This window comes from Schistocerca piceifrons, chromosome 5 (assembly GCF_021461385.2).
Source record: "Schistocerca piceifrons isolate TAMUIC-IGC-003096 chromosome 5, iqSchPice1.1, whole genome shotgun sequence".
Lineage (NCBI taxonomy): Eukaryota > Metazoa > Arthropoda > Insecta > Orthoptera > Acrididae > Schistocerca > Schistocerca piceifrons.
The window spans coordinates 431,559,536-431,631,624 of NC_060142.1; the positions used below are offsets into that span (position 1 = coordinate 431,559,536).

Consider the following 72,089-nt stretch of genomic DNA (forward strand, 5'->3'; position numbering starts at 1 on the left):
AACTGTGTGCCCGTCTTGGACTCTAATCCAGATACGTGGCGTTCGCAGGCAGAGAAAACCTCATTGACTGGCTGAAAATTTCATTCTGCCAAAGATTTCTCCCCATTCTTTCCAAACATTGCAGACACTGTCCTAAAATGCTACGTCTCACGAATAATAGATGCAGCTGGGAGTATGGCTGCTCCGAGCTTTGTAAGACTTTTCACAACATTGATAGCTTTCTGCCTTTATAAGGCAGGAACAACAGTTCATGCTTCATCGTGCAGTTTTAACTTGTCACTTCAACAAAATGTGCAAAAAATGTACAATACTCGTAACGTAAACAGAAATGCAGAAAAACCGCTCCAGCCACTTCTTGAAATATTTGGTTATTGCCATGAACTAGTTTGTGCTCCTTTACAGGTTCATTTTGAGATGGGCAACATGGAAGTTAATTTTTTATTACCGTAGATTGATGCTGGGTAGTGGCTCTGTGTCAGAATGGGCGGCATTGCAGTTAGAATCCACTGACAGCTTTAGTTTTCATTGCCTACTGGCCACATATTAATTACTTTTCATTGGAAAAATAAATACTGTTTGTAACCATAAATAGGCCAGCATCGAGCATGTACTGTACAATTTCTGCATATTAGTATTAGTATTATATTTATGTTTATACTGAAAAGTAATGATTGTGTGTCAAAGAATGTGTGAGACTTCTTCTCTGTGCCTAATATAACTTTTCAGTTCGTCGTCGGTTCTTCCTTCATCTGTCCAATCACTTGACACATCACCTGTTGAACGTGCTTCCAATTACCGTGTGGTGACATGTTCTGCTCGCAGCTGAAGAATACCAGATGCTTGGGATTAGACAGCTGTAAAGCAGAATTTATCCAATACGGCGGCACATATATTAATTGCACACAATGAAGGCGTCTAGTGAACTGAGTTATTATGTACGACAGGAAGGCGGACTACATCTACATCCACATCCACATCTACATGGACACTCTGCAAATCACATTTAAGTGCCTGGCAGATGGTTCATCGAACCACCTTCACAATTCTCTATTATTCCAATCTCGTATAGCGCCCGGAAAGAAAGAACACCTATATCTTTCCGTACAAGCTCTGATATAATTTATTTTATCGTGGTGATCGTTTCTCCCTATGTACATTGGTGTCAACAAAATATTTTTGTGTTCGGAGGAGAAAGTTGGTGATTGGAATTTCGTGAGAAGATTCCGTCGCAACGAAAAACACCTTTCTTGTAATGATGCCCAGCCCAAATCTTGTATAATTTCTGTGACACTCTCTCCCATATTTCGCGTGCTGCCCTTGTTTGACCTTTTTCGATGTACTCCGTCAGTCCTATCTGGTAAGGATTGCACAGCGCGCAGCAGTATTCTAAAAGAGGACGGCCAAGCGTAGCGTAGGCAGTCTGATTAGTAGATCTGTTACATTTTCTTAGTGTCCTGCCAGCAAAACGCAGTCTTTGGTTAGCCTTCCTCACGACGTTTTCTACGTGTTCCTTCCAATTTAAGTTGTTCGTAATTGTAATACCTAGGTATTTAGTTGAATTTACGGCTTTTAGATTAGACTGATTTTTCGTGTAACCGCAGTTGAGTGAATTTCTTTTAGCACTCAGTTGGATGATCTCACACTTTTCGTTATTTAGGGTCAACTAGCAATTTTCGCACCATTCAGATATCTTTTCTAAATCCTTATGCAGTTTGTTGCGATCTTCTGATGACTTTATTAGTCGATAAACGACAGCGTCATTTGCAAACAAACAGATTGTCTCCCAAATTGTTTATATAGGTAAGGAACAGAAAAGGGCCTATTACACCACCTTGGGGAACACCAGAAATCACTTCTGTTTTACTCGATGACTTTTTGTCAGTTACTACGAACTGTGACCTCTCTGACAGGAAAACACAAATCCAGTCACATAACTGAGACGCTATTTCACTACAAGCCACTCGTATGGTACAGTGTCAAAAGCCTTCCGGAAATCCAAAAATACGGATTCGATCTTTAATATTTCATGTGAATAAAGAGCTAGTTGTGTTTCACAGGAACGATGTTTTCTAAACCAATGTTGACTGTGTGTCAATAGACCGTTCTCTTCGAGGTAATTCATAATGTTTAAACACAATATATGTTCCAAAATCCTGCTGCATATCGACGTTAACGATATGGACCGGTAATTTAGTGGATTACGCCTACTAACTTTCTTGAACATTGGTGTGACCGGTGCAACTTTCCAGTCTCTTGGTACGGATCTTTCGTCGAGCGAACGGTTGTATATGATTGTTAAGTATGGAGCCAATACATCAGCGTGCTCCGAAAGGTACCTAATTGGTATACAGTCTGGACCAGAAGACTTGCTTTTATTAAGTGATTTAAGTTGCTTCACTACTACGAGGATATTTACTTCTATATTACTCATGTTGGCAGCTGTTCTCGATTCGAATTCTGGAATATTTACGTCATCTTCTTTTGTGAAGGCATTTCGGAAGGCTGTGTTTAGTTACTCTGCTTTCCCCCAAACAATCCAACCCCAACCCAACCCTCCACCTCACACCGGCCTGTGTTCGATGGGCCATGACCCGCCATAAACTGCAACTACAATGGCGGGTCATGGCCCGTCGAACACAGGCCGGTGTGAGGTGGAGGTTACACCATTAAGTGAAGTAGTGGTTTAGACTTTGTATATATGTACTGTTTGTGTTTGCCTTTTTTCGTTTATAAATGTATAGCTATGGTGGTCTTTTAATCATTGACAAAGGTCTTCTTAGGCACTTGTGGGTTTTATTGTTCTGAAGAAGGTGTAGTTATCTACGCCGAACCCTAGGTTAACACTAGGTGCTTTTTTCGCAATCGAGGCGGGTTTCTAGTTTTTTAATATATTAACCAACGATTGCTGATCCGCTGCGATGTTGAAGGTTTTTAAAAAGACATCGGTTTTTAATTCCCTGGGGCCAGAAAGCGCGTAAAAATCAAAATGACATCGGTTTATAACTGTTGTGAGACTGGTGCAAGACATGTTCAAGATGCTGTCCACTGATTCCTGCTACATGTTGACATCGAGAAACAGCATGTTCCACAACAGACCGGAGTTTGTAGAGGGTCACGTTCAGAATGCATTTCGCAAATGCGTGCTTTCAGTTCAGCTACATTCGTAATTGCAGCACTGAACACAACTTTCATGTAACCCCACAGTCAGAAGTCACGCGGATAAGATCAGGTGATCTAGTCCACCAGGCTGTAAAAATACGGCCCTACAAGAAACGATGCCGTCAACCGGCACCACACAGACACCTTTGCAGAATGAAGCGGTACCGGCTGATATATGTGCGGATTTTCCGTTCTCCATATTCTGCAATTCTGCGTATTGGCATGTCGTTGGAGATGGAAATGATTTTGTCTGTCCACAGAATCTTCCATGGTCATTCATTGTCCACTTCCACGCGAGGAAGAAATTCTAGAGCGAACGATTTTCTTGCTGGCAAGTCAGGAGGGAGCAATCCCTGAACATGAGTGATTTTGCACGGATAGCACCGCAGGATATTTCATAGGATTTTATGTACCATGCTCAAAGGCATGTCCAACGTTCGGGAAATTCCCCGTGCACTGCATGTTTGCACACCACCACTCGACCTGTCTTGCAGTTCAGTTAAGGCTCACCTGCCATTTGACCATCTTCTTCTGTGCGGATGCACAAACAGTGCCCAGACTCTTACGGGAATCGGCAACGCGACGCGAGTAATGAGTATGACGGGCAGGGGCACTATGAATATAGTGCAGGACAATAAGCTGCGAATGTATCACGGGAGGCGTGCCAGAGATAAGTCCCTGCAGTCGCACTATCCTCTGTGTCCTCGGTGGCTCAGATGTAAAGAGCGTCTGCCATGTCAGCAGGAGATCCTAGGTTCGAGTCCCGGTCGGGGCACACATTTTCAACTGTCCCCGGTGACTTATATCAACGCCTGTGTGCAGCTAAGGGTATTCATTTCATTGTCAGTGTCTTTTTTCATACTCTTGAATGTCAGGTTCCTCTGCAGGACTACTGGTGCATAGTCACTATTCTTGCAAAAGAGCATTATCAGCAGCGCGTGATCCTTCATGGAGACAGAAACGTTGGGCGTCTCAAAAGCAAACTAACAGCCGAGTTACTCGCGTCTGTTTATTTTATTTTATTTTTGATGCACGTACAGAGGTGACTTTAAAATTTGGGAGAACTTTTGTACTTTCGCAGCGTGTGCTGCGGACTGTTCCATCTACCAGAATTCACAATTCGTTTGTGGCGTATTATCATTCTTTTATCATAGTAGTCGTCTAGATTTTGTTCACTGCCATCTCACGAGATACACTGAGTGCATTACGTCCCTTGTAAGTCAGTGGAACTTCCTTATAAATCGATCAAAGTATCAGAGTAAACCTTTCTGTTTATGTGGCGTCGCCTGTTAATGTCAAAAGTCCTAAAGATCAACTGCTTTATTCGCTGTTTGTGACAGTCTCCCGGGAATCGCTTCGTATTAATTAAGTACATGTAAATCAAGTCCCTACGTTCGATTAATGAAGATAGATTTCTACATCTATGTCATTATTCTGAACTTCAGATTTAAGTGCCTGGCATACATGCATTCTATAATATGTGGCGCATTCTAACAACTGTTCTGTCGACATCTATGAGAACTCACAATACGTTATTGCAATACTTAATAGTTATTTTTACTTACTATTTAAATCAGTACATACTGTAATTTTCGTATGTCGTAAATTTGATTTTACCTCTCCTCTTTTTACATACAGTAGTTCACGTTTTCGTTCGAATGAAGTAACTTTATCTTTCTCTACCTAAACTCTGTCCATATACATCTCAATGTAATTTTAACAGACTGTATCACAAACGCACACACCTGACCTGACATTTTCGCAGATACAGTAATTTTCTCATCTGACCATCTCACAGATGAAACATTCAGCCGCGTTTGTCCCTACAGGTAACGATGCGACACAGAATATACAGGGTATCTTAGCTAACTCTGCCACCTCAGATGCCGGCCAGAGTGGCCGTGCGGTTCTGGGAGCTACAGTCTGGAACCGAGCGTCCGCTACGGTCGCAGGTTCGAAACCTGCCTCGGGCATGGATGTGTGTGATGTCCTTAGGTTAGTTAGGTTTAATTAGTTCTAAGTTCTAGGCGACTGATGACCTCAGAAGTTACGTCGCATAATGCTCAGAGCCATTTGAACCATTTTTTGCCACCTCAGATATCTCTGGAACAACAACAGATATTCAAAAACGGTTTTCACTAGCATGAACGTACGGCAGGGGCTTAGGAAACCAAATACTATGTGAAATTTTAAAACGTAAACAAATACTATTTTCAACACAAACTTGTGTATTTTTAAATGAACACCCCCTATTATTTCGATTGCAATCAATAGCATGAAAAATGACAAAAATAATGGCTTGGTTGCATCGCAATTCGTCAATTACATCCCGAGGGATTGCGAAGCGAAGTTGATGCTTGAAATAAATGAAGCGCACAGCTAGCGCACGTCCTGAGACTCAAGCATGCACCTCATGCTGCCTGTGTCAGGGGCTCACACAATGGGAAGGTATGCACAATCCACAAAATAAACAAGTAACACGTCAAGTGCAAAGTTACGTTTTTCAAATTGTAAACGTATGTTTATTCTAGCGAAATGACAACTAGTGCTACAATTAGAGATAACACACTTGAATTCACTTTGCTAAACACATTTACTAGTGCCCTGTCGCCCACAGAAACTGTATTGTGCATTACATCCAGCATAGAAAATACACCCACATCTTTACCAGTGAAACTGTCACGTCAACATATGTTCGAAGTGCCCTCCGTTTGCATCCTGTCGTTGAGGGTTCTTAATACACTGTCATTGCGCCCCAGAGAAAGAAGTCTAATGACGTCAAGCCAGGGGAACGTGTTGGCACAGTACCTCACCGCCCCATCCATCTGTTTGGAAATGTCGCATCTAGAACGTCTCTGGCAACTTTTGCATTGTGTGCGGGACATCTAGCCATGTTGGAATCACATTGATAGATGAGTTTGCTATCCTAGATCCTCCATGAGGAGCACTAGTGTGTGTTGAAGAAATGATGCATATCGTTGTGCATTTAATGTTCCATGGAAAAAAATAGGGACCTACAATACACCAAACACTGACACTCCACTGTCGCTGATGAGCAACTTCGCGAATCCAGTGGGGATTTTGCACGGACCAATAGTGCATGTTCCGCAGATTCACATTGCCATGATTAGTAACTGAAGCCTCGTCCGTAAACAACATATTGCTTTGGATTACTAGATTACCTTGCAACCGCTGAAGTGCAAAACGACAGAATGCAATGAGGGATTCCAAGTCATTCCCGTACAGTTATTGGTGCAGTGAGATACGGAACGTATGAAACCGATGCCGATGCAAGATTCTTCACACACTACTGTGGCTTATTCCTACACCTCGTGCAATTTCTAGTACATCCACCTGAGGATTGTGCGCTACAGCAGCCAGAACAGCAATTTCGTTTCCATTGCCAGTCTCTGGCGATGTACGACGACGTTTTGTGGGAGCCCAGCTTCCTGTTTCCGTGAGTGTCTTGGAGATGTTGCCAGTGGTTCGACGTAACGAACACCGCCGATCTCGGTAGCGTTCAGCAGACAGTGTCACAGCTGCGGTTGCATTTCTGTGACATTCGCCATAAATTAAAATAATATCTAGTTTTTTCTTCATTACTGAAGGCGGCATATCGATTAGATGACGGAAAATGTAACAAGCCACAAGTAAACAGGTGTTAATGTGGCAACGTATGTGAATTACGTTACAGTATGAGAGCAGTTCAGTAGACCAGGTTGGGAGACACTTGTACACTGAAGGTAGAGCGTGCCGTCGTGATATTGGTATGTTTACGGCAGGATACAGGCGCCAATGCAGGCAAACCCTGCTCTGAGAACCGTACTGGATCGCAGATATGCTCAATAACATTCATGTCTGGGGAATTTGGTGGCCAGCGGAAGTGTTTAAACTCAGAAGAGTATACTTGGAGTCACTCTGTAGCAATTCTGGCCAGAAGGGATGTCGCATTGTCCTACTGGAATTGACCAAGTACGTCGGAATGAACAACGGACATAAATGGATATGCAGGTGATCACACAGGATGCTTACGTACATGTCACCGATCAGAGTCGTATCTAGACCTATCAGGGCTCCCATATCACTCACAATGCACACGCCCCACACCATTACAGAGCCTGCACGAACTTAAACAGCCCTTGCTGACATGTATGGTAAATGGATTCATGAGGTTGTCTCCTTACCCGTACACAACCATCCGCCTGACGTAATCTGAAACGAGACTCGTCCGACCAGGCAACATGTTTCCAGGCATCAACAGTCCAATGTCGGTGTCGACGGGCACAGGCAATGCGTAAAGCTTTGTGTCGTGCAGTCATCAACAATACACGAGTGGCCCATCGGCTCCGAAAGCCCATATCAATGATGTTTCGTTGAATGGTTCGCACCTGACACTTGTTGATGGCCCAGCATTGGAACCTTCAGCAATTTTGCGGAAGGGTTGCACTTCTGCCACGTTGAACGATTTTGTTCAATCGTCGTTGGTCTCATTCTTGCACGATCTATTTTCGGCCGCAGTGATGTCGGAGATTTGATGTTCTACCGGATTCCTGATATTGACGGTACACTGGCGAAATGGTCGTGCGGGAAAATCCCCACTTCATCGCTACCTCTGAGGTGCTGTGTCCCATCGCTCGTGCACCGACTATAACACCACGTACAAACTCAAATAGATCTTGTTAACCTGCCATTGTTAACCGATCTAACAGCTGCGCCAGACACTTGTAGTCGTGTTGTCGACCGCAACGCCGTATTCTGCCTGCTAACATATCTCAGTTTCTTTGGCGCTTCATTGTATTTTAACTTTGATATTAGCCAGCAAAGCTGTTGCACACAGCTGTAGCAACAGTAAAAGCGTAGCCTTAATTTCAGGCCTCAGGTCGACTGTAATTTGCATTTTAATTGAAATTTTCAGACGTTAAATGCGTCTACTTTACTAACTATGTCAAAGATGGAAGGAAGGAAGATTAGCGTTTAACGTCCAATTGACAATGGTTTCATTACAAGCGGAGTATAAGTTCCTATTGGAAAAGAATACAAAATGGAAGTGACAGTAACATTTTCAAAGGAATAGCCATGGCATTTGCCTTGAGAAATTTGGGGGCACCACAACAAATTTAATTCTGAATGTGAATCCCGTATATCACTACAGGGTCACATCTCTCGACGATGAAGCCGAAAAATTATAGAAATGAGGCTAGGTAAACTACAGTAAATAAATATGCTTGTTTAATAGGTCGAATGCATTGTCATCGTTCGTCAGTGAAAATAATCGTTTTTGTCCCGATTGTAGAGTGCGACTGATTAAATGAATAAAAAAAATTCTTTTTACACAGTTTGGGTCCGCGTGGCACATTTTTACAGGAAATGTCGCTCTAAAATCATAATAAATATTTCATATTAATATGTAATTCAATTGTCAATCTCTTTAACGCAGGGGTTTCGCAGGGTAGTACAGTGATGACAGAATAGATGAATCTCAAGTACGAATTGTCGCTGGTTGCTGTGTGTCCAACTGGTCGCAACCGTAGCTTCCGTCGGCCGGAGTGGCCGTGCGTTTCTAGGCGCTGCAGTCTGGAGCCGAGCGGCCGCTACGGTCGCAGGTTCGAATCCTGCCTCGGGCATGGATGTGTGTGATGTCCTTAGGTTCGTTAGGTTTAAGTAGTTCTAAGTTCTAGGGGACTGATGACCACAGATGTTAAGTCCCATAGTGCTCAGAGACATTTGAACCATTTTTGAACCGTAGCTTCCGTATTCTCTTGGCGTTGGACTTTTGAGATGTTTTGGTTTCTTTCGTCGCGAACCCTCCTCTGACTTGCGTTTTCTGTAATTCTGAGCATATTTACAAGTCATATGATACATCTTTCATTATTCTGTAGTTTTCAGTTCAATACTGATTTTCATTTGTATACCGGCGAATACTTTTACTGTTTAACTTTGGATCCTAGAGTTCTACGCAAGGTCGTCACAGAGACACCCGAGTCAGTGTCCTAACTAACCGCTTTTCCACGCAACACCAGTTTATAACTTTACACAAAGCAAATTCATAACAATCACTTGCATTCGCCAACAGTGGTACGACGACGTCACAGACAAAACAAATACTGCGCGACAAACATGTTCAGACATGATGTATCCGTTGTGGGCTCAATCAATTAGACACTTAATTATCATCGATTATTATCATCTGGCGGTGTTTCATGATTAAAGAAAGTTAGACCAACGAGCAAATAGAAGCTTTCACATCAGACTCTCTCCCTGGTCGCTGGCTCTTTGCATAACCACCTGCACAGTCGGTTGCGTGTGGCCGGGTGACCCGATCCGCGGCAGCACACACACACACACACACACACACACACACACACACACACACATGTGCAGGCGAAGCGAGCCCCTCCCCAAGGCCTCCATATAAACGCCGCTCGCTGCAACAACCCGCCACTACCGCTGCAGCAGCCTTAACGGAATCAAGGGGTTAGCGCCGACACGCTCCTGTGTAGCTTCCGCCGGCTTCAACACCGCCAACGAGGTCACGCCGCTCTTTGTTGCTGGCGGAAAAGGAGGTAAAGACTGTTTCGTTCAATGCGCCCCTTCCAAGAAAATTCTTTGTCCACAAGTAAACCACAATATCGAGTTAAGAATAATTCTACAATAATCAAATATAGTTCGTCGCTTTCTTAGAGTATTTATCTGCCCGTAAGAATCCGCAGCTTCATCGATAGATGGTGACATTTACAGTAGACTAGGCCATAACAAACGCTTGCAGTACTGGTGTTATAAAAATTTTTCATGAAGGAAGTTCACCACAGTTCGTAAATGTTTGAAAAAGTCATAGTTGAAGCGCCAAAAGCAGCTGATTAAGTAGCTCTTTATTCCCAACAGGTTTCGACCTTCAGATCTTCATCAGGTATCCAAACTCCATTTATAACGTGTTACATGTGCAGTATTAAAAACTGTGGCGTTAAATAAAATAAAATCGTTCCCAAGTCACTAATGTCGATAGTTAAGTGGAACGCTATTAAGTGTCATCTACTTACAACAGTCTTGTCCCAACTTTTCATGTGGAATCCAGTGTAAAATGTAGACGAAGAACCGACCGTTGTGGCCGAGCGGTTCTAGACGCTTCAGTCTGGAACCGCGCGAACGCTACGGTCGCAGGTTCAAATCCTGCCTCGGGCATGGATGTGTGTGATGTCCTTAGGCTGGTTAGGTTTAAGTAGTTCTAAGTTCTAGGGGACTGATGACCTCAGATGTTAAGTCTGATAGTGCTCAGAGCCATTTTTTTTATAGACGAAGATTAACAGTGTTGGTATGTTTTACTATTGACTCTGTAATGTGTTTTACTATTGATAGCAATGACGTAGAATGTATTTTACGTTATTTTACGCCACAGTTTTAATACTGGCATGTAAGATTTTATAAATCACTTTCAGATACGTGATAATGATTTGAAGATCGAAACAAGTTGTGAATAAAGAATTACTTTTCGGCTGCTCTTGGAGATTGAGATTATATGTTTTCATGTCAAACATGCATTTATACGTTATGTGATCTTAAAACAAGCACAAAAAACATCTTCCAGTCGGTTATTATTACCTACATTACTCAGGAAAAAAGGACAAAATAATTCGACAACAAAGTTCTCACTGCATTCAGAATTATTTGATATGGAAACCAGCTTGAATGAATAGCATCATGAAAACTAAGTGTTTTATTCAAAAGTTTATAGTGAACAGAAAGGTCATGATATTATTGGTATTACCATTCATTTGACTACAAATTGGTTTGTACCCATTTATGGTGCTCCTAGGTAACAAGTAACTCTCACACAAAGTATATTAAGACGGAGGGGTCATAGGAGGGTCTCTCGTGACGCCAAACTGAGTGCACGAACCCACGTCCGGAAGTGTCATCTAACAGTGCTACAGTGTGTCGAAAGCGCCAAAGAGCCATCTAACGCTGCCAGACCACCTCTTCGGCAGTACACGCGTCATTTCTTTGACAGTCCCAAGACGGAACGACTCACAGTGGGTGTGACAACATTCAGAACCTTAGACGGCATCGAACGTGTACCATCGTTGATTATCGTTTCGATACATGGATTCCTGTTCTCAGTTTGTTCCTCATGATACCCAGCATAAGCTTTCGAAACTTCTTGGTGTCGCTTTGTAACACGTCTACGCCAACAATCGCCTTTCAGAAGGAATAATGAATATTTTGGGAGGTGTCCAATATGTATTGATAACAGGGCTGCAGCTGGTTACAGAGATAAGTTTTCATTTCGCGTGTTGGTACTCCAGTTACTATGGATTTGATTATCGATTGTCATTTTTATTTTGAAGTTCAAGTTATGGAGATTATTAAAGTCTTTCTGGGTGTAGTACCGCTTTATTGTATAAAATATAATATACTTTAAAATATATAAATTACAAAACCTACGTTTCGACCGTATTGCAACGGCCTTCCTCGGCGCAATAAATTTAATCATCTTGACACCGACCGCAGAAGCCTACGTAGTTAAGTTCAAGCTGTGAAGTTGTGCTTGAGTCTACATCATTGAATTTTTCGATTGTGAATGTGATTTGCCACGGCTACTTCTTTCTCTTGCCCTCGTGCAGCATAGCTAGTGCTCCGTCCTTTAGCATTCGACATCGTCGAGACGTTAAATTACAACTTTTCTCTCATCTTGCATTTATCTTCTGCCCACTTTGTCATTAACACTCAATTTCACTGGTTTTGTTTCTTTATGGCTCGTTACATTTGTCGTCTGTCAATAACTCTGACTTGCTCTGCTTGCGTTTAACTCGTTTACAGTCATAAAAACACAGTGCTTAGGATGTTGAGGAGCATAATACTCTGTATTACGGTGATAAACGAGCACTTAAGTTCATCGAATTAATCATTAAGTAAATGACTGCCTGTGGGTCCCAAAACCAACGTAATTTAACGACAGAGATAAGGATGGACTGAATAATGACGTTAGCATTAGTAAGTTTCTATCTTACAAAATAGACGACCCTGTCATTCTGTGTCCGTCTCCGTAGCTGAGTGTGCACCATGTCTGACTAGTATCGGAGGATCAGGGATCGATTGTCGGTATTGTCACGGATTATATGTTTGTTGGAGGAACGAAAAGAGTTGCACTCAGCCTCGCGATGCTAACTGAGGAGCTACTCGCGTGAGAAGTAGCGGCTCCATACTGTGGAAAACTCGCAAGAGCCGGAAGAGCGGTGCGGTTTCTCTATGCCCCCCCCCCACCCCCACCCCACACACACACACACACACACACACACACCAGCCCATCGATACTGCGTCCGAATAACCCTACGGACAGAATGACACGTGTAATTCACTCCCTCCTTCCTACTTGCAGCTATTGTCCACAATAGTCTTTTATAAAGATCGGAGGGGAGCGAAGATTATAATAAACTTTCTAGTTTACTTATCTTTTCATGTAGAGTTGGCTCCAGTTCTTCTTGTCTAGGGGTCTGATTCTTGAAGCTGAAATTCTCACATTTTAGGTTTTCACAGTTGAATTGATCTAAATAAATTTGAAGATTGTTGTTGCAGAATTTTTGTTGTTATGTTAATATATTTTGTCACATTCTTGTATATCATACAGTCTTTTGATTTTTCACATTAACAAAGCCGAAATTACGTTGTTCGCACAAAATACAAAAATACCTCCAATCACATCAGAGGCATGCTTGCTACCGTCTCACTCAGCGGAAATAACAATATCCCAAAGGGTTCACAATTTTTCTTGATAAATGAGTTTATATTTGTTTTGATTATTATTTCATAAATGAATCAGGAAATAAACATAATAAACAGTACTAGATTGTGTAATTAACAATAGAAATTTTAAATGTGCCAAATAATTCGTAATTTCAAATGTTTCCTAAAATATAATTTTAACCGTACATTCAGGACTAGTACTTATTGATCATATCATCCAAAATAAAGTAATTCCTTTTCATAAATTTTAGCTTGAAATATAACATAGTCCTACAATGTATAAAACCGTATGAAAGTTTTCAGAAAATCAGTTGAGACAATACTGACCTGTCCAAAATTCGAAAAATAATACTGGCATCGACAACTACCGTTGAGGAAAAGTAATTCTAGCGGAGGATGTCCCGTTACACACGGGTGACGGCCGGTCACTGCTGACTGTTGCGTCAGGGCAAGTACGCAGAGCTGTACAACGAAATATTTTTCCGCATGGGTCACATGACAGATGTAAATGTCTTAAAGCAAGTCATTTTTCTGCGTAGGCACATCTATCACAGATATGAAGTCCCTGAGAAAAAGATCAAAAAAGTGCTAAATTTGTTGTCATGCATCCTATTTGATTTTAAGACTTTCACCACGTCATGTGTTTTCCACTTCAACAGTTACACTAACGCATTTTAATTTGTTTTTTAATCTGGCACAGTGACAAAATCCTCAGCAGGATTGCACTTTCTCCATTTTACAAATGGACTTCACATCTGTGATAGACTTGCGCGTAGCTACTATGGCTGTGTGAAACTCTCATCGCACATGTTGTTTTATCCACACACTGATGCATGGAACACAACATGCTGTACGCAAAAACGATTTTTATCTTTATGTAGACAGGTGATACCCAAGGGGAAAAAATTAGCTAACTGTTAAATAATAAAATGAAGTATTTATTTGAAACTAAAAGAACAACCTACACAAAAAAACTTGCTTTAAGAAATGCAAAATAAAACGTTAAGGAAATCTGACTGGTAACGACCTCATTGTATTTTTGACACTGAATATACGTTTAATAATGCCCTTTAGAGCGTAATCAGTCATTCGGCAATTTTAATATTTTAGATGTCAAACAATTTTCATTTTTCACTTATCCTTTTGAGGAAAATAACAGCCAGTAAACTACCAATCCAGCATCCTTTATTGTCTCTAGATTTATACTGTATCATTCTTGTTCCTTTCTCTTCTCTGATCAAAGTTATGAATCTCTTATTTCTATCTTTCTCATCACCATGTCTTCAACTTGCGATAGTGTGGTCCAAGAATATTTCCAGTCTATCACTTGGTTCTATTTCTGTTTGTTTCCCTTGGCCAGGACGTGGAAGAGAAACGTGCGTCAGTCCATATACATATCAACGATGGTTGCTGAAACCATACGCTGTGTCCATGATACATACCACAACACTTTCATCATTATTACAGGTAAGCGGTGTACCATCGCATTCTTCTTTCATTTGTCGTAAATTAGTCTTTTCTCTGTTTATTCCATATCCAGCAATCTGTATTACAACATGCTTGATATTAAATCTAGGTTCACTTTCTTTAGTCTACAATATTCCTTCCATAGACCGTACAGAATTCTTTAAAGATCAAAAACTCACACGTCGCTGTACATCGTTTAGCAAAACCATGTAGCCCGTCAGGAGAGAAAAAGGAATCATGATACTGGAGGTAGTGAAGTTTATTTATAATGTTAGATTAGACGAAGTGTGGAAACACTGGATCACATATTACTTGACATCATTAATATCACTGTGCCGCCCGTAGAAAGGGCTCGTAGAAGGGGTTTCAACCTCTTTAAGAATACAATTACTTTTACTCTGAATGCTGGTGAATGTTGCTGATTATCTTCTTTGTAAAAAAAAATAGTAGGCTCTGATCGTGTTATTAATGTTTTTGGGTCGTGCAAAACATTAGTGTCTGTTTGCAGTATAACTCATAAACTGTGTCACAAAGAAAGAATCACACAAAGACCAGACGTCCCAACAAGAACATTAAAGTATTTATTCAAACAGCTAAGGCGTGACAGCATTGACAAAAAAATGTACTGAACATGTTTGTGCGCTGTATGTATTGTCTACCACGTCTCTTCCGTCCAACTGCATAGTTCGCTGGTACTTAGCAATTTACTTACGGCTTCCGGGTGCACATACCTAATGCCTGTGACAGCTGAATATGGGTCCACTGGGCTTGAATACGAGGGGAGAAGTGGTGTGATGGGTGATTAGGAATCTTTTCGCGGGACGTGTAGTCTGGTGTTATCTTGCTGCAACACGATAACGAAGTTCTGCTGACTAGGCTTCCACACCCCGAGAATAACCTTCAACAGGCTCGCTACCATAATAAACACATGTTACACACTGTATGATGCAATGACAAGAGGCATGTCAAGAAATCACTGAAAAGTGAGCCTATCACGGATGCAGGTGTTCTGTATGGGTTCAAATGGTTCAGATGGGTCTGAGCACTATGGGACTTAACTTCTTTGGTCATCAGTCCCCTAGAACTTAGAACTACTTAAACTTAACTAACCTAAGGACATCACACACATCCATGCCCGAGGCAGGATTCGAACCTGCGACCATAGCGGTCGCGCGGTTCCAGACTGTAGCGCCTAGAACCGCTCGGCCATTCCAGCCGGCTTCTGTATGGGATATCTCCAAGAAACTGTTCAAATGGTTTGTACACACTGAGTCTCATTCCAACATAAATACTATTAGCATGTCCCGAATAGACAAAATAGTGCCATGATCTGAGCAACGGGTCTTTCTCGAATGAGAGAGACTGTGGAATTCAGATACGTAGAACACGCTAGTCTCCCGGTTCACGCAGTGCCCCCAAGTCTCCAGCGTACCAACACTAAGGAATGGTTTCTGCTCTCGTCCAAAAAGATTAGGTACTGATCGACTCCACTACGAAAAATGTGAACACATCTTGGTAGAAAACAGTTATCAGTGAGTGAGCTTATGCCGAATATTTGCATCATGATGCTACCCAGACTGTAAATCCAGATTTACCATTCTTTTCGCGTTTCAGTTTGTTTCGGGTACGTACTGACCATATCATGTGGTATTCACAGTCGCTCATTACATCGAACCGAGAGCCACTTAACAGAATCACCCTGAACTGCTGCCGTTGACCTCCGCGGCGATATTACGGTATGATTAGGAGACGTGTGCAATTACGTGGAATTCTTAGCACGGGATTCCCGGGATAGTATCAGTCGTGAAATGATACTGTGAGAGAAACGTGACTAACTACAGCAGTACCAAGCCCTACAGCAATTTGTGCAGTAATTGCAGACGGGAAATTTTGCCATTTCTGCTAAGTATACATCTTATTAGCCGACTTATCTCCATCCATGACTTATGCAATGCTCAGATACAGCTGTTCCTCTGGTAATAGCAGCTTTCTTCTCTGCTGAGAACATATTTTTTTTCCATTTCATTAGTTGCAGCGCGAGCTATTTCACCCTCTCAAGCAAGGCGACTGTAATTTGCAATTCTAATTGCTTAGTCAGCACCTTGCAGCCGTCCTCCACCCGGATTATTAATTGTAACCAATACAACAGACTTCAGGTACATGATCAGTAGGATGTATCGGCTGCAAGTGATTGCCGACAGGGCCGTCTACCAGGCCTTCTTTTTTCTTCTTCTTTTTTCACATTAATTCCTACAGCGAAGCGAAAAATTTATGGTTTGGTGTAATCTACGAGTATCACTCAGCTACATACACATGGATTCAGTAGGGAGCCCGATGGCAAAATTAGACTGTGAAATCTCGTACAGCTGCATATGAACATTCCTCACGGGTTCCATCACAGCTTGAAAACAAAAGAACCATAATACAGAGTACAAGAGAAAATGTTTCTGTTACGGTCTTCATTGTGACTTGCAAAATATTATTCAGTATTGCGTTCTACGCTTTGAGCCAACGGGCCATTGCAACTGTCTTTGTGTTGCGTCAACTGGGGTAATGATATCTTTGGTTTCCTTTACAATCACGAATAAAAATTATTTTATGACCCTACGAATCCGTTATTCCTTCACTCCTAAGTTATGACGTCTCTCGACGGGTTACCCATTAACTTCTTCTTCCGGCTTACACCATCTCCTCGTCAGTAGGATTCCTGACGCTTAACAAAGTCTCCACAGCCTTTATGATCGAATGACATGAGGCTTAGAAGGTCTTGTTATACTTGTCTCGTGAAATACTGCTCTAGTGTCAGCAATATGTTCGTACTGAACCAATACTAAATTACTTGTAGTCCGTATTATTCACTTGTGGAACATATTGTCTAGCGAAGCATTACAGTCAACAGGTGTGAAGTGGGGCAATGAGAGAATTTCATGCAGTTGGGTAACGTCAAAAATATGTGATCTGGTGATGTGAGCCCGATCAAAATCACATGAAAAAGAATAACAGGGCATGAAGTGATACTGAAAATAACCGATGATGGAGTGTAACCACTCTCAGGTACAAATATTTGAGTGAAATCACAAGTTTGTTATCTCGACCTTAAAACGACAGAGATCTCTGTCTGACAGCAGCATACACTGATCAGCGCTAGAACATTAAGACCACCTGCCTAACATCCGGTATGTCCACCTTTCGCACGGATGACAGCGGTGAAGCAATGAGGCCTTGGTAGGTCGCTGGAGGAAGGTGGCACCACATCTGCACACGCAAGTCACCTAATTCCCGTAAATTCTGGGGAGGGGAGCGATGATCTCTGAGGACACGTTCAATTGCATCACACATGTGTTCGATCGAGTTCAGATCTGGCGAGATGGGGGGCCAGCACATCAATTGCAGCTCGCCACTATGTTCCCCGAACCATTCCGGCGTACTTCTAGCCTTGGATCATGGCGCATTATCTTGCTGAAAAACGTCACTGTAGCCGGGAAACGTGATCATCATGAAGGGGTGTACATGAGCTGCAAGCTTGGCCGTCATAGTGCCTTGTACGAGTTCACTGGACCCATGGATGCCAACATGAATGTACCCACGAGGATAATGGAGCGCCGCCAGCTTATCTCCATCCTGCAGTACTGGTGTCAAGGAGCTGTTGCCTTGCAAGAATTCTTGGGACCATGCAACGCACTGCTACTGCGTCGGCGTCCAGTGACGACGATCACTCTCCATTTTCAGCTGTGGTTGACGATGTCGTGGTGTTAACTTTGGCACATGCATGCGTCGTCGACTGCAGAGGCCCATCGTTAGGAGTGCTCACTGTATGTGCACTGTATACCCAGACGCACTTGTACTCAGCATTAAAGTCAGATGTTAGTCTCGCCACGGTGCGCCGCCTGTCCGAGCCTACGACGTCCAAAATCTGTAATGAGGGAAGGCCGCCCAACCCCACGACATCTGGATGTAGCCGGCCGGTGTGGCCGAGTGGTCTAGGCGCTTAAAAAAAAAGGCTCTGAGCACTATGGGACTTAACATCTGTGGTCATCAGTCCCCTAGAACTTGGAACTACTTAAACCTAACTAACTTAAGGACATCACATACATCCATGCCCGAGGCAGGATTCGAACCTACGACCGTAGCAGTCGCGCGGTTCCGGACTGAGCGCCTAGAACCGCTAGACCACCGCGGCCGGCGTCATCTCTTGTTTCGAAGTTGTTTGCATTAGCTTGTTATTTCTTCACTTCCTAATTATTACATGCTTATCTATTTTGCTCGTAGCGGTCAACAAATCGTGCGTAATTGGCGAGCTGTCTGTACTCGGGGCCGGTTTCTCGTGCGCCACCTTATATTATTCCAGTGCGATCAGCCACATAACACTACAGTTGGCTAAACGAGATGTTTTGCAGAATCACGAAAATTACAAGTGGGTGAGCATTCTGTTACGAATAAAATTTCTGTACTTCAGAGGGGAGGGAAGTGCCCCCTCTTGGCGCCTTCCATCCTTCACTCACCTATGCTACTAATTTTCAATTATTCATAAGAACCATATACCAAGCACAATGAACGGTGAACAAGTAAAAATGAACGGTTCGCAAAAAAGAGCGATCACCAGTGAACTAGTTTCCAAGGATGAACCGGTGTGGCCGTGCGGCTCTAGGCGCTTCAGTCTGGAACCGCGCAACCGCTACGGTCGCAGGTTCGAATCCTGCCTCGGGCATGGATGTATGTGATGTCCTTAGGTTAGTTAGGTTTAAGTAGTTCTAAGTTCTAGGGGACTGATGACCTCAAATGTTAAGTCCAAATGGTTCATATGGCTCTAAGAACATCTGAGGTCATCAGTCCTCTACACTTAGAACTACTTAAACCTAACTAACCTACGGACATCACACACATCCATGCCCGAGGCAGGATTCGAACCGGCGACCGTAGCAGCAGCGCGGTTCCGGACTGAAGCGCCTACAACCGCTCAGCCACAGCGGCCGGCGACGTTAAGTCCCATAGTGCTCAGAGCCATTTCAACCATTTGCACATCTGGATGCGGTTTCACCTTGGTTCCGCCACGTGTTGAAGGGACTCACCGCAGCACTCCCGGAACACCCGACAAGTCGTGCAGTTTCCAAAATGCTCGTACCGAGCCTCCGGGCTATCACAATCTGCCCTTAGTCAAAATTATATCACCCACTGATACTTCACGCGCCGTGTGTGTGTCTGACTACCAGTCATTCCTCGCCAGGTGACGCTCCCATCGCCTGGACGGCTTTATATCGATAGTAGATCGGTGGTTATAATGCTCTGGCTGATTAGTGTACATGGTGCTGTACTTCGGAATATCACTTAATCTTTTCATGTGGCGGAATGTCGTCCTCATAACGGAGATCATTCATGTGAACAAGACGACTTTCCGATTCGAGCAGAAAGGAGAAGGATATTAGTGACACTGCTACAACAAAATTTTGTTCGATTTACTAATGCACATTAAACCTTCAGCAAATTTGTGTCTTTATGGTGCTTAGTGTACCTGAAAAGGCGACATAGATGGTGCGTTTTAGAGCAGATGTATTTGATGACAAGGGTAAACTGCACAGTGGACTGGATTCTGCGTTCAACACTAGACCTGGATAAGCCAGTTCGACGGCTAGAGAAGAAAAATAAGTGGATCGCATTCAGCGACAGTAATTTTATTCATCTGTAGATCACTTTCACGAGGATAATTGACAAGTTCTGGTATTACAATTTAATAACAGCAACAATAACGTGTACAGAATAAAATTTTCACTCTGTAGCGGAGTGTGCACTGATACGAAACTTCAGAACTGTGTACCGGACCGAGACTCGAAATCGGGACCTTTATCTTTCGCAGGATAGGGCTCTACCAAGTGAGCTGCCCTAGTAAAACTCAAGACGCGTTCTCGCAGCTTTACCTCGGCCAATACCTCATCTCCTACATTCCAAACTTCACAGAAGTTTTCCTGCGAAACTTGCAGTCTAACACTACTGGAAGAAAAGATGTTACGGAGAGGTCAAGTTTGACAAGAATGCCGGAAGTAATTTAGGGAAACGACTTAAGACCTATATCAGGGTGTCCAGATGAAGACTGGAGGCTCCACTCTCCCAAATATAAGGCCAGTCTGTTTAAACAAATGTTACACCATTTGGTCTATCCCTAATGTACAACAATGTTTTACGAAGAAGTTATTCATTAATATAAAAGGCTACACTGTTCATTCATTTCTCACTCTCTGTCACTACACATATTATACATATGTTGTTTCATTGCATCCACTACACACACTGTCTATTGATGCCAGGGTCACAGCGACTATTTCTGTTTCCATTTTGTGTATCACAACTTCCCATTTGCCGGCTCAATAAAACTGAGCCAGCATCTGTCTGTAACGACCTCAGAAAGATGATAAGGTGTTAATATTATGAAACGCATACTGTGAGAAGAGATTTTTTCAGAAAAGAAAAAAGAAAGAAAAAATAGTGTAAAATTGGTATGTGATATTATATATGTTTTGCTGTCGTTATTATTATTCACATGTATTACATTTGTCACCAAACCTCTAGCGTGTGTTATCTAAGTATACCCACAATGTATGGAATGTATTGATCAACAGGTACTTTGTAACTGCCTTTTTAAATAAGTTTGATTCAGTAATCTCTTTAATATCCCTGGGAAATTTATCTTGTAGTGTTATTCCTTAGTACGAAATGCTGATTTGAGTATACCTAGTAAAACATCGCAGTTTTTTGAAACAATATTCGAGTTACTTGCTGATTTACTTTATCTCAAATTCATCTGTGTTATCGAATTTTTACCTATTTACTAAGTATATGGTCTGTTATATGGGTGACGGCCACGTCAAGGCGAGTTAATTTTATCCCATTTGCCGAGTTTGTTGCATATTTTAGACTGCAGTTAACGGCAAACAACCTTCAAAAAATAGTCCTAATTTTCTACTGTAGCCACCCTTCCCCAGAGATAATAACAAACTGCAAAGAAGGTGAATCTTGCACGCACCTTGCTTCTGTCTGAAACAGAGGCACCAGTGGCGCTTCATTTTTCCATGCTGTAGTGTATCGACACTGTTTTTTCACGTGGGGACTGACACCAGTCTATTGCTTTTTTCCAGTGGTTGCTGTTAAGCTGTTCATCAAAGGAATTACTCTCTTGCTCGTGGAAAGTGGGCTATTGGCTCATGCGACAAGAACTGATAAACTAGATAAATCTTCTGAAGTTCCAAACAACATCTCCGGTCATCATTTTGGCCGCCTCTGGAGATTATGGAATCATAGAGCCTTGTTTTATGGAGATCCCATCACCAAGTTGTCAGTGCGTGGGAACCATGGGGACTGGTGACAAATAAGCCGATTTTGTGTTATTTGAACAGGTACGACACATAATAGTTCCGAGACTTGGGATGTCAGTAATCATGAGATTCATATCTACCCGAAGAAACTGAATACAAGCGTCGCGCAGCCACATCTACAACCACCTCCATCATCCTCCTAAGGTACATTCTCCTTATAATTATTTATTGATTTCAGGCAAAGCCCATTTCACCACATACAGTTATGTCACACAAATACAGAGGACATTTTTATGACCGTGTTACAAAGCATAAAACACAATGTATTTCATAACCAAGTTGTATAAAGATAAGCGAACAAGTGTGCCAGGTAATGTGCCTAAAATACATTAGTCTGACTGCACAAATACAATAAATGTTACATTTTTGCTAAAGCTAGAGGAGTTCTTGGTTCTATTTATAGGAAATACAAAAAGTTAGTTATATGTGATGACTTCAATATTAATTGCATAAGAGATTCTGCAAGGAAAAGGATGCTGGTAGACCTCCTTAATTCATTAATCTTATGCAAACCGTATTCTTTCCAACGAGAGTGCAAGGGAACAGTAGAACAACCATAGACAACATTTCTGTTCATTCCTCATTACTAGAAGGGCATTCTGTTAGCAAAAAAGTGAATGGCCTTTCAGATCATGATGCACAAGTTTTAACTCTAAAAGACTTTTGTGCTGCAACTCATGTTAAATATAGTTATCAACTTTTTAGGAAAGCTGATCCAGTTGCTGTAGAGACCTTTGTAAACCTTATCAAGGAACAAATGGCTCTGAGCACTATGGGACTTAACATCCATGGTCATCAGTCCCCTAGAACTTAGAACTACTTAAACCTAAATAACCTAAGGACATCACACAACACCCAGTCATCACGAGGCAGAGAAAATCCCTGACCCCGCCGGGAATCAAACCCGGGAACCCGGGCGCGGGAAGCGAGAACGCTACCGCACGACCGCGAGCTGCGGACTTATCAAGGAACAAGAGTGGCAAGATGTTTATAGTGCTGATACATTAGACTATAAATATAGTGCTTTCCTCAAGACTTTTCTCGTGCTCTTTGAAAGTTGCTTTCCGTTAGAACATTCAAAATAGGGTACTAGCACAAACAGGCAGCCTAGGTGGCTGACTAGAGGGATAAGAATATCCTGTAGAACAAAGTGGCAGTTATATCAAAACGTTAGAAACAGTCAAAATCTAAATGCAGCAGCCCATTTCAAACAGTATTGTAAGGCACTTAAAAAAGTTATTATGAAGACAAAAAGTATGTGGTATGCAGATACAATAGCTAAGTCTCAGGATAAAATTAAAATCATATGGTCAGTCGTAAAGGAACTGGCTGGTCTGCAGAGACAGGTCGAGGATATAGAATCAGTGCGCAGTGGGAATGTCCGTGTTACTGATAAGTCGCATATATGTACAGTATTTAATAATCACCTTCGGAATATAGGAGGTGAACTAAATAGAAACCTAGTCCCAACAGGGAATCATATAGCGCTCGTAGAAAAAAGTGTTCCGAGACTGTTACTTGAAATGCTCCTCCATGATACTGACAAGAGGGAGAGTGAGTTAATAATTAAATCACTAAAAACCAAGAACTCTCATGGATATGACGGGGTATCTAGCAGAATACTGAAGTATTGTTCTATGTATGTTAGCCCAGTACTTAACCATATCTGTAACTTTTCCTTTAGGAATGGTCAGTTTCCTGACCGATTAAAGTACTCGGTAGTGAAGCCACTTTATAAAAAGGGAGACAGGGATAATGTTGACAATTATAGACCTATTTCTATGCCATCGGTGTTTGCTAAAGTTATCGAGAAGGTTGTATCTACAAGGTTACTGGAGCATTTAAATTCACTTAATTTGCTGTCAAATGTACAGTTTGGTTTTAGAATTGGTTTAACAACTGAAAATGCTATATTCTCTTTTCTCTGTGAGGTTTTGGACGGATTAAATAAAAGGTTGCGAACGCTAGGTGTTTTCTTTGATTTAACGAAGGCTTTTGACTGTGTTGACCACAAAATATTACTGCAGAAGTTGGACCATTATGGAGTAAGGGGAGTAGCTTACAATTGGTTCGCCTCTTACTTTAAGAACAGAAAGCAGAAGGTAATTCTCCGCAATATTGTGAGTGGTAATGATGTTCAGTCCCAATGGGGCACTGTTAAGTGGGGCGTTCCCCAAGGGTCAGTGCTGGGGTCACTCCTGTTTCTTATTTATATAAATGATATGCCTTCTAGTATTACAGGTGATTCAAAAATATTTCTGTTTGCTGATGACACCAGCTTGGTAGTGAAGGATCTTGTGTGTAATATTGAAACACTATCAAATAATGTAGTTCATGAAATAAATTCATGGCTTGTGGAAAATAATTTGATGCTAAATCACAGTAAGACTCAGTTTTTACAGTTTCTAACTCGCAATTCAACAAGAAGTGACATTTTGATCAGACGAAATGGGCATATTATAAGCGAGACGGAACAGTTCAAGTTCCTAGGCATTCGGATAGATAGTAAGGCTATCGTGGAAAGCCCATGTTCAGGAACTTGTTCAGAAACTAAATGCTACTTTATTTACCATTAGAACAGTATCTGAAATAAGTGACAGTTCAACACGAAAAGTAGTCTACTTCGCATATTTTCATACGCTTATGTCATATGGTATAATTTTTTGAGGTAATTCTTCTGATTCAAAAAAGGGTATTTTTGGCTCAAAAACGGGCTGTTCGGGCTATATGTGGTGTAAGTTCGAGACCCTCTTGTCGACTCTTATTCAACAGTCTGGGAATTCTGACATTGCCCTCACAGTATATATCTTCTTTAATATCGTTTGCATGTGGAATGCACTTCCTTAACTCTTGTGCAGAAAGGAGTGCACTATTCTGCTGCATCCATTTTCAATAAGCTACCACAAGATCTCAAAAATCTTAGCAGTAGCCCAAACGCTTTTAAGTCTAAACTGAAGAGTTTCCTCGTGGCTCACTCCTTCCATTCTGTCGAGAAGCTCCTGGAAGAGCTGAAAAATTAAGCAAATTCCAGTGCTACATTGTTGATTTTCTTTATTTAAACTTACGAATTGTCGCCTGAATACGTTTCTTGTATTTCATTTTATCTCTTTCTACTATCGTGTTATAATTTTATGTATTGACTCGTTCCATGACCATGGAGACTTCTCTTTAATTTGGTCCCACGGAACAATAAATAAATAAATATTTTAATAAAAAATGTGGTGTCACCGCCAGACACCACACTTGCTAGGTGGTAGCCTTTAATTCGGCCGCGGTCCGTTAGTATACGTCGGACCCGCGTGTCGCCACTGTCAGTGATTGCAGACCGAGCGCCACCACACGGCAGGTCTAGAGAGACGTCCTGGCACTCACCCAGTTGTACAGACGACTTTGCTAGCGATGCTACACTGACAACTACGCTCTCATTTGCCGAGACGATAGTTAGCATAGCCTTCAGCTACGTCATTTGCTACGACCTAGCAAGGCGCCATAGCATTTGATATTTATCTTGAAGCATGTACAGTCAAGACAGATGTTCTCCAATTGTGGATTAAAGTTAAGTATTCCAAGAACTACGTTCTTTTCTTTATAGGATAATTACTTTACCTTGTTCCAGACCTCACGCCAATCTGCGTGAGCTTAACAGCGTGCATTTCGGCCTCCTCTAGCAACACGGTGTTGGCTCTTCTGCCAACACTTCAAAAATATACGCACAAAACGTACATAATGAAACTTAAGAAAAGCTCCTCAACTTTTAAAATTCTGTTTTACAAATGCGGGTGAAATGGCAAACGCATTTGGCAATGGACCTATTCATGTAACTAAGAGCTCCTCTAAAAGAAATATAATGCTTCGGTTTTAAAGTACACTACTGGCCATTAAAATTGCTACAACACGAAGATGACGTGCTACAGAATCGCGAAATTTAACCGACAGGAAGAAGATGCTGTGATATGCAAATGATTAGCTTTTCAGAGTGTTCACACAAGGTTGGCGCCGGTGGCGACACCTACAACATGCTGACATGAGGAAAGTTTCCAACCGATTTCTCATACACAAACAGCAGTTGACCAGCGTTGCCTGGTGAAACGTTGTTGTGATGCCTCGTGTAAGGAGGATAAATGCGTACCATCACGTTTCCGACTTTGATAAAGGTCGGATTGTAGCCTATCGCGATTGCGGTTTATCGTATCGCGACATTGCTACTCGAGTTGGTCTAGATCCAATGACTGTTAGCAGAATATGGAATCGGTGGGTTCAGAAGGGTGATACGGAACGCCGTGCTGGATCCCAACGGCCTCGTATCACTAGCACTCGAGATGACAAGCATCTTATCCGCATGGCTGTAACGCATCGTGCACCCACGTCTCGATCCCTGAGTCAACAGATGGGGACGTTTGCAAGACAACAACCATCTGCACGAACAGTTCGACAACGTTTGCAACAGCATGGACTATCAGCTCGGAGACAATGGTTGTGGTTACCCTTGACGCTTCATCACAGACAGGAGCGCCTGCGATGGTGTACTCAACGACGAACCTGGGAGCACGAATGGCAAAACGTCATTTTTTCGGATGATTCCAGGTTCCGTTTACAGCATCATTATGGTCGCATCCATGTTTGGCGACATCGCGGTGAACGCACTTTGGAAGCGTATATTCGTCATCGCCATACTGGCGTATCACCCGGCGTGATGGTGTGGGGTGCCATTGGTTACACGTCTCGGTCACCTCTTGTTCTCATTGACGGCACTTTGAACCGTGGCTCTACCCCTCATTCGATCCCTGCGAAACCCTACATTTCACCAGGATAGTGCACGACCGCATGTTGCAGGTCCTGTACGGGCCTTTCTGGATACAGAAAATGCTCGACTGCTGCCCTGGTCAGCACATTCTCCAGATCTCTCACCAATTGAAAACGTGTGGTCAATGGTGGCCGAGCAAGTGGCTCGTCACAATACGCCAGTCACTAGTTTTGATGAACTGTGGTATCGTGTTGAAGCTGCATGGGCAGCTGTACCTCTACACGCCATCCAAGCTCTGTTTGACTCAATGCCCAGGCGTATCAAGGCCGTTATTACGGCCAGAGGTGGTTGTTCTGGGTACTGATTTCTCAGGATCTATGCACCCAAATCGCGTGAAAATATAATCACGTGTGAGTCTAGTATAATATATTTGTCCAATGAATACCCGTTTATCATCTGCATTTCTTCTTGGTGTAGCAATTTTAAAGGCCAGTAGTGTTTTATGCAATGTAATTGTTCCGCATTATTGCATTTATTACGTTCTAATGGTACAAGTACTCCGTCTTCTTCAATGAGTCAGTGATGGAAACGAGGAGAACGTAATAATCTTAGCAAATTTCTTGTCTTATTAGTGTTAACGTGACCTCCTCTTAGTCTGTTAACAGTAACAAGCTCTTTCACTGTGAGCGCCCATTTGAGAAACTAAGGGTGACGTAAGATCTGTTACTGAATCACGCTTTGACGTCACGATCCATGTCTACTAATTCAGTTCTTTCTGGTTTTGCTTGGTTGACGAATGTGTTATGAAAATCACTGAATGGTAGGGCTATGGGAGTGGTAACTCCGTTGCGACCTTTTCGCCAGTTATATTCGTTGCCGCTAATGTAAACGTGTCCTGGCATCTAATGTAGATGAATCAGTTGACGCATCTCCTGTGCCCTATTGAGACTTCTCAGTATACCGTATGCCATGGGATTTACAGATTTTCCTTCAGCTGTCCTCGTAAGAGACTGTACTGCACCCGTCAAGTCGGTAAATATTACGTCTTCGTCGACGTGTAAATCAACAATGTAAAGTATAGCTTGATGAATGGCAAACAACTCCACTCGATGCTTCTGCTGGTGACAAGAAGGATAGTTCCCAACCCGTGTCGTCATCGAAAATTGTGGTTCCTGCAGAGATTCACGTTTTGAGACCATCCGTGCACATTTGGTAGCAGTCATGCCAGTTGCGATCCAATTTTGACTATGTAGAGACTCTCAGTTCACTCGAGGCTACTCTAGCTATTTACCTATCAAGTCCGCCCCCGCTAGCTGAGTGATCTCCGGCACGGTAGCTCAGCGTGCTCGGTCGAGGGGTTAGCTACCCTCTGTAATAAAAAGAACTGAGTGAACGGATCAACAAAGAACCTGCACGGGTGTCATCGGACGTCCGCCACGAACAAATTCAGCGAACGATATAGAACAAAATGAGATCCAAAAGAAAAGAAAAAGTGGTCAGATCGACAGACTGTCAATCCTAAGGGCCCCGGTTCGATATCCGGCTGGGTCGGAGATTTTCTCCGCTCAGGGACTGGGTGTTGTGTTGTCCTAAACATCATCATTTCATCCCCACCGACGCGCAAGTCGCTGAAGTGGCTTCAAATCGAAAGACTTGCAACTGGCGAACGCTCTACCCGACGGGTGGCCCTAGTGACACGACATTTTTATTTTTACATACGGCACAGTGAGCATTTGAAGAGATGTCGTTTTAATGAAAACACATGACACCTGCGGAAATAATGGTAACGCTGCACTGCCGGATGCTCCACAGATACGCTTTAATTTCTGTCTCCTTTTCAAAGCCTGTCTCCTAGTGAAGTTAAAAATCTTAGTGTATATGTACAATAACTTGATCTCCAGTGTTTAATTTTGCTTTATGATTACTGAAACCTATGTGTAATATAATACCTGCTGCGGCTTTGTGACTGATTTACTATTGAAAATCTATTATTACTTTCGGCAGTTTCAGGTAACTAAAGGAAATGGATGACCGCACCGGAGAGATGCGACCTGTGTCACCTTGTACTTTGGCAATGATCTTTGTCAAAGTTCTTCTCTTTGCAATGAGTCGTACGATGTAAAAGACCATTTCACGGATGGCACATTTTACTGGTAAGTAGAATGGTTGAGTCTCTTACGTTCAGTCAGGAAATTGTCAAATCTGCTCAAAAGTATCCAGACGCCCCTATGTAAATCGGAAATGACCAACTGATGTCACAAGAGGCAGAACGACAGTATAAATAGAGGCAGGGAGTTTGTGTTGTCAGTAGGGAAGCAGCAAAAACAGAATGGGTTAGTCAGTGGAGATCTGTGACTTCGAACGTAGATTAGTAACTGGATGTCACCTGAGTAACAAATCCATCAGGCACATTTCAACCCTTCTAAGACTCCCAAAGTTGACGGTTGGTGATGTGACAGTGAAGTGGAAACACGAAGGGACAGCTACAGATAAATTAAGACAATGCAGATCTCATGCACTGACGTATGGGGACGGTCGAGCATTGTCGAGTGTGGTTGTAAAAAAAATCACTGTTAATCAGCGATAGAAATCATGGCGAGTTCTAGTGTGCTACCAGCAGTCCAGATAACATAGTGACTGATCAGCGGGAGTTACAAAGAATGTGGTACAGTAGTCGAGCAGCATCTCATAAGCTACACATTTCTGCAGGCAGTTCTAAGTGTCACTTGAGGTGGTGCAAAGAGAAAATCGAAAGAAGGGTTTAGGTTTGGCGAATGCGAGTACTTTACCTGCCATCACGTGTAGCGCCAACAGTGAAGTACGGAAGAGATGGTTTTAGGGTTGGGTGTGTTTTTCGTGGTTGGGATGTGGTACCCTTACTGTACTTAAGAAAACGCTAATTGCGGAAGGATGTGACCAAATTTTGCAGCATTGTGTAGTGCGTACTACAGAGGAACCGTTCGGAGACCATGACTGCATCAGCGAGACAATGCACCCTCTCGTAAAGCATCAGTTGTAAGATATTGGTTTTTGGACAATAACATTCCTAAAATGGACTGACTTGCCAAGAGTTCCGACGTGAACCCAACAGAACACCTTTGGGTTTAGTCAGAAAGTAGACTTCTTTTCTAACATCATCGCCCAACATCACTACCTTCTCTCTTGAAAAAAATATAGCTGCCATTCCTCCACAGAGATTAACACGCCTCACTGAAAGTTTCCTCAGCACAGCTGAAGCCGCCATAAAGATGAACGATTGACATACCCCATATCAATGTCCACTAAATAATTGGCCAGATACTTTTGATCAAACAGTGCAATAATTTATCATTGAGTTTTTTCAAGCCCACAGGATAAATGTATACATTAGTAAGACGTTTCTGAAGGTATTTGGTTTGGAGTGTAGCCTTGTGCGGAAGTGAATCAATAGTGGGCGTAACGAAAGTGAGAACGGACGATAAACAGTTCAGACGAGAAAAGCATAGAGCCTTTTGAAATGTGCCATAGAAGAATGCGGAAGGTTAGATGGATAGACGTTATAACTAATGAAGAGGTAGTGATTCGAACTGAGGAGACAACAAATTAATGGAACAGCTACACTGAAAGGGGGGGGGGGGGGGGGGGGGGGAATTCCTTGGTGGGATACAGCTTGTGCCATCCAAAGTCTAAAAGACTTGACTATCGCGAACAGCTTCAGTTGGATGTAGGTTGCAGTAGTTACGCAGACGTGAAGATAGACTAGCGTACAGATCTACTACATTAACACTGCACTTACCACATATCGTGTATTCCTTTACAAAGATTGTTTCCGTGACGATGGAAAAAACTTTCAACAGTGGTGGAGAGGGGCAATGCCGAGTCGGAAGTTTAAGCCAAAATGAGAAAATTTCTAATTTTGCCACCGAACTGCTGTAGGTCATAAGCACATTATATAAGAATTTTATTTATCAGTACAACTCGTTCAAGGTGCAACATTCATAACAGTTGTTCAAAGCAGTCTTGTACGCCTTCGAACAGGCTCGGTGTTGAACTGCATCGTAGAGAAAATTGTTAACAGGATATTCTCTTTGGTCTCGATACCTATATCACGCACAAGAATTTTCAGATCAGCTCACAAGAACAAATCATATGGAGTCTGCTGGAAGCTTTTTTTTTCGCCTTTTCAGTGAAAGTATAACGAAAGTGTTCACGAGTAGGATGTACAGGGTGGTCCATTGATAGTGACTGGGCCAAATACCTCACGAAATATGCATGAAACGAAAAAAACTACAAAGAACGAAACTCATCTAGCTTGAAGGGGGAAACCAGATGGTGCTATGATTGGCCCGCTAGATGGCGCTGCTATAGGTCAGACGGATATCAACTGCGTTTTTTTTTAAACAGGAACGCCAATTTTTTTATTACATATTCGTTTAGTACGTAAAGAAATGTGAATGTTTTAGATGGACCACTTCTTTCGCTTTGTGATAGATGGCGCTGTAATTGTCACAATCGTATAAGTACGTGGTATCACGTAACATTCCGCCAGTGCGGACGGTCTTTGCTTCGTGATACATTACCCGTGTTAAAATGGACCGTTTATCAATTGCGGAAAAAGTCGATTTCGTGTTGATGTATGGCTATTGTGATCAAAATGCCCAACGGTCATGTGCTATGTATGCTGCTCGGTATCCTGGACGACATCATCCAAGTGTCCGGACCGTTCGCCAGATAGTTATTTAAGGAAACAGAAAGTGTTCAGCCACATGTGAAACGTCAACCACGACCTGCAACAAATGATGATGCCCAAGTAGTGTTTTAGCTGCTGTCGCGGCTAATCCGCACATCAGTAGCAGACAAATTGCGAGAGAATCGGGAATCTCTAAAACGTCGGTGTTGAGAATGCTACATCAACATCGATTGCACCCCTACCATATTTCTATGGACCAGGAATTGCAGGGCGACGACTTCAAACGTCGTGTACAGTTCTGCCGCCGGGCACAAGAGAAATTACGGGACGATGACAGATATTTTGCACGCGTTCTATTTAACGACGAAGCGTCATTCACCAACAGCGGTAACGTAAACCGGCATAATATGCACTATTGGGCAACGGAAAATCCACGATGGCTGCGACAAGTGGAACATCAGCGACCTTGGCGGGTTAATGTATGGTGCGGCATTATGGAAGGAAGGATAATTGGCTCCCATTTTATCGATGGCAATCTAAATGGTGCCATGTATGCTGATTTCCTACGCAATGTTCTACCGATGTTACTACAAGATGTTTCACTGCATAACAGAATGGCGATGTACTTCCAACATGATGGATGTCCGGCACACAGCTCGCGTGCAGTTGAAGCGGTATTGAATAGCATATTTCATGACAGGTGGATTGGTCGTCGAAGCACCATACCATGGCCCGCACGTTCACCGGATCTGACGTCCCCGTATTTCTCTCTGTGGGGAAAGTTGAAGGATATTTGCTATCGTGATCCACCGACAATGCCTGACAACATGCGTCAGCGCATTGCCAACGCATGTGCGAACATTACGGAAGGCGAACTACTCGCTGTTGAGGGGAATGTCGTTACTCGTATTGCCAAATGCATTGAGGTTGACGGACATCATTTTGAGCATTTATTGCATTAGTGTGGTGTTTACAGGTAATCACGCTGTAACAACATGCGTTCTAAGAAATGATAAGTTCACAAAGGTACGTGTATCACATTGGAACAACCGAAATAAAATGTTCAAACGTACCTACGTTCTGTATTTTAATTTATAAAACCTACCTGTTACCATCTGTTCGTCTAAAATTGTGAGCAATATGTTTGTGACTATTACAACGCCATCTATCACAAAGCGAAAAAAGTGGTCCAACTAAAACATTCATGTTTGTTTACGTACTACACGAATATGTAATAAAAATGGGGGTTCCTATTTTTAAAAAACGCAGTTGATATCCGTTTGACCTATGGCAGCGCCATCTAGCGGGCCCACCATGTGAGTCGTGTGAAGTTAGCACCCCTTTTTCGAGATATATACATTTTTTTCACAGTTCTTGATAGATGTAGCATAGTTCTAGAGTTCTTTGTACAAAATTTCAATAGTTCTGCAGAATTTAGCGACCAAAACAACAATACTCGAAAAAATTTTCGTATCGAAGATGTTCTTTGGCAGTTTCCGCAAAATGTAAATAAGTACAAGAGTTCTGAGCACAGTTCTGAACAGAGCTCCAAGAGTTCTTTCGAAAATCCAAGTAACATTTTTTTGTGCAGCTAATAGTTTACGAGATAATTGCATTTTAATGAGAAAATCTTTTCACTTACTGTGAAGTTGGCACCCTTTTTTTCAGAAATATATATTTTTTTCAGAGTTCTTGATAGATATGGCATAGTTCTAGAGTTCTTTGTACAAAATTTCAATAGTTCTGCAGAATTTAACGAAGAAAACAACAAATTTCGAAAAAATTTTCGTATCGAAAACATTTTTTGTCAATTTTCGCAAAAATTAAACTTGTACAACAGTTCTGAGGACAGTTCTGAACAGAACCCCAAGAGCTCTATCGAAAATCCCAACAAGATTTTTCTATGGCGATAATGGTTTGAGATAAATTGATTTAATATGGGACACACTTTCTTTACGGAAAATATGAATATATTCGTACAACAGTTCTGATGACAGTTCTGGACACCACGTGAAGAGTTCTATCGAAAATCCTAGTGAAATTTTTTAGTGCAGGTAATAGTTTAAGAGGTAATTGCAACTTAATTAAGAATTCCATAAGAGCTCCTACTGTGAAGCTGGCACCCTTTTTTTCAGAAATATATATTTTTTTCAGAGCTCTTGATAGATAAATCATAGTTCTGGAGTTCTCTGTACAAAATTTCAATAGTTCAGCAGAATTTAGTGACGAAAACAACAATACTCGAAAGAATTTTCCTATCGAAAATGTTCTTTGGCAGTTTCCGCAAAATGTAAATAAGTACAAGAGTTCTGAGCACAGTTCTGAACAGAGCTCCAAGAGTTCTTTCGAAAATCCAAGTAACATTTTTTTGTGCAGCTAATAGTTTACGAGATAATTGCATTTTAATGAGAAAATCTTTTCACTTACTGTGAAGTTGGCACCCTTTTTTTCAGAAATATATATATTTTTCACAGTTCTTGATAGATATGGCATAGTTCTAGAGTTCTTTGTACAAAATTTCAATAGTTCTGCAGAATTTAGCGACGAAAACAATATTCGAAAAAATTTTCGTATCGAAAACATTCTTCGTCAATTTTCGCAAATTGTAAATAAGTACAACAGTTCTGAGCACAGTTCTGAACAGAACTCCAAGAGTTCTATCGAAAACCCAAGTAACATTTTTTTGTGCAGCTAATAGCTTACTAGATAATTGCAATTTAAGGAAAAAACCTTTCCCCTTACTGTGAAGTTGGCACCCTTTTTATCACAAATGTATACTTTTTTCAGATTTCTTGATAGATATGCCATAGTTCTAGAGTTCTTTGTACAAAATTTCAATAGTTCTGCAGAATTTCGCGACGAAAACAATATTCGAAAAAATTTTCGTAACGAAAACATTCTTCGTCAATTTTCGCAAATTGTAAATAAGTACAACAGTTCTGAGCACAGTTCTGAACAGAACTCCAAGAGTTCTATCGAAAACCCAAGTAACATTTTTTTGTGCAGCTAATAGTTTACGAGATAATTGCAATTTAAGAAGAAAATCTTTTCACTTACTGTGAAGTTGGCACCCTTTTTTTCAGAAATGTATATTTCTTTCACAGTTCTTAACAGGTATGCGATAGTTCTAGAGTTCTTTGTACAAAATTTGAATAGTTCTGCAGAATTTAACGAAGAAAACAACAATACTCAAAAAAATTCGAATAGCAAACATTCGTTATTAATTTTCGCAAAAAGTAAATTTGGACAACAGTTCTGAGGGCAGTTCTGAACAGAACCCCAATAGTTCTATCGAATATCCTAATTTCAATTTATTGTGCAGCTAACATGTTACGAGATAATTGCAATTTAAGGAGGGAACCTCTTCACTTACTGTGAAGTTGGAATCCTTTTCTTCAGAAATATATATTTTTTCAGAGTTCTTAATGGAAATGTCATAGTTCTAGAGTTATTTGTACAAAATTTGAATAGTCCTGCAGAATTTAGCGAGAAAAACGACAATGCTCGAAAAATTTTTCTTATCGAATACATTCTTTGTCAATTTTCGCAAAAAGTAAATTCGTACAACACTTCTGAACAGAACACCAAGAGCTCTATCGAAAATCCTAATAATATCTTTTTGTGGCGATGATAGTTTATACGGTAACTGCTTTGATGTTAGACCCACTTTCTCCACAGAAAAAGTAAATTCGTTCAACAGTTTTGATGAACAGTTCTGGTTAACACCTCAAGACTTCTATCGATAATCATAATAACATTTTTTGTGGTTATAATAGTTTGTATGGTAATTGATTAATTGTGGGGCACTCTTACTAAAAAAAAAAAAAATTATGTCTGTTCGTATGCTCTGATGCCAGCTCTGGATAGCATTGTAAGAGTTCTATCGAAAATACTAGTAACATATTCTGTGCAGGTATTTGTTTACGTAGTAACTGCCTTTATTAAGGAATGCTTATGAGCATTTCCCGTGAAGTTTGAACCCCTTTTACGATAAATATAAATTTTTTTCACAGTTCTTGATATATATGCAATACTTCTAGATTTCCCTGCTCAAAACACGAATGTTCTACAGAATTTCGGGAAGAAAACAATAACTCGGCAAAATTTTGGTATGGTAAAAAATTATTTGTCAGTTTGGAAAAAATAAATTTGTATAACAGTTCTGTTGGCAGTTCTGGATAGCACTGGAAGAGTTGCATTGAAAATGATAAGAACATTTTTGTGGCGATAATAGTTTATACAATATTTGTTTTAATCTGATACTCACTTTATCTAATATAGCAAAATTCGTAGAATAGTTCTGATGACAGTTCTGAATATCACCCACAGAGTTCTACCAAAAACTATAATAACATTATTTGTGACGATGACATTATATGAGATAATTAATGTGGGACTCACTTTTGTCATCTAAAAGTAATAAATTCGTACAAAAGATCTGATGGCATTTCTTAATACGACCCTAAGAGTTCTACCGACAACTGTAATAACATTTTTTGTGGGGATAACAGTTAATGAGATAATAGCATTTTCGAGAGACCCACTTGGTCTACATTATAATAAATTGGCACAACTCTTTTGCTGCAGTTCTGGATGGCACCGAAAGAGTTCTTTTAAAAACCCTCATAACATTTTTATGGTGCCAGTAGATTATAAAACAGATTGTGTGTTCACTCTGCAGTGGGTGTGCGCCGATGTGAAACTTACTGGCAGATAAAAACTGTGTGCCGGACCGCGTCTCTAACCCCAGACTGTGACGAAAGAATATCGTCACAATATCCTTTCGTCCAAGAGTGCTTCTGCAATTTTCGTAGGACAACTTCTACGAAATTGGGAACGCAGGAGATGAGGTATTGCTGGAAGTACAGCTATGAGGACGATCGTAAATTCTCACTTTTATTTTGGAAAACCGAAAATCGAAAACCCGGATGTATATTCTACTAAATACAAAAAGTCTAAATGTTCAGCACTATACAAATGCCAGTACACCTTCTTAAGACTGACTGTAGTAACTGTAGGTGGAAGCGTGGGATGTGCACGCTTAGATGATTCAAGGAGAGAAGGCTCGTCAGTGCAAAACAAACAGATGGCTGAGAGAGCAGATACATTCACACGCGCCACTAACCAGATGGTGTCACACCTGTCGAGAATCGCACCAGAGGTACAATGAGCTGTGGTGGAGTGCTGTTGTCGTGGTTACTATGCAACTTACTTGTTGGGCATCAATACACCGTTATATTAATGTACAATACTTGAGAAACAATGTCATTCACACACTCCGAGTTCCTTATCACTCAGTACTAGACTAAATTACCAGCCTAGTGATAAGCAGCCTATGTACCTCACCGACTACACATCTTCGTGTTATAAGAAAAAAAGAGAAAAATACCAAGGGACACAAAATACGAATCCGGATAAACCGGAAATCCGGATTACTGAGGACCAAATAAACGAGGTTCTTATTTACAAATTTCGAACTTGTTATTAACTTTACTACTGTATCCCCTCAACATTATAACACCTCTATCAGTCATGTATTGAATTAGGATTTAAACATACTACTTAGTTCGTTTGTACGATATATTCAGTAAATATACTTACATTTCTATACATTGTAAAGACTTTTAACTCTCGCTGTAGTGTAACTCATCAAACTTCCACACTTCCTTTCTAACTAGAACAAATGATTGCAACAATATTAACGACAGCAATTTCAAATTTATTCGTTACACACGGCACATGTTTTTATGTATCCTAGCGGCTGGTGATGTTGCCACGTAACTTTCATCCATGAGGGTCCTGGGCATATTTTTAGCTGTTAGTGGGTCCTGGATGTCATGAGAGCTCAAAACAATTACTGTTTTACGTAATAAAATTCATCTGGTTCTTCCTGATTCTAAAAATATACACTTCATGTGTGCCTTTCAATGTTGTATGATACAGTATCGACGCTAATGCTCTCTTGATGAGATATGAGCCGATTGCTCGTTTTTATCCACTGCGCCCTTTCGAATTTCATTTCAGCGATTAATTTATTTGTTTATCAACGTAGTAAGTAGTACAAAGCTAATCCAGAATGTAAACTGCACTTAAATTCTGTTTGAACTGTTTAATAGTCAGTGTCCGCTGTCTGAACGTCAAATTTCAGATTAATACACTGCGCCTGGTTGCGTTATTTTATAGGAATTTTATTATTGTAAGTGGGAAGTACTAGATAATGTTGAAGAAATCCAAAGCATATTGTTCGAAGAGCATAATATTATTCAAAATTTACCTGTACCAATAGGTGCAGCCAAAGCAGCATTTGTGATGCTGTAATTACCTCATAGATAACGATATTTGTCTATTGTAGTTTTGTATTCCAATCAGAATTTTGAGAGCATCAAAGCCTCATTTCAGCGTGAGAGAGGGGTAAAATCAATAGATGATATTGAATTGAAAGCCTTCATCAGTCTCTTGTTTTTAATTGTTGTTAACAAAAGTAACAGATAAAGCCTGGAAGATCTGTGTGGAACTGATGGTGATGGCATTGAAAAATTTCACCTTCCAAATGAACATAAAACGTTTCAAATTTATTCTGGAAAGCCTTAGATTTTACAGTCGCGCTATTCGTGATGAAAGGAGACAATTAGACAAGCTAACAGCTATTCGGGAAATATTTACTGTGTTTGTACGCAACTACCACAAATCTTAGATCCTTGGAGAAAATGTTACAGTAGACAAGAAGCTGGAAGGATTCTGTGGAAGGTACAGTTTTTGCCAATATGTATCAATCAAAACAAACGAGTATGGATTCTTAAGTGTGGATTCTTAAGTATTTTACCTGTACAATTTGGAAATATACGCTGTGTTGCAACCAGAAGGATTTACCAACTGAGCAATAAACATTTTGATGTTGTTCTGTGACTGTGTAAACCTATATATCAGTCAGGTCGAAATGTGAAAGCGGACAACTGGTTTACTAGTACTGGAATGATAATAGAGCTATGAAGGGAGAATTTTTCTTTTGTTGGCATGATGAAGAAAGACAAGCGTGGAGATTTCTCTCGAGTTTGCTATCAGTAAAAGAAGGGCTGCCCACACTTCCTTTTTGGCTTCCACAAGACTGAACTCTAGTTTCCTCCGTACCTAAAAAGGGGAAGTGAGTGATCCAGGCATCACGTTTGCATGAATATAATTCGATAGATGCTGACATTGTAGATAAACGGAAGCCATCCACCGTGAATTTTAAAATAGCGTTAAGTGTGGTATTTTCACAGCGGATAGGCCGAATGCTTTGTACAACGCTGCAAGAAATGTGCGCCGCTGGTCAATGGTTGTATTTTTGTAATGATCAGTACAGTTGGAATCTATGCACAAGTGATTTATTGTGGCAACAGTAAGAACTGTATCAGAAGGAAAGGGTTCCGGAATCAGCTTTGTTATACAATGTTGTTTTCTTCGCTAAATTCTGCACAACTATTGAAGTTTTGTACAGAGAACTCTATAACTATGACTTACTATCAAGAACTCTGAAAAATATATACATATTTCTGAAAAGAAGGGTGGCAGCTTCACAGTAGGAGCTCTTATGGGGTTCTTAATTAAGTTGCAATTACCTCTTAAACTATTACCTGCACTAAAAAATTCTACTAGGAATTTCGATAGAACTCTTCACGTGGTGTCCAGAACTGTCATCAGAACTGTTGTACGAATATATTTATATTTTCTGTAGAGAAAGTGTGTCCCACATTAAATCAATTTATCACAAACTATTATCGCCATAGAAAAATGTTATTAGGATTTTCGATAGAGCTCTTGGGGTTATGTTCGGAACTGTCCTCAGAACTGTTGTACAAGTTTAATTTTTGCGAAAATTGACAAAAAATGTTTACGATTGAAAATTTTTTTCGAGTATTGTTGTTTTCTTCCTAAATTCGGCAGAACTATTGAAATTTTGTGCAAAGAACTCTAGAACTATGGCATACCTGTCAAGAACTGTGAAAGAAATATACATTTCTGAAAAAAAGGGTGCCAACTTCACAGTAAGTGAAAAGATTTTCTTCTTAAATTGCAATTATCTCGTAAACTATTAGCTGCACAAAAAAATGTTACTTGGGTTTTCGATAGAACTCTTGGAGTTCTGTTCAGAACTGTGCTCAGAACTGTTGTACTTATTTACAATTTGCGAAAATTGACGAAGAATGTTTTCGATACGAAAATTTTTTCGAATATTGTTTTCGTCGCTAAATTCTGCAGAACTATTGAAATTTTGTACAAAGAACTCTAGAACTATGCCATGTCTATCAAGAAATCTGAAAAAAGTATACATTTCTGAAAAAAAGGGTGCCAACTTCACAGTAAGTGAAAATATTTTCTCCTTAAATTGCAATTATCTCGTAAACTATTAGCTGCACAAAAAAATGTTACTTGCGTTTTCGATAGAACTCTTGGAGTTCTGTTCAGAACTGTCCTCAGAACTGTTGTACTTATTTACAATTTGCGAAAATTGACGAAGAATGTTTTCGATACGAAAATTTTTTCGAATATTGTTTTCGTCGCTAAATTCTGCAGAACTATTGAAATTTTGTACAAAGAACTCTAGAACTATGCCATATCTATCAAGAAATCTGAAAAAAGTATACATTTCTGAAAAAAGGGGTGCCAACTTCACAGTAAGTGAAAATATTTTCTCCTTAAATTGCAACTATCTCGTAAACTATTAGCTGCACAAAAAAATGTTACTTGGGTTTTCGAAAGAACTCTTGGAGTTCTGTTCAGAACTGTCCTCAGAACTGTTGTACTTATTTACAATTTGCGAAAATTGACGAAGAATGTTTTCGATACGAAAATTTTTTCGAATATTGTTTTCGTCGCTAAATTCTGCAGAACTATTGAAATTTTGTACAAAGAACTCTAGAACTATGCGATATCTATCAAGAAATCTGAAAAAAGTATACATTTCTGAAAAAAAGGGTGCCAACTTCACAGTAAGTGAAAATATTTTCTCCTTAAATTGCAATTATCTCGTAAACTATTAGCTGCACAAAAAAATGTTACTTGGGTTTTCGATAGAACTCTTGGAGTTCTGTTCAGAACTGTCCTCAGAACTGTTGTACTTATTTACAATTTGCGAAAATTGACGAAGAATGTTTTCGATACGAAAATTTTTTCGAATATTGTTTTCGTCGCTAAATTCTGCAGAACTATTGAAATTTTGTACAAAGAACTCTAGAACTATGCCATATCTATCAAGAAATCTGAAAAAAGTATACATTTCTGAAAAAAAGGGTGCCAACTTCACAGTAAGTGAAAATATTTTCTCCTTAAATTGCAATTATCTCGTAAACTATTAGCTGCACAAAAAAATGTTACTTGGATTTTCGAAAGAACTCTTGGAGCTTTGTTCAGAACTGTGCTCAGAACTCTTGTTCTTATTTACATTTTGTGGAAATTGTCAGAGAATGTTTTTGATACGAAAATTTTTTCGAGTATTGTTGTTTTCTTCGTTACATTTTGCAGAACTATTGAAATTATGTGGAAAGAACTCTAGAACTATGGCACATCTAACAAGAACTGTGAAAAAAATGTATATTTCTCGAAAAAGGGGTGCTAACTTCACACGACTCACCATGTGCCATCTAGCGGGCCAACCATAGCGCTATCTGGTTTCCCCCTTCAAGCTCGACAAGTTTCGTTCTTTGTAGTTTTATTGTTTGACGCTTATTTCGTGAGATATTTGGCCCGGTCACGATCGATGGACCACCCTGTATAGTGTGAGTTGGAGTTCCATCATGTTAGAATCACATACCTGGCCGAAGGTCAAGTTTCTAGTTACTTGTCTCAAACTGTCACAAATTTCCAGGCATGTTGGGGAACGGAAAATAGTTGGGTCTTCACAGTAACCCTTTGCACCAGCCATAGGCGTTTAATAGCCATCGTGCTTACTTTATACACGGAAGAGACAAAGAATCTGGTACACTCGCCTAACATCGTGTAGGGCCCCCGCGAGCACGTAGAAGTGCCGCAACACGACGTGGCATGGACTCGACTAATGTCTAGTGCTGGAGGGCATTAACACCAAGAACCCTGCATGGCTGTCCATAAATCCGCAAGAGTACGAGGGGGTGGATACCTCTTCTGGACAGCACGTTGAAGGGCATCCCAGATATGGTCAATAAAGCTCATGTCTGGGGAGTATGGTGGACGGCAGAAGTATTTAAACTCAGAAGAGTGTTCCTGGAGCCTCTCTGCAGCAATTCTGGACGTATGGGGTGTCGCATTGTACTGCTGGAATTGCCCAAAACCGTCGAAATGCACAATGGACATGAATGGATGCAGGTGATTAGACAGGATGCATACGTATGTGTCACCTGTCATAGTCGTATCTAGACGTATCAAGGGTCCCATATTACTCCAACTGCACACGTCTCACACCATTAAACAGCCTCCACCAGCTTGAGCAGTCCCCACGTCCATCCGCTCGATACAATTTGAAACGAGACTCGTCCGACCAGGCAACATGTTTCCAGTCATCAACAGTCCGATGTCGGCGTTGACGGGCCCAGGCGAGGCGGAAAGCTTTTTATCGTGCAGTCATCAAGGGTATACGAGTGAGACGTATCGATGACGTTTCGTTAAATGGTTCGCACACTGACACTTGTTGGACCAGCGTTGAAATCTGCAGCAATTTGCGGAAGGGTTGCACTTGTGTGACGTTGAACGATTGTCTTCAGTCGTCGGTGGTCCCTTACTTGCAAGATCTTTTCCGTCGCAGCAATGTCGGAGATTTGATGTTTTACCGGATTTCTGATATTCACGGTACACTCGTGAAATGGTCGTACGGGAAAATTCCCACTTCATCGCTACCTCGGAGATGCTGTGTCCCATCGCTCGTGCGCCGACTGTAACACCACTTAAATCTTGATAACCATTGTAGCAGTAGTAACCGATCTCACAACTGCGCCAGACACATGTCGTCTTATATAGGCTTTTCCGACCCCAGCGCCATATTCTGCCTATTTACATATATCTGTATCTGAACACGCATACCTATACCAGTTTCTTTGGCGCTTCAGTGTATTTGCACTGGCCAGAAAATCTGCTTAAATAACAATTCCCAGAGCTGCTAGAGCTCCAATTGTTGATTAAAAATATCTGTGCTTTCAACTTACGTTTTTCATCATGAAAAATATCGTATGTCTTTCGGTCCATTTTTACGAAAACCATATAACCCCAATGGTAACGTGTATTTAACTAACTAACAAAAATAGAAGATTTATCACTTTTTCTGTTACTTTAGAATCGTATGGTACATATTAGAATTTTAATTTGTTATTAAGACAATGTCGAGGTATATTTATAAATCTTTCAATGATATTTGGTTACAGGTGATCCTCTGTCCTCTGCCGACGATGAACAAAAGCGCCAAAGTAGCTGGTCTTTATGCTTTGTTATTTCAGTTATCTGCTTATCTGAGCAGAAGGGCAGCAACACGACGTGGCATGGATTCGACTAACGTCTAGTGCCGCAGGGAACTTACACCGTGAATCCTGCAGGGCTGTCCATTAATCCGTAAGAGTACGAAGGGGTGGGTACCTCTTCTGGACAGCACGTTGAAAGAAAAGGCCACAGTTAATAGATTTCCACGGTAAACATATTAGGTTTTGGGCTTTGAAATACATTGATAGGCATGTAATTCATCATTACTTTCTTAATTTTTGCTAATCTTCACGTATTTACTTACAGGTTGAAGCTCTCGGTTCGTAATCTCAAGATCTTTCATGTGTTCGGCTCCAGTAGACACTGAAAATACCTGTAAAGAACAGAAAGAAAAAGATTGCTTCCACAGTAGATTTCTAGGGGCTGGGGAACAACGCTGGAGCATCTGATTTTCTGTCTTCTTCTCTTTCTTCTTCTCCTTCTTCTTTTCCTTTAGCGTTTCCCATTTCTCCATGGTGACGACATTCTTATACGGGTTGAAGCAGTATTAGTGACAGAGGCCGCATGCCCTTCGTGACGCGCACTGGAGCATCTGATAATGGTGAAAAATTATAGGTACATGCGTCATTGGTTTATATCAGCAATAGTGCCAATGATTTAGGTGAACATTTCACTGACGTTGTCTAATTTTGTCATTGTACTGAGACTCGAAATGCAATGAACGGTAAGAAGATAAGAATCACGATAGAATACCCCAAAAACACAGTCTACTGCTCACTCTCTATAAAATAATGGAACCAAGTAAGAGACTAAAAGTACTTGAAACTCAGTGGAACATAATCTGCTGATTAGGAAGAAGTATTCCCAACGTTCCCATTCAGTGACTAAATCTTATTTGTCACTACAATCAATAGAAGCTAACTACAGCAGTAAAACCGACATCTTACCTTTCAGAAGGCACGCTTGCTTTAGCAGACACCACATTCTACTTATCTGTTTCATTGAATAGTCATTACCTATATTTGCAATCAATTAATTATATATATTAAGACTTGCTTCTTCTTTCACTGGAGCGCTTAGCACCAGTTACAGTGTACGTTTTATTGACAGAAAGTGCAGAACACGAGAATATCTATGACACTCGAGAATCATCTGCAAATCGATGTTCTTCTCACCGCACTCTGTACAAAGACTTTGTGCAGTTAAGTGCAAAACTATAGGAGCTAATGTCTGCTGGGACACAGCTCTGAGTGTCAATGATTTTGTCTGCAACTGAATCGTTTTTTTTATGTGCGTCATGTAGCTCTTCGGGTAGATATGGATCTCATGCGTGTTGTCATTACAAATCTCGAAACTATTATGTATCGTACCTGTTCAGTTAACATAAAATCGGTGACCGTAAAAGTTAACAGGCAGCACGCAGCCTTCCGGGCGTATGTGAAGCGTCTCGGACGGGGCGTAATTTTGTGATGGAAGGATTATTATCTAGAAGACCGTCAGACGTCCTCTGAGAGACTTACAGAAGGCAGCAGTCGTTTTACTATCGACGTTGAGGTGACTAGATACCGAGAACAAGCTCCATTGGACAAAGAGGGGACAGAGAAAGGGTGGTAGTATTTTTAAGGAATCAATATGACACCCGTTTATAGTAATTATGAGGAAAATGTCGACTCGCAAAATGAGGATTACTATACGGGAATCAGTGTTCAGAGAATAGATTTCTAATAACATATAGTTACGAGAAAATTTCCTCCAGGGAGGAAATATCTCTAACTTTCTTGCTTTAGCAACGCTGAGAAAAAGTCAGTGATTTGCTCCATTTAGCATTTATAATTACAATACTCTAAGTGTTATTACATTTCTAACATTTACCTTTAGTGTCAACGACTTCTGTACGTCTATATGTTCGAAAAATAAAGTTGTGTACTAGTATTGTCTGTAAATGGCATCCGCTTTCTCATTTATTTCACAATATTCATTGGAAATATGATTTTCTTTTATCCAGTGAGCGTCAGAGGTTACATGAATACTTGGTAAGCATTTAACCAAAGAGACACTCGTATACTAGCTGTGTGTGCAGTGGTTCACAGAGTATGTGTGTAGTAGATAGATACGTATGAGTTTACTCTGACACATCTTTTTAGAGTCCAAATACCAAAAACTGTCTTTTATTTATCTCATAATTACACATCGGTGTTTCATCTTGCCTAAATTGATTGTAGGTGAGACACTAGTTTTGCATATGGGGTTATAAGGCAGTAATATAGAAGGCAGTAATATAGAAAAGCACACTTGATACTTCGTAACAGATACAAGAAACATTTAACAGCAGTATATCAAACAAAAGTGACAGATGCAAACGACATACCTGTATTTATCTAAAAAGAATACTTAGTCCTACGTAAGGTAAGTCTAATCCATCTTTGCAGCTATTAGAAATGTTAGTTTCTTTCACCGTTTACGTTTCGTTTCACTCATTTAAAACCTGTCAGTGTCTAGGTTAGGCGAAAATGACGCTGACGCTGTAAAGAAGAAAAAAAGAACGTGTATGGTAAAATAAAACTCATTTTTTAGTAGTTGCACGGACGGATTTGAAAGACCTTAGTTGTCTATACAGCAACTGTGGACGCACAAATCAAGAAATAGAATATTAATAACAGAATATAATAATAGAGTATTAATAATCGGAACATAACGTTCACTCCTATGTATGTACTCTACCACCTTAACACGAGTTAACAATTGATAATAATATAAAAAATCTACGTATCGATAGAAATAACAAAACTACCGAAATTGAAGAGAGACGGAAAAATGAATAACGTCATAAATTAAAGTGGATAAAGCTGAACAATACCTTCAAGTGATCTAAAATCTGTGGATTACATTGTCACTTTAGCTGCCGAATTAAATCTGTAACTCAGAAAACACCGTCTTTGAGTGCAGCGAGTTTTTAATGACTGTGTGCCTAAGTTTCTTTGTGCTTTGAGACAGTTTATTGTATTAGTTAGGATGACGATCACCTCAATGCGTCAAAATAGTCACATTCCAACTTCATCTTTACTAAAGATAACGACACTTCAGCCCACGTATTACACATCATATGTAATGCCACGAGAATTGTGGATGGTTCTGGAAAATGAGCCGACGGCGCTCTGAATCCAGTTAATATGTTAAACTGTCTTTCGCTGGCTTTACATATCCGACGACTGGACAGCAGCTCTTCCCACAGACCTTCAGGCTTTTGCACTGATGTACTCTAAACCCTAAGTGCTAGGTAATTCTATGAAAAAGATTTACAGCAGCGTGAAAAACACTGTTACATTGTTTCTAAGTGGGATGCCAGTTTATTTTCACATAGGACTTTGTACGATGTCCTATCCTAAGAGGTTTGAATACATATCTTCCCCTCGTTTTGCGTATCTCATACCACTGAACGCGAACTGGAAACAGCCTCAAGTGCACCACACGCTCTATCCTTGGAAGAAAATGAGAACATTCTGTTACGGTCAGGTAATGTACATTTCATTTCAAAAATCTGAGACCCAACAGTAGGGATGTGAACTATGCCTGACGGACAGTGTAATAGACACACATGATGTTTTTTGTCAGTAATACAGTCTAGTGACGCGTTCTAGAATCACATGAAAGAATGCGTCCTAGAAACCACCATAAGCAGTTCCCGCCATTTTCTGCTGTTCTTGTTGTTGGACATGATGATGTGTTTTGCACAGCATTTGTAGATATTTCTCGTTCTACACATATAAGCTTTGTATCATGTATTAAAGCTATTTTTAATAGAACTGAGATGACAAAAGTTGTGAGATACCTCCTGATAACGTGTCGGACCTCATTTTGCCCGGCGTAGAAACTCGACGCCGCATGGACTCAACGAGTCGTTGGAAATGCCCTATAGAAATACTGAGCCATGCTACCTCTGCAGTCGTCCGTAATTCCGAAACTGTTGCCGGTGCAGGACTTTGCGCACGAACTGACCTCTCTATCACGTCCCATAAATGTTCAATGGGATTCATGTCGGGCGATCTAGGTGCCCCAATAAATAGCTCGCGTTGTCCAGAACGTTCTTCAAACCAATCGCGAAAAGTTGCGGCCCCGTGACATAGCGCATTGTCATCCAAAAAGATTCCATCGTTGGTTGGGAACATACATGAATTATTCGATCGCAATCATTTACAGTCAATGATCGCTTCAGTTGGAGCAGAGGACCTAGGCCATTGCATGTAAACGCAGCCCACACCATCACGGAGCCATCACCGCTTGCACAGTGTCTTGTTGGTAACTCTGGTCCATGGCTTCGCGGAGTCTGCACCACACTCTAACTCTACCGTCAGCCCTTACCAACTGAAACAGTGGCTCATCTGACCCGTCCACTGTTTTCCAACTGTCTAGGGTCCAACCGATATGGGTACGAGCCCAGGAGAGGCGCTGCGTGTGATGTCGTGCTGTTAGGAAAGGCACTCGTGTCTGTCCTCCGCTGTCATAGCCCATTAACCCAAATTTCCCCGCACTGTCCTAACGGATACGTTTGGCGTACGCCTCACATTGACTTCTGCGATTTTTTCACTCACTGTTGCTTGTCTATTAGCACTGACAACTCAACGCAAACGCATCAGCGCTCTGTCTTCAAGTGAAGACCGTTGGCCACTGCGTTGTCCGCGGTGAACAGTAATACCTGAAATCTGTTATTCTCGGCACACTCGTGACGCTGTGGACCTAGTAACACTGAATTGCCGAACGACTTCCGTAAGAGAATGTCCCACACGTCTAGCTCCAGCTACCATACCGCTTTCAAAGACCGTTAATTCCTGTCGTGCAGCCATAATCAAGTCGGAAACCCTTTCACATTAGTCACCTCAGTACAAATGAGAGTTCCACCACACACTGCCCGTTTACACAGTGTGTACGCGATACAACCGCCATCTGTATATGTACACTACTGGCCATTAAAATTGCTACACCAAGAAGAAATGCAGATGATAAACGGGTATTCATTGTACAAATATATTGTACTAAAACTGACATGTGATTACATTATCATGCAGTTTGGGTGCATAGATCCTGAGAAATCAGTAACCAGAACAACCACCTCTGACTGTAGTAATGGCCTTGATACACCTGGGCATTGAGTCAAACAGAGCTTGGATGGTGTGTACAGGTACAGCTGCCCATGCAGATTCACCATGATACCACAGTTCATCAAGAGTAGTGACTGGCGTATCATGACGAGCCAGTTGCTTGGCCACCATTGACAACATGTTTTCAATTGGTGAGAGATCTGCAGAATGTGCTGGACAGGGCAGCAGCCGAACATTTTCTGTATCCAGAAAGGCCCATACAGGAGCTGCAACATACAATTGTGCTTTATCCTGGTGAAATGTAGGGTTTCACAGGGATCAAATGAAGGATAGAGCCACGGGTCATAACACATCTGAAATGTAACGTCTACTGTTCAAAGTGCCGTCAATGGGAACAAGAGGTGACCGAGACGTGTAACCAATGGCACCCCATACCATCACGCTGGGTGATACTCCAGTATGGCGATGGCGAATACACGCTTCCAATGTGCATTCACCGTGATGTCGCCAAACATGGATGCGACCATCATGATGCTGTAAACAGAACCTGGATTCATCCGTAAAAGTGATGTTTTGCCATTAGTGCACCCAGGTTCGTCATTGAGTACACCATTGCAGGTGCTCCTGTCTGTGATGCAGCATCAAGGGTAACCGCAGCCATGGTCTCCAAGCTGATAATGTATGGTGTTGCAAACGTCGTCCAACTGTTCGTGCAGATGGTTGTTGTCTTGCAAATGTCCCCATCTGTTGATTCAGGGATCAAGACATGGCCGCATGATCCGTTACACCCATGTGGAGAAGATGCCTGTCATCTCGACTGCTAGTGATACGAGGCCACTGGGATCCAGCACGGCATTCCGTATTACCCTCAAGAACCCACCGATTCCATATTCTGTTAACGGTCATTGGATCTTGAGCAACGAGAGCAGCAATGTCACGATACAATAAACCACAATCGCGATAGGCTACTATCCGACCTCTATCAAAGTCGGAAACATGATGGTATGTAAAGCCATACTTCGTTAGTCGTGCACCATCTTGTACCTTGAAACAGTAATCCTTTTGCCATGGAACATGTGATACTTGCAAATGAACTGAATTTCTTTAATGTCCTGACAGTTTTACCTGGCTCAAATGGCTATGAGCACTATGGGACTTAACATCTTAGGTCATAAGTCCCCTAGAACTTAGAACTACTTAAACCTAACTAACCTAAGGACATCACACACACCCATGCCCGAGGCAGGATTCGAACCTGCGACCGTAGCAGCCTCGCGTTTCCGGACTGCAGCGCCAGAACCGCACGGCCACCGCGGCCGGCTTGAAAATGTGAATTTGTGTTAGTCTGCAATAACTTCTGTTGCAAAACGTATTTAACTTGTGAATTTTTTTATATAATACTTCCACTAAATTTGATTTCGCTTACTGATTATTGCTGTGAAGAAGGGAAATAATGTAACATGTTGACTATTAAATACAATACCGTTAAGGTTATCTTGACTGCAACGCATTTAAATTTCTTTCGAATATCTGTTCCTAGTTAAACTATCATGTCGTACCTTGGGACATGTTTCTACATTTGGAAAACATTAATTTTTAGGAGTAATTTTTGTAATTTCAGGAGAGGACTGCAGCCCACAGAAAGTGAGTGCCGTATTTTAAATACAGAATAAAGAAATTCATCAGCCTTCTATTACAGGTTGGCTTGAAAAGTGTACCAAGGTAAAACACTCAACCTCAGATTCTAATTGGACTATGTGGAAGAAAAAGATCTGATTTCAAAACGCGATATTTATTGATAAAAACGTACTACAAACGTGGGATGAATTGCAAAATACTCAAAAAATCTTAAAGTTTTAGGTATGCTATTACAAATGCTCAGTGTGTCCAGAAGCAGCATCGCCAACAACATCTAGACGACAGCTAAATTCGTCATAAGCTTTACACAATGCATCTGTTTCTACGAAAGTTATGGCGGCTGTTATTCTATGTATACTTGTATGTCACGAGGTAAGGGGGAGATTAGCACACTTTCCTTCACATGTCTCCACAAGAAAAGATAGCACGGGTTCGTGTCTGACGCCACGAATGCAGGACAGTGTCTCGGGTTCCCCTGCGCCCTCCCCAGCATTGAGCTGTCTTCAAATGCTGCTGAACTGGCTTTTTCCGCAACTTCACGAGGACTCTTAAGACTTCATTTTCCAATAGTATGGAGCTCCTCCATACTGGCACAATAACGCACGTCAGTTTCTCATTGACACTCTGCCTCAGTGCTAGACAGGTCGCACACGATTCCGAGACACTGCCTTGCATTCTTGGCCAGACACAACCTCATGCGATCTTTTCTTTTGGGAATATGTGACGGAAAGTGTGATCGATCATTTCCCCTTTACTTCGTGACGTACAGCAAGTGAAGTACAGAATTGGAAAACTGACATATGAGAAAGTACAGGGTGCCTCAAACCTTTAGGGTTAAACTGAAACAGGGGATAGTGGGTCCACAATCGATTATATTGAGACAGCGAAGCAATGAAACTAGCTCACAGGACTTGCTCAAAGCCTCCCCATTTGACTACTCCATGTTACCTGGTGTTCCTGCCAGGTGTGCTGCCGCAATTGTTGGAGACTCTACCCCTTGGTGCTCTACCCTTGGTCCATGAAAGGATATGGTTTCAATATGGCAGTGCTCGAGCGCACTTCGATGTTAATTTCCATGAGCACCTAAACAACATCTACCATCGTTGGAAGGGGAGGTGCTATCAGATCGCCAGCACCATTACTGGATCGCATACCTCTGGCCATTTTCCTCTGATGTTACGTCAAGATGCAATTGTATGAAACCCCTGTAGAAACGGATAACGTCCTGCTCGCTGGGGTCCAAGCTGTCTGTCTCCTAATACAACAGACACCAGGGATCTTTGAGAGAATGCGGCAGAACTTCATTCGCCATTGTCGTGGATGCATTGAGACAGGCAGTCGTCACTGTGAACAATTACTATGAGCTACTTTGTTATTACGCAGTGTACAATGTGTATGTCCAAATACAATAAATATGCGTTTCCGACCTTTAGTTCCCCATCTCAATATAATCGGTTGTGGACCCACTATCACTTACATCAGTTTGTCCCAAGGGGTTTGAACACGCTGTATGAACACTTCTATTGAAATATTGGGGAGGGTCGTGACCCTGATGGCACCCCCTCCCCATCTCCCCTAAACCCCCCCCCCCCTGCCAAGCCACCCTAGGGCCTGAGCCTTAAAACACAACTCTATTTAGTGCCCTTCAGCCCAGAAATGGAGAACTCGCAAGATCACTTCGAGTGAGATTGCATCAACAAGAGCTTAAACACGGAAACACTTCAAAATATGTAGGAGTGAAACTGGACAGAATGCTAACCTCCACACAGCCATGCCATGACACAGAGATGAAAGTGTCTGTTCCGAACATCAACATTCACAAATTGACAGCTGCACAGTATGGTGCTTACCGCAAGTGCAGTGAGTACCAGTAATAATGCTGAGGTTCTCGACAACGGAAAGAACTACACTATCTCAAACAGACACACATCACCATCACTGACGCAGGATGCATCGTGTCAGGCTGCCTTCAAGCTGACCCCATCCTCACTGGCGTAGCACCATCTCGAATGAGACGAGAAGTAGCAGTAACATCAGAAAGATCGAGGTAATTGACACACCAACATTACCAGTACTGGACATGCCGAGCGGGCTTCCAGACTCTGGTCAAGACAGAGCTTCATAGAGACTAAGGAACTATTTAGAACCACTTGTGAGGAGCGATGAATACGACTGTTACATCTGTAGACACCACACTCTCACAAAATTCCAGAGAAAATGTCAGTTCACTGTGAGGTGTTCTATGCCACCTTGAAATCTCTGAACGGAATGAAGACAGGGGTATCAAGATGCAAGCTGACCTCGATAGATTGTACAACAGTGAAAGGGATAACATTCACAAAAGATCTGGTTCAAAACACCGAACATAGCCGCGTCTGTTCCAGGTAGCCGATTATTACAATCGGTGACTCAAAAAAATGGTTCAAATGGCTCTGAGCACAATGGGACTTAACATTTAAGGTCATCAGTCCCCCAGAACTTAGAACTACTTAAACCTAACTAACCTAAGGACACACACACATCCATGCCCGAGGCAGGATTCGAACCTGCGACTGTAGCAGTCGCGCTGTTCCAGACTGAAGCGCCTAGAACAGCTCGGCCACACCGGGCGGCCCTCTGTGACTGAACATCAGCATTCTTCCATTTGAATTTCTTATTAATATTATTGGTCATTTCTGTATTTATTGTTATTCTGCTCAAGGAAAATAATTAAATAGCTGCTTGTTACTAAAGGTCACAACAAACTGTAGCCTTAAGATTATAGAAATCCTAGTCTCTATCCCCAATAAAGTGGAAATTGTTGATTTGGTCTTCCCGAATGCTGAGCCCTACCTATGAAAGTTCTGATTACTGTCATACGCACATCAGAACAACATACACAAAGCTATATCCTTCTCCATTTGTCTTTTTTATGACATTAAGTTTTTTCTGGTTCCCCACTTTTAAATTAGTTTCCTTGATACTGCGTTAGTGCTACTGATATTTCACTGAATTACTCATTACACGCACTGACCATGCGTGGTCCTTACAAAGTAAGCTCTGTCAGTACTCTATGCAGACTGGAACGTGACGTCATCAGCCAAGAATGATATGCCGTCTGCGCCGTTGCTTAGCATCAGTCCCAAAGGAAGGTCACCATCGAGAATCTTCGTTGCAAGCGTGCGTGTCAGACAAGATAAAGACAGAAGGTAGGCCATCAGCAAACATTGCACTGTCCTCTTAAGCACATTGAAGTACAGAAAACTCAAAAAGCTTTGATATACAATTTCCATACTTCGATACTAACCAGGAACTTCATCTATGGAGATGAGGATATTACTGCTATCTGCTGTCTTGTATTGCGTTTCCGCAAGCATAATATTCTTTCATGGGTCATTCATCTGAATTGTTCTAAGATCCTGTTTTTCAAATGACAATATTTTATAAGATAATTTCCAAGAATGTTTGCCTATCGAAGCCCCGAGCTCCAAACGATAGATATCGAACGTGCGACTGTAAATCGATCATGCGACTATGGTGGCGGGCATTATGATAAATTATTTGTATGTTGCTAAGGAAACCCACACGATTTATGTCCGTAGTGAGTGGGATGTATGGTATTGTTACGTTTCTTCGGCCGATTGCCTCACGTGGAAGAATCTAATTCCATGCTTATGCATGCACTGTAGAAAATTGTTTGACTTTTTGTCGCAAATGTAGACTAATACCAGATGAGGAGAGGAGGGACTGTGTAGACTGCAGTGGGGCGAAGTGTATAAAACGTCGTAAGAAGAGTACTGATACTGAAATACCGTTACAGTTTCATTGCGGAAAGTGTGGAAAACGAACGACTATCAGGAAGAATACATGGTTTGACTATTCCAAATTATCAATCGCGTAATTCTTCTATCTTGCAGGGTTAGGAACTACACCCTGCAAGCAACAGTATCGGAAACTGACTTACCTACTACTATCGTGTGTGACTATTTCGGGTTTTGCACAGAAGTGTGTTATGTAATAGTCACGAACGACAGTGTACCGACTGGTGGACCAAGTAATAAAGTTGTTGAAGTGGACGAATCGCACATAACAAGAAGCAAAAACCAGAGAGGACGACCTTCAAAGAATGAAATCAAACATATTTGGGTATTCGGTGGTATAGAACGAGAGTCCGAGGAGTGTTTTGTTGTGAGATTGTTATCCAGAGACAAGATAACTTTAGTTGGTTTGATAAAGCACTTTATACTGCCCGGTAGTAAAGTCATTACACACAGATTTCAGTCCTACAAGACACTGAAAACAGAAGGATTCGACCCACGAGCTCGTCAACCACTCTGTAGAGTTCGTGTCTGGGTCATTCCATGCCAAGTGGTCTAAACCTTCCCACCATCATGTCTCCAATTTTCTTCAAATTTTATCTGTAGCACTAGTCAAGTGCTAAATTAAGTTTCTCAAGATTTCAAGCCTCTAGCTGCAATACTTGCTGATCTACACCCCCTTGTCTGAAGGGTAGTAAGTTCGCATGCGCGCGACATCAGACAAAATGCCATTTTTGGGGTCTCATAAAATTGAAACCAATTCATAAGAATGGTTAGTAAGATGAGACCCTGTACAGTTTTTTGTGCTGATTCAAACGAAATTAATTATAAGATTACTGATGCAAAATCCGGTCAAACAAGTCGACTCAAAGTGTACCCCTAATTCTGTCGTGACTTAATGCGACAAATTTTGACCAATATTCAGACTGCAATAATTTCCTTGCAGATAAAGATATGGACTTGAACTTTTTACCAAGTCTTATCTTTGTGCTGGACATAATACAGCTGGATTTCCAACTACCCAGGCTTTATAGTCGCCTTGCAAAATCTCTTCAAATTTGGCAGTGTCAGCGCAAATGGCTTTATTTACCAAAGTTCAAAGCCCATTACTACAAAATAGTCAGCCTGGATTTAATTGTGAATAGTATCATCTGAAAGAGAAACTCTTGCTCTACAAGATGGATATATTTTTCTTTTGCAACGCTTCCATTAAGTGCTTATTTACTCAGGTCAAAGTATCTTATATTTTGTGTGCGCAGTGCCCTGCGTTGGTCCATGATGGCTGAGCCATTACTGGTTATCACAATAAAACCAGCATCCCCATCGCCATAGGGGCCACGCCCGATAGCCATGCAGTAACAGCCACGGGTGGGTATCTTTACTGCAGGTTCCCAAGCCTGATTACAGGGTGTCTTTACCACAGGATCCCAAGCCTGATTGTGGGTTTCTTTATGCAGGTTCCCAAGCCTGTCTTCCTCAGTTACTTCATCATTCTGGAAGCATCGTTGATTTGCAAGAGAATGCTTTCAGGAAAACTGTATTGCCGACCAGATGATGTCACTGATGGAGCTGGAATAACACCAATGATAAGTTGTTCTGGAATCCAGCAAGTATCACGTCTTAAGGGCCAATAAAATGAACTTGCAGGACCATGAGGATGCATAAAGCTTATGAAAGCATCTTTCTGTTCGACTGAGATTTCAACGATGTTTCCAATCCACCATTTCTTTTCATAAATGCAAGCAACATACTGCCCAGGCTGAAGATCCATGACTTGAACTACTACTTCAGCAGCACTAATTTTGGCCAAAAAAGATGTCGCATCATTAGAAACTCTACTGACCTTAATTGTCGTCATATCAATGGGCAAAAAATGGTGGTTTTCTCTTGTGCCAGCTAGAGTGTGCCCTTGCAGGAATCTTTCTTCTTGAGAAGCTTTTTCTTCTTCAACTTCCTCTTTGCTGATGAAAAAGAATTTGATTCCATTGATATTATCATTGCAGAAGTTGAAAAGATCTTTGGGTGTTAGAATCTGGTTTTCATATGGACGTTGCAAACTTGCTCTTGCTGCCAACCGTTTTGTTGTGCCTCCAATGCCATCACAAGGCGACTTTCCATGGCTTGTTCCAAAGAAATTCCATTCTGCTGTTATTTCAAAATCTTCTTTGTGATAGCATAAGTTGAGAAAATTCTTGAAATTCTTATATTGTGCAGCTGAACCATCACTGAAGTAGTGGATGTGGCTTATTTTGGAAAATTGCATCTTCAGGTAATTGATTACTTTTCCAATGTAAACATGGACAGTAATCGTATCGTGTCGAAGGCAGTCACTAATAACACAAAGATTCACACATTGCACCTCTTCGTTTTCACAGTAGTAGACTACAAATGGATGAACTGTTGCTTGACTGTTTTCCCAGTGAAAGCCTTGCACTGCATCTTGAACAATAAATGAATAGTTTTCAGCAAAATCCATTAGTATTATGAATTCGCCTTCTTTCAAATCAGTTTTGAGAGCTTTCAGGTGCTGGCTTTGATGCTTGGCAATGTAGTGATGACAAGACAGGTTCCAAATTTTTGCTGCAATATCTTCAACATACTCTTCTGTTGAAAGCTGCTTTGTTTCTAAAGTATCCCTGTCGGTATGAATCCATTGTTTGTACTCAATCAGTTCTTCAGGGTCATTATCTTCAAAATATGTTGCAATAACTGCTTCTACACCTTCTGGACCAGGGCAGTTTTCACAACGATGAAGCATACAATCCTTGTTTTCCAAGCTGCAAACAGCTTTGCTAAGAATTTCCTTGTAGTCTTCATTGATTGATGCACCAGTGAGCATAAGCTTGACATTTTGGTGTATTGTACAGACACAAACTGAGTGCATTCCAGCAGAGCCAACTGTAACACACCATTTTGGTCTAAGCTCGCAAAACTTTGAGAAGCCAATTTCTGGTCCATTTTGCTTCTGATAAGACACGTACATTTCCTTCAAATTGCAAAGCAACAACCGCTTTTGCTTGTACACCTTTGTTCCTGAAATTCTCACAGGCACACAGTCTTTCTTCCCTGGACAAAGTCTGCTGAATTCGTCATCTTGAAAAAAGTCATGTACTTTCTGGACAACTTCATCTGAAAGCTTCCTTCCTTGCCGATTTGCTGGAAAAGCTAGAACACCTTGCTCATTCTTCAGTTTTCTCGCTTGCTTTACCATTCTTTCTGATACATTAAATGCTGTTGTCGTATCTTTAATTGTCCAGCTTCTTGGAACCAAGGTCAATATTTGAACTTTTGTCCTACGATTTGACACTTTACATTTTTCTTTCAACTCTTCTATAAGATTATCAAGATCTGCACAATTATTGCATGGGCGACTTTTACTTGAACTTGGCTGTTCATCGTAATTGATTCCTACAGCAGCAGCAATTTGATTCCCAATTAAACTTTGTGCATCCAAGATCTTTCTTTTTGCATAGCTTTGCTTATCTCTTTTACTTAGTTGTCTTCTTTTCAATGGTGAAGCACCAATAAATGATAAACTTTTGTTGATGGCTGGTTCAGTTTCATCCGTTGTGAAATCTTGTTCAGATTGGGTTGATAGTGATGATGAATCTTCTAGCTTTTGGTTCAGTGCCGACATGCAGCGAGGGCAAAGCTTCTGACCAGGTTTTATATCAATCACTTCTTTTTTCTTTAACAGGCAAAGTTTGGCAGCTGTTTCATTATCAAGCAGTCTAAGTCCAGCTTTTACATTGTGATTCCTCTTCTTGAATGGATTGCAACATTTCTTTTGCATCGCTTGATATTCATGTAGGAAGAGGGCTTCATGGTGGAAGCAAATGATGGAATTTTCGTCAAGTTTGGCTTCTGAACGCGAAACAAGCAATTTCTGGTCACATTCTGTGAAATCACTAAACGCTTTGAATCCAGTCTTCTTAGCATAGAAGATAACATGGCACTTCGATGCAGCAGCATCTTTTCCAATTGAACAGGGGGCCAACGATTCTTCTTCTTCATTAACTTCTGACATCTCTCACTGGCCAATCACTGAATAAAACACGAATGAAATATCCAATTATATCAGTAATTCTAAGCGACTATTAAGATTCAAATTCCTAGAAATGAAGAAAAATTAGTGCATCGCGCATACAAAATATAACAACTTTGATGTGAGTTAATGAGTACTTAATGGTCGCGTTGCAAAAAAAACAAATGTCAGTCTTGTAGAGCAAGAGTTTCTCTTTTAGGTGATACTATTCACAAGCAGATTCAGGCCAACTATTTTTTAGTAATTGGCTTGAAACTTTGGTAAATTTTACCGTTTGTGCTGACACTGCCTAATTTGAAGAGATACTGCAGGGCGACCATATGGCCTGGATCATTGCAAATCCGGCTGCATTATGTCTAGCACAAGCATGAAGCTTGGCCAAAAGTTCAAGTCCATATCTTCAACTGCAAGGAAATCATTGCAGTCTTAATATTGGTCAAAATTTGTCGCGTTGTGTCACGACAAATTTTGAAGTATACTTTGAGTCGAGTTATTTGACCGGGGTTTGCATGAGTAATGTTATACATAATTTCGTTGGAATCAGCAAAAAAAACTGTACAGGGTCGCATCTTACTAACCATTCTTATGAATTAGTTTCGATTTTATTAGACTCCAAATATGACATTTTTTTTATGTTGCATGCACACGGACTAAGTACACTTCAGACAAGGGGGTCTAGATCAGCAGCTATTGCAGCTAGAGGCCTGAAATCTTGGGAAACTTACTTCAACACTTGACTAAAGCTACAGTTAAAATTTGACGAAAATTGGAGACCATGATGGTGGGAACTTTTTTCAGTTTTAGACCACTTGGTGTGGAATGACCCGTCTTCGGATTACCCCAGTGTGCACCCGCAGAACACCGAGCGACTGTGGAAATCAGTGAAGTGTTCCATTAAAAGAGAAGGGCATCCAGGAGAAAGAGACGAACTCTACTTGCTTCAGTACCTCTATTTCCGATTATTCGACTGTAAAACCGTTACAGGACAGCCGAAAATGTGAAGGGAGTCTCGATATGAATCAAATATTTACACATTTCCCTTAAATCTGTTGCAAGCAGTCCACAACAGGTGTGCGTGTACTATATGCTTTCTGGAAGCCCACACACAGTAGCTCATTATGATGTGATATTTACCCAACAAAATCAAAATACAATAGATATTGTAATCACTTCCTGTCCGTTTTAAAATGAATGCACTTCGATATGAAGTGATCAGACGTGAAAAAAGTTCCATGTTTATGAAATACACCGGTGGCGGTACGTGAATATTTATTTCTCTTGGTGGTTTCAGATCTATGATTTCCAACAGACATGTTGGAAGATGCATGGTGCGTGAAACACGTTTTAAGGAATATTACCTACATAGCTTTTGTGCTTTGATAAATGGGACATAAGAAAAAAGAGTTATTTCCGTACTGAATCTTTGTTATCTGTAAATTACACACAGCGAATGTTCACGAATGCACAGGAAAAGAGAAATCTATATAGTCAAAATGGAATAGTTTACCGTTTTTTGTGAATAGTTTTGCAAAATTGGCATCTTTACCATCCACCGACTATATGTAGGCCCCTATCTCTCCTTGTTTTCATAACATTTTTCTTGCGCATTTTCAGTTTTATTGAGAACTATATCAGCCGCGACATCGAAGATGTGGCGTATGTGTGACATGTAGGAAGTTAGAATTAACCTTCTTGGTAGCATTCTAGAGTGTCTAATTCCGTTGTGCATTATGACCTTATGTCCTCTAAAACACAAAAAGAGAAACTGATACAATTTCTTTCCGAGTAATATCCACAAAACACAAAAATTTGGTCAATGTGCTAGACTGCGATAATATTGTCACAATACTGAAAGAGTAGCGTCTCTGTCTCAGCATGTTTCAATGCCTTATACTGAGAGTGGTGATTAGAGAGCTTGAAATCGAATTCGTGAGCTTTAATTTTCTGAATTATATCTACAAAAAACGAATCCTCTAAAATATTTAATACCGGTTTCAAAATAGTTCAGAATTGGGAATCATTCGAGATGTATTTTCCAGGACGTCAAGACCTCACGTCTCGTCTATTAGGCTTACGGTAAATCTTTTTTAATTTGCTTGAAGCGTTACTTTCCCAGTCTAGGACCAACAATTTTGGGCCATAAATCAGCATTCTAGAGTGTCTAATTCCGTTGTGCAAGCAACAGTATCGGAAACTGACTTACCTACTACTATCGTGTGTGACTATTTCGGGTTTTGCACAGAAGTGTGTTATGTAATAGTCACGAACGACAGTGTACCGACTGGTGGACCAATGAATAGGAAGTTAGAATTAACCTTCTTGGTAGCATTCTAGAGTGTCTAATTCCGTTGTGCATTATGACCTTATGTCCTCTAAAACAAATTTATATTTGTCTGGTCTATATTAAGGAAAGTATAAATCAGTTCCATCGTAGGAACTTGGTACACAGTGTGACACAAGAAATGCACATGCAGTTTACATTCTGTAGACCAGACAATCAAATATTCACAAAAATTATAAATATTTTGGCGTCATGTCTTTCAACAAATTCCCATTAAATGCCCGTACAGTGTGTATGAATAAATTCAAAAATAAGATTGGAAAACAGACTAAGAGTAAAGAATGCTAATAGTGAAAGATTTTCAAGACATATAATTACAAGATCTTTTTTTATTTAAGGCTAACTGAGCTATGCTTGCCCTCAGTTCTCTATGCATATTGCTACAGCTGTTTGTTTATGTAATTGTTTCCTGCTGAATGTAACTTAAATACTCCTTTCAAGTTGTTAATGCTTTCCGTGTAATAAAGTTGTGTTAAGACTACTGGTTGTGTTGTACTTATATCTAAATACAACATGATTTACGATGACTGTGGGCCTGTTCACCATGCAAATTTCTACTCTGATTGGTCCTCCATTTAGTCTCACAATGGCTGATGGTGTTACAGAGTACATTTTACATCAGTTGTTTGAACAGCAAGAATCATGGACCACCAACAGCAGGTGCTGGACAATCAAACTCCGGTACTTCAATCACTGGCTTCTGTTTTGTCTAGTTGACAAGCTCCTCAGTCTGTGTCTATTTTGCCCTCCACGGCCCCCACAATTTATCCACCTACTTTTTCTACATACAATGAGTCCATTGAAGAATGGGCCACATACAGAAACACTGCAACAATACTTTTGAGCTTTTGGAACTACTGGCAAAACTTTGTCATGCCTTGTTCCTTTCATGGATATGACCAAGAATGTATCGAGTCCTGTGTCAACTTGCCCCTTTGCAGGATGCATCTTCTTAAACATTTCATCAAATTTCTGAACTTCTTTCAAAATACTACTGTAAGTGCAGCCATACTTTTGTATCCTTGGTTTAGTTTTAGTGCTGTAGGAAGCAATCACATCAATCCTATTGAGAATGGATGGCTTAAACCCTGTGGGTTAAGTCATCATTGCCATTTTGTGTCTGATGTACATAAAGAGTCATATGCTGATTAGACGGTGAGGGATACTATAATTTGTATAGCTACAGATCATGAGGTGCAAAAGTATGCCCTCCAGTATGAAAATCCATCCCTCTCCAAGGTTTTAGCTATTGCACAGTCGTTCAAGGTGTTGCAAGCTGTGGGTAACCAAACTGAGACATGGTGTGAGGTGTCAGCAATGTAACCCTCTCCTCCACACCAAATTTCAGATAGTTCACAGGGAAAGACAGTGTTGCAGTGGGACACATTACCAGCAGCAGTTGCACTAAAAAAATAAACAGTTGCAACGTAAAAGGTCACATTGCTTCTGTTTGTAATGCAAAAATTCACCACAGTGATTCTGATTCAGATATGGATGTAAAAATTGTATAGGCTATTTCTGTTGCACCAAACAAGCTTTTCTTTGATGTTATGGTTTCTTTGTAATGTTCTGCATGGCAAATGGATACAATAACTGTGGTAAACTTGTTAAACTCACAAACTTATATGGACTTGGGCTCCCTTCCATTCCTACCTGTATCATGGAAGTTAGTAAATTACAATAAACAGACCAATTCTCAGCACCAGTGATCTACAAGTCAGTAGTCTGGTCACTTACATTTCTTGTTGTAGATAATGCACCTACAGGGAATCTTTTTGGATCTGATGATTTTAAGTTATTTACTTTTACCATTCCAGATGAAGTGAGTTTAGTGTCTGAACAAGTGCAGTATACACAGATGCATTATGTTCTGAGTTTTCCTCTTTTTTCTTTACTGGATTAGGGTGTGCCAACAATTTTCATGTGTACATTATCATGAAACTTTCTGCTTGGCATTGCTCTTTCTGGGCCTGCCTGGTTCCAGTTCCACTCAGGAAACAAGCCAAAGATGAATTATATCATGTCACAGAATCTGGCATTTTTTACCTATTGCATCAAGTGAATGCTCTACCCCTTGAGTCATAGTAAACAAAACCATCAGGCTGGTTATGCCTGTGCATTGATTTTAAAGATTCTGTGAATGCACAATCTATAGTGGACGCATACCCGAACGTTTTGCAACTTTATCAGGTGGTCAATATTTCTCAAACAGTAACTTGTCGGATGCCTATTTACAAGTCCCTTTAGATACAGAGTCACAACATTTGTTGGTTGTTAATATCCCTTTTGGACTGTACCCACACTTACAGTTGCCATTTGGAGTCACCAGCAGTCCCACTATTTTTTCAATGTTTTTTGAAACAATTTACAGCATCCATGCTGGGTTGTGCAAACTATTTGGATGTCATGGTAGTTTCTGGTGTATCCACTGAGGAAAATTTACATCATCTCCATACTCTTTTTTTTCTATCCTCCAAGTGGGCGGGTTGAACTGTGATTTAGAAAAATGTCCATTTTTTTCAACCTCCTATCATTTATCTTGGGTTTGAAGTTTCTCGTGATGATCTCAGACCCCTGCATCAACATGTTTCTGCTACTATGTCACTTCCACTTCCTACATCACTCAAAGAACTACAGGTTTTTGTAGACGAAGTCATTTACTACCATAAATTTTTGCTGGTACAGTGACAACACAGCCATTACATGCACTTCTGTGCAAAGGGATTCAGTTTCACTGGTTACCAGCTTGTGAAACCATGTTTTCCACTCTTAAGGCCATGCTTCAGTCTGCCTCCTGCTTAGTGAAGTACCAAGCAATCCTCCACTTGGTCCTTGCGACAGATGCTGCACGACAGTGGGGGAAGGGAAGGTGGGGGGGGGGGGGGGGGGGGGGGGGCGTACTGGCTCATAGATATCCTGATGGTTCCGAGCAGCCTACTGCTTGTGCCACAAACACTCTGACTCCTGGTCAGACTAGGTATTCTCATATAGAAAAAGAATCTTTGTCCATTGTACGCATGGTGAAGAAATTCCATGTTTTCGTCTATGGTATCAAACTCCTCATGGTAACCGATCACAAACCATTGGTTTCCTTATTCAGTCCTTCTACATTGTTACCAGATAAAATGGCTCATCACATTCAATGTTGGTCTCTTTTTCCCTTTGAGTTACAACTACGAGATTCATTTCTGCTCTACGAATCAACACACAAATGCTGATGCTTTATCCCGCCAGTTGGCAGGTCTGCACACAGGATTTGATCAGGAGAAATTGCTTACTTTCCACATTGATGTCACTACACAGAGACAGGTGATGGTTTTCCTGTAACTAGCACACAGTTTGTGAAGGCTGTAGCTTCAGATCACATTGTGCAGAAGGTCATAATATTTGTACAACATGGTTGGCCAGATTCACCACCCTCCTATGCGTCCAACCTGCTCCATAATTATTATATCTTTCAGCATCAATACTCTGTTGTGGATGGTATTCTGTTTCTGCACAAGTGCTACATGGCCCCTCCGGTAACGATCCCGTCAGTGCTTCATTCATGATTTCCCGTTTATTACATGGAGATCACTGGGGAGTCACAAGTGCTGGCCCATTGACAAGCATTTTGGCTCAGTGTGGATGATGACATTAGCTATCTGGTTGCCTCCTGTTTACAGTGTGATACACTAAGCAGCTTCCTGAGCATCTTGCAATGACAGCTGGAATCCATTAGGGCGATGTCTGAAACTGCACATCTAGACAGCCATGCCTGGCCAGAAAAGGCGCAGTGGCTGCACGGGTTGATGTCCAGGTGGAGGATGCATGAGGTGCAGCAGTGTCCTGGTGCCTGCAGAGAAGCTCCAGAACTCCGCAGGGATCTTCTCACTGAACGCATGCATAAGATTGTATCCATATGGATTTTGATGGCCCACTTCTCAGTGCTAATTGGCTGTTTGTTTTTGATGCATATTCTCATTTTCTGTTCATTATTCATTGTGTTTCCACATTCACAACTGCCACCATCCCAGCCTGGTTCAAAATTTTTTCAGTCGAAGACTTTCCCACGATGTTAATGTCCAATAATGGTCCACAATTTTCGTTGCATGACTTTGCAACATTTTGTGATTCCAGTGGTATATATCACATCTTCACTCCACTGTTATATCCTCAATCTAATGGTGAGATGGAATCCCTAAAACAAATGTTCGAAACTCAGATGAAAAAGTGTGTTCCCAACACTTCATCTGATGTTGCCTTAGGTTGGTTTCTTTCCTCGCGCCGTCTTATGCCGTTTGGCAATAAGAGCCCAGCAGAGCTACTTCACAGGTGCCAGACAAGGACACAGCTACGCCTCCTGTGTCCTCCACCTGGATATCAACCTGTGCAGATGTTGTGCCTCTTCTCACTAGGTGTGGCTGTCTGGGCACGTTAAATGGATTCCAGCTGTCATTGCCAGATGCCAGGGTCAGCATCTCTGTGACATCTGCATGGGTTACAGCCTCTGTCTGAAACACCTTGATCAGGTTCACCTTTGTGTGGACAGCTGGGCAACCCCTGATGTCACAACATCACTTCTTGAGTCCATCCACACTGAGCATCATATCACCTGCTGCTGCCAGTTCTCCACTCCATGAGCGAGGGCTGCCATCCTTGGTGACCCAACCAGCATTCCCGTATTGCTTGCAACAACATCAGGGATTCATCAAAATGTAATGCAATTATAATGTGTAAAATCTATTGTTCAAACATAATGTGTTACTGTAAATGTACTAATTAATTTGGTTCATTCACCATCTTAATATGGTATCTTATTGTGTGCAATAATGTTTGAAACTTGGAGTAATGCATTAATTGCAGATCTATTCTTGTCTAATGGTTTTAAGAAAGTTGATTGTTGAACGTTAAGTGCAGATTTTAGCTTCCTTGCCTTTTCTTCCAGTGGGAAATCCTTTTTGATTCTTAAGTTTATGGTTTTGAAGTGTCTTTTGTGTATTCCACTTCTTCCAACTGACACACCTGCAGAGCATACTAAATACACAGATTTGTCCATAGCTGCGTAAAGAAGTAATTTGTTCCCCATTCTGAATGAAAATGATAATTTTTTTTTTACTTTAACACACCATTGTTAGAACTAACCTAGCGTACTGATTTAATTTTTACTATGTCTCTTCCTTCAGTAATGCATTACTGCATTTATGAAGGAACAGACATTGCTGACAATCCACAGCTATAGTAAATATTACAAGATTCTCTAATATTAGCTGTTTTAGATACATACATATATTTCATGACACATGAAAATTTTTGCCAGAGCAGGTCTTGAACCCAAATTTCCTGCTTATCATGAGTGGTTGCTTTAACCATTTTGGCTATCCGTCCACACTACCTTGGCCAATCCAAACCTCCATATGCCACACAATATTTACATTACCTATCGCTCACATGTTATGAGATTTCCAAACAGGCAGAATGAGACTACAAGGAATTTAGGCCAATGTTATTGTAGTCTTTTTGCCTATAAAGACTTGTATTATTGATTTAATTTCTGCAGTGTCTGGTCCTTTGAACACATTTCCCAATAACTGTCTTGAGCAGCTAGTTAAAGGACCCATCTGCAATGGAAATATTTTCAACCTTTGAGCTACAGGCATGTCTGACATTATCGGCAGCTTTAGTATAGAGACAGAGACTTAGTGATTGTGATTTCATAGTGACAATGGTTCCTAAAGTCAATAAACCAATCAAGTTGGCTAGGAGAGTATTCCTAAAAAGCAGATAAGCAGTTGTTATCATCCCACTTAGAAAATAAATGGATGTCATTTACTTACAGTATGATGGGCGTAGAAGAATTACAGACAAAGCTTAAACTGTTTGTAAATGTTGCTCTGGGGCAACATGTACTGAATAAGAGGGTTAAGGTTGGGGAAAAACCTACTGTGGTTTAACAACAAAATTTGCAAAATGGTGAGGAAGCAAAGACTGTTGCACACTCAGTTCAAAAGAGAATGTGCAAATGAAGACAGACAAAGGTAAGTAGCTATATGTGAGTCTGTAAAAAGATTGATGTACAAAGATTACAAGAACTACAACTGTTATACCATAACAAAAGATCTTGCCAAGAACCCAAGAAAATTTAGGTGCTCAGTAAGATTTCTATGTGGGTCAAAGACTTCTTTCCAGTCCCCCACTGAGCAGTCTGCTGTGGAAATAGAAGACAGTAAAAGGAAAGGTGAAGTTTTAAATTTCGAGTTTAAGAAATCATTCATGCAGGAGCACTGTACAAATGTACCATTGTTTGACCTTTGCACAGACTCCTGTACAGGTGACAAAGTAATAGGCATCCGTGGTGTAAGAAAGCAACTGTAAGAGTTGAAAACATATGTCACCAGGTTCACATGGAATCCCAGTTTTGTTTTACAAAGAGTACTCTATGGCACTGCCCCCTTAATTACATTTGCATTTATCATGAATCTCTTACCCAGTGCAAAGTCCCAAGTGAGAAGAAAAACACAGCTGATTCCTGTACATAAGAAGGGTAACAGAACAAACCAACCAATATCCTTAATATTGGACTTGAACGTATTCTCAGTGCAGTTACAGTAAATTTCATTGAGATGGGAAAGCTTCCATCCACAAAACAGTACAATTTTAGAAAGCATTGCTCATGGGAAACTCAGCTTGTCTGTGAACCATGGGTGAAGAGCAACAGGTAGAGCCCATATTCCCAGACTTCTAGAAAGACCTTGACACAATGCCTGACTACAGACTGTTAACGAAGTACTGTGCATACAGATGACAGATCCCAGGACACAGTATGTGTGGAAACGAGGCAACCAGTATAGCGACCAAGGCTGCAATCTCTCTTCCTCAGCCTGCCGTTCGCATGGTTCCCTTCGCTGATCTACAGAGTGTTTTATGTCATCGTGTTGCTCTTTTATGGCATGCAAATTGGTCTACACTTCCCAATAATAAATTGCAGGACTTGAAAGCTCTTCCCTGTGCTTCAACCTCTTCCTCCCAAACTCGTCGTTGGGAGGAGGTAATTTTAAGTAGACTCCAGATAGGGCATTGTCTTTTTTGCCATCGACATCTTTTAAGTGGTGATCCTCCCCCGCTTTGTCCCCATTGCTCTCAACTGTGGATGGTGAGACACCTTTTACTTCAGTGCCCCTATTTTACTCTGCTACACGCTCGTTTACAGCTGTCGCCTGATATATCTTCTATTTTAGCAGATGACACGCACTCAGCCGATCATGTCCTCGAGTTTATCAGTGTCAGTGATATGACATCAGTCATTTGAAGCTCTTTTTGGAGAAAACAACCCTCACTTCTATATTGGTTTTCTAAGCTTTCGTTCTGTTTTTTAGTTTCCCCACTTTTTGAGTTTCACTCCCATTGCTGCTGATTTCCAATTTAGCCACAGAATGGGCGCTAATGACCGTAGCAGTTTTGTCCCCTAAAACCATAAAAAAAATAAAAAATGAGGTTCCTAGTTATGTGAGTGGCTTGAAGACTTCTCATATTATAGAACCCTGTGTGTTATCTTCAACAGCAAGTGTTCATCAGAGACAAGGGTGTCACCAGGAGTTCTCCAGGGAATAGTGATAGAAGTACTTTTATTATCTTTATTCATAAATGGTCTGACAGACAGGCTGAACATCAATCTGTGAGTGCTTGCTGATGATAGTGTGGTGTATGGGAACATGTCATTGTTGAATGACTATAGGAGGATACAAGATGACTTAAACATAATTTCTAGTTGATATGATGAATAGCAGTTGCTCCAAATGTAGAAAACTTAAGTTTATGCATAAGTGTAGGAAAAAAAATACTGTAATGTTCAAATACAGTGTTAGTAGTGTTCTGCTTGACACAAGCATATGGATTAAATACCTAGGCATAACAATGAAATGTGATATGAAATAGAATGAGCATGTAAGTATGGTAGCAGGAAAGGTAAATGGTCAACTTAAGTTTATTGGAAGAATTCATGGCAAGTGTCATTTTTCCATAGAGGAGACTGTGTATAGAACACTGTAGCATTCTTGAGTATTATTCAAGTGTTTGAATTCCCTGCAAAATTGGATTAATGGAAGATAGCAATTCAGAAGTGGGCTGCTAAATTTGTTACCAATAGGTTCGATCAGCCTGCAAGTGTTTTGAAGATCCATGAGATTTCAAATGGGAATCCCTGGAGGGAAGATGACACTCGTTTTGAGAAACACCATTGATAAAATGTAGAGAACCTGGCTGCAGGGCGATTCTACTGTCAGAAATGTACATTTTGTATGAGGGCCACAGAGGTAGGATAAGAGGAATTATGGCTCGTACAGAGGCATACAGACAGTTAATTCTTCTCTCTCTATCTGTGAGTGGAACAGGAAAGGAAACGCTTAGTAATGGTACAGGGAACCCTCTGCTATGCACCATATGGTGGCTTGCAGAGTATATATGTAGATTTTAGACATACAAGGTGAACATTAATAAAACCAGCAAACAGCAGGGACAGATTCCTGAGTGGAACAATCCATGGAGAAGAAATAAAACTTTGAGGTTCGCCGATGACATTGTAATTCTGTCAGAGACAGCAAAGGACTTGGAAGAGCAGTTGAAAGGAATGGACAGTGTCTTGAAAGGAGGGTATAACTGTGCTGCCTCTCAACCGTTTCCATCTGCTTGGCTGTACACAAACACCATCTCAGCTTGTTCTCAACATGAGTACCAGACCACTCTGTTACTTATGGTATGCTGTGTCAATCACACAGCCTGCAACATACAAGTAACACATGACACATGGTCAAAGGAACTTTCATTCGTCTTTACCATCTACTGTGGTAATAATGCATTTACAAACACTAGTTCATAGGACATTTTTTTCCATTTCCAAGCAGGAATCTGTCCCTACAGTTTTTCAGTTTTATTAATAGGTTGGTTGTTTGGAGGAAGAGACCAAACAGCGAGGTCATCGGTCTCATTGGATTAGGGAAGGATGGGGAAGGAATTCGGCCGTGCCCTTTCAAAGGAACCATCTTGGCATTTGCCTGGAGCGATTTAGGGAAATCACGGAAAACCTAAATCAGGATGGCCGGACGCAGGATTGAACTGCCGTCCTTCCGAATGCGAGTCCTCGCTCGGTTTTTATTAATATTCATGCTGTATAAGCACCGCCTACCCCCATGAACCATGGACCTTGCCGTTGGTGGGGAGGCTTGTGTGCCTCAACGATACAGATAGCCATACCGTAGGTGCAACCACAACGGAGGGGTACCTGTTGAGAGGCCAGACAAATGTGTGGTTCTTGAAGAGGGGCAGCAGTCTTTTCAGTAGTTGCAGTCTGGATGATTGACTGATCTGGCCTTGTAACACTAACCAAAATGGCCTTGTTGTTCTGGAACTGTGAACGGCTGAAAGCAAGGGGAAACTACAGCTGTGATCTTTCCCGAGGGCATGCAGCTTTACTGTACGATTAAATGATGATGGTGTCCTCTTGGGTAAAATATTCCGGAGGTAAAATAGTCCCCATTAGGATCTCCAGGTGGGGACTACTCAGGAGGACGTTGTTATCAGGAGAATATCTTAGAAGAAAGATTAAGGAAAGGCAAACCTACATTTCTAGCATTTGTAAACTTAGAGAAAGTTTTGACAATGTTGATTGGAATATTCTCTTTCAAATTCTGAAGGTGGCAGGGATAAAATACAGGGAGCGGAAGGCTATTTACAATTTGTACAGAAACCAGATGGCAGTTATAAGAGTCGAGGGGTATGAAAGGGAAGCAGTGGTTGGGAAGGGAGTGAGACAGGGTTGTAGCCCATTCAATCTGTATATTGAGCGAGCAATAAAGGAAACAAAGAAAAGTTCGGAGCAGGTATTAAAATCCATGGAGAAGAAATAAAAACTTTGAGGTTCGCCGATGACATTGTAATTCTGTCAGAGACAGCAAAGGACTTGGAAGAGCAGTTGAAAGGAATGGACAGTGTCTTGAAAGGAGGGTATAAGATGAACATCAACAAAAGCAAAACGAGGATAATGGAATGTAGTCGAATTAAGTCGGGTGATGCTGAGGGAATTAGACTAGGAAATGAGACAATTAAAGTAGTAAAGGAGTTTTGCTATTTGGGGAGCAAAATAACTGATGATTGTCGAAGTAGAGAGGATATAAAATGTAGACGCAATGGCAAGGAAAGCGTTTCTGAAGAAGAAATATTTGTTAACATCAAGTATAGATTTAAATGTCAGGAAGTCGTTTCTGAAAGTATTTGTATGGAGTGTAGCCATGTATGGAAGTGAAATGTGGACGATAAATAATTTAGACAAGAAGAGAATAGAAGCTTTTGAAATGTGGTGCTACAGAAGAATGCTGAAGATTAGATGGGTAGATCACATAACTAATGAGGAGGTATTGAATAGAATTGGGGAGAAGAGGAGTCTGTGGCACAACTTGACCAGAAGAAGTGATCGGTTGGTAGGACATGTTCTGAGGCATCAAGGGATCACCAATTTAGAATTGGAGGGCAGTGTGGAGGGTAAAAATCGTAGAGGGAGACCAAGAGATGAATACACTAAGCAGATTCAGAAGGATGTAGGCTGCAGTAGGTACTGGGAGATGAAGAAGCTTGTACAGGATAGAGTAGCATGAAGAGCTGCATCAAACCAGTCTCAGGACTGAAGACCACAACAACATAAGCACCAATAGCAGTAGCCATATTCGGTTCATCTTATGTCAACTTTTAAGCCCAAAACGCATGTCAGTTTTATCGGTATTGTGATGCAATAAATATACTTTCAAATTATTTTACATCTTTTGGCTTCATTATTTTTGGTTAATTTGACATAACTAAAACCGGACCCATATAATATTTTATGTGTAAGACTTGCAAGAAACCTGTGTTCCATACCTCAATCCAATCATCGGTAATCAGGAACTTAAGTAGTGGTAACTGAAATGTAGCCAAGAAAACTGGTTATGTTTTAAGCTAACATGGAATAAATTATGATGCATATACAAAACAGAAAAAAATCAAGAGTATGACACGAGTTTGAATGCTGATAAAAAAATAAATTTCTCAAAATAATTTTATTATTTCCTTTCCCAAGATTTTCTTGTGACAAAGGTCAGATTTGCCACTGTGGAATACTATGAGATTAAAATGGAGCTCCATTTAATTTTAAAATGACTTATTGGCCATTAATTGCTGATTTTTATCACCATAGTACTCATCATCAGTTGCCAAGAGCAGGGGTAAGGACAGAATTGTAGTGTGGTTTAAAGCTTTATGAAACTGCATGGGTGTGTGACAGCATTTTGTCATGCACAGCTCAAGCATATCAAGCATATTTTGCTGAAGCTACATTTATGGAAGTAAAATAGGAAATGTCATTCCCCTTAGATCAGATCGCAACTAAATTTTTAGTGGCTTTATCAAGAAAGAGCACTGGTGATAAAGTTAAATTTGATGTCTATTTTGACAGTCATTTAAAAATAAAATCAATATTACGTTAAATTAATGAAGGTGTTTTCTAAACATCTTGCAGAGGCACAAGCTTCCTCAGGGATGTTTGGATTCTTATATATTCATGCTGGGATTTATGGAACATGATGTGTCATTCACTGAACTAACTTGATGACACTGTGTGTGAAGAGTGTGTGTGTGTGTGTGTGTGTGTGTGAGTGAGAGAGAGAGAGAGAGAGAGAGAGAGAGAGAGAGAGAGAGAGAGAGAGAGAGAGAGAGAGAGAGAGGGGGGGGGGGGGGAGGGAGAGGGAGAGACAGCAATGTTATTTACTTTCATTGCATTTCACTTTATTGTATTCCACATGACATTTCATGAAGGTCACAGCATATTTTACATACTGAATAAAGCAGCATCATGACTGTGTTATATTACTGCAGAAGGAATATCAGTAATCATCACTATTTGTAGATGAAATTTTCACTCTGCAGCGGAATGTGCGCTGATGTAAAACTTCCTGGCAGATTAAAAGTGTGAACTCAGGACCTTTGCCTGCTGCGGGCAAGTGCTCTACCATCTGAGCTACCCAAGCTAGACTCACAACCCGTCCTCACAGCTTCATTCTGTCAGTACCTCATCTCGTACCTTCATAACCATTTGGGTTATCAAATTAATTTTACTGTCATTTACTGATTTTTAGTACATTCACAACCACCTTCAATATGTGCAAACTTAGTAATTCGTCATCATTTATTGCACATACACAGGCTATTGAGGCCCATGGCAGAAGACAAAAATATACGAATACAAGACTTGCATAGAACACTATGAAATAATTAATACGACAAGTCCACGAATCATGACAAAATAGCTGTAACGGCACAGAAATTTATAACGTATGTTAGACGATTTACTTCTGTCCCAGGAATCTGCAGCACTGGCTGTCAGATCTGCTTCTTCCAGGGTCACTAAGGTCCTGTCTCTCCACCTTGTTCGTGGATGACCCCATGGATGTCTATCAGTTGGCTGGTGTAGAAATACTCTGCTAGTGAGAGTACCCTCTGCTCATAGAAAATGTCCTGCCCACAGTAACCTTCTTGCAATCACTCTCCACATATCAGCTTTCTTAAACCACTGATACAGATCATCATTGTGCCTTCTTTCCAATCTTGC

The 72,089-nt window shown here is 40.9% G+C and overlaps 1 long non-coding RNA gene across 3 annotated transcripts; it reads left to right on the forward strand.

Moving 5' to 3' along the window:
- Positions 1-9,606: 9,606 nt before the first annotated feature.
- LOC124798554 lies at positions 9,607-44,505 on the forward strand. 3 transcript variants are annotated; one of them, XR_007016953.1, is made up of 6 exons: positions 9,607-9,722; positions 14,258-14,364; positions 21,492-21,872; positions 28,477-28,625; positions 42,511-42,770; positions 42,869-44,505. It is a non-coding gene; the product is annotated as an uncharacterized LOC124798554 (long non-coding RNA). The 3 variants fall into 3 exon arrangements; XR_007016955.1 differs by lacking the exon at positions 21,492-21,872; XR_007016954.1 differs by lacking the exon at positions 14,258-14,364 and having other exon boundaries at positions 9,609-9,722.
- Positions 44,506-72,089: the final 27,584 nt, after the last annotated feature.